This window comes from Ursus americanus, chromosome 35, assembly GCF_024610735.1.
Source record: "Ursus americanus isolate L20-20 chromosome 35, mUrsAme1.1.p, whole genome shotgun sequence".
Lineage (NCBI taxonomy): Eukaryota > Metazoa > Chordata > Mammalia > Carnivora > Ursidae > Ursus > Ursus americanus.
The window spans coordinates 599,638-671,726 of record NC_142161.1 but is presented as its reverse complement, the minus strand read 5'-3'; positions in this window follow the sequence as shown (position 1 = coordinate 671,726).

Here is a 72,089-nt window from a genome sequence, read left to right as displayed (position 1 = left end):
CACGCTGGGGTTTCCTGGGGGTGGGCGCAGAGGAGGGGCCGACAGCAGGAGTCAATGCTGAGCTGCACCAGCTCCCATTCCCAAAGCTGGGATCTGTGGACAGACAGGGAGGATGACTGAGAGGAAAGACATGTAACCGTGGGAGAAGGGCACACTTGAAGGAACATTCTAGGAGGAGGCACTGCCCTGGGCCCTGGGAGGATAAGGGGGGGGTGGCAGGAGGGGTGAGGAGGAAGAGAAAAAGCAGGGAGCACTGGGCCTGCCCCTCAGGAGCACTGGTTGGTTCCTGCCATGTTCTCTCAGCTCCAACAGCCCTGGGGAAGATGAAACTGTCCACATCTTGGTGGCGGGAAGGATGAAGGGGAACGAGGGTCATGGGGTCCCAGCACTCAGAGTCTCCATCCATCAACATGGCTGTGCCCTCCCTCTCAGATGCTGGCAGAGGAGGAAGAATGTCGGGGAAAGAAAGCAGAGCGGTGGTGGCTGGGTGGCGGGAATGCGGGTGTCCGAGGGCGTTGATGTGACCGAAGGGTGGTCCTCCTGCCCTGTCCACAGGGTACCAGATCTCCTACCGCCTGGCCAGCAAAAGCCCCAGCACGTTCACGTCGGTGGAAGTGGGGACCACAGTGAGGCAGTTCACAGCAGCCAAGCTGGCCCTGGAGTTGGCATACATCTTCAGGCTTTTGGCCAAGATGAAACACCACTATGGGCTGCTGCTGGTGGCCACTGTCATCACCACTGAGAAGAGACGTACGACCCCGGGGCCCAAGTCCACTGTTGTGGTGCTGTGGGGAGGAGAGCTGGGCCTAAATGAGAGCCATGAACTTGCTGGGTCCATGGCTTCCTGGGTCAGGCCCTGCACTGTCGCATGTCTGCACAGCCCATTTACCAGAAAGACAGGAATGTCCAAGGTTTAAAGCTGGAGACGCGGCTCAGCGAGGTTGTGTAACTGGCCCAGGGTGGCTCTGAGTCATCCTGTTGGAGTGCAGCTCCCTGAAGCCAGGCACTTGATGGCTGATGTTCAAAACCAGGTGCCCAGCTCAGCAGGGGCTCAATAAACAAGTTTTCTACCCAGCAGTCATAGGGAGATCTGTCTCCACGGACACTGCTTCCGTTCCAAGCACTGGTGAGATGTTTATTGTACATTGTCTTGGTTTATCCTCACAAAGGCCTGGGGAACAAAGTGCTGTGAGCCCCAGTTCTACAGAAGTGGGGCCCAGATGGATTCAGTCATTTGCCGGGGACACAGCTGTGAAGCCGTGACGTGGACACCCTCCACAGACACTCAGTCTCCTCCACCTACAGAAATCTGCTGTGGGTTCCCATCTCAGCGAGCGCCTGACATGCCCTCCAGCCTCACTCTGGAATCTGCCTCAGTAGACTCCCTCCCCAGGGCCGCCCCAACTCCAGGTTGGGAGATCAGGGCCAGACCCAGAGGTCTCAGGGAAGAGGATGACAGGAAGGTGCTTGCGCACAGAGTAAATGGGTGGGCTCTGGGAGTCCCCAACCATCAGGCTCTGGAGCTGTGTGACCTTAGGCAAGGCCCTTCCCCTCTCTGTTCCCTGCACTCACCTGGTGGCCTCTTGGGAAGCCCGAGGGCCAGAATGGTCCGCAGAACTCCGGGGACAGAGCTGGTGCCATGGCTGCACTCAGAATGTGAGCCAGTGTCCCCGTGGCCTGCGGGATCACTCTAGGAGAAGATCTAGACAGTCTTAGGGAGGCATGAATTGAGCCCAGAGTGCTTGGAAAACCATCCCAAGGGCCGATCCGAAACCTACAAAAGGTAGAAGGCAAAGGAGCCTAGCGTGCACTGAGCCCGTGCCACACTCTGGCCACCTTCCAGGCACTGCGGCTCACTGCTCTCTCAAATTCCCTCACAAGCAGGCTGAGCAGCTGGGGAAGCTGATGCCCCACAAGGTGGAAGGGCCCACTGAGCTCTGGCACCTGCTCGGAGGCCGCCCTGGCTGGAACACCCAGCTGCTCAGGACAGGGCTGCTCAGCCCAGGCACATGGCTGACCCTTGCGATGGCCAACGGGGGGACGCTGGTGTCCCCCATCTGTGGCTTCAGAGCTTCCAGGGCTCCACACCTTCCAGGGGAAGGCCGTAGCCTGCTGTGAGTCCCCCGACCTCAACCGCCGAGCCTCAGTCCCCCAAGGATGAAGACAAATGCACAGCCCCTCCTCTGACAAGGTTACCTCTACTGCTAACTGGAGGAAGGAAGCCTTGAAGTCACTGGAGACGCCAAAGCTTGAGGTGGGTGGAGAGACAGCCATGCATAGTTGGCCCCTGGCTTTTGGCACATAGCGCTGTCTGACCTGCAGCTGCCAGCACAGGGGTGGGGTTGGCGAGACCGGGGACAGGCACCAGGAGAACCCCTCCTGCAGCTTTGGCCCAGGTCCTCAGGCTCCCCCTTGTCTGGGGCATGCTCAGGGCCCTGAGTGCCTCTCCCAAAGGCTCTTGCCATCTTCCTCAGAGTTGATGCAACCCCCTAGGGAAATTCAGCACTTTCTTCATGATAAACAATTAATCAATTATTCCTTCCTCTGTGGGGTTTCTCTGCTGCAATTGATGGGACAGGGAGATGCATGCTGGGAACGATCCACGCTCGGGAGCCAGGTCCCCGCTCCCTGCGCTCTGCACTCCCAGTCGCCAGCACTGTGGGGACAGAGCGGCGGTGACACGTCCCGGAGAAGCCAAGTGGGACACCGTCTGTGTTTCAGGCTCGGGTTGGCTTCCAGGAAGAAGGAGTCAGTATGACAGATGCACTGAGCCTGAGATCACAGGAAGAGTCCACAGGGGCCTGGATGTGCTCAGCAGAGCCCAGGTGTCAACTTCGAGATGTTGTAGGGATGTGTGTTTGCCACAGAGCACATGTGGGCTCATCCTCCTGTCTGTCCGACTGTCTCCGACAGGAGAGAGCAGCGCTTTGGGAGCAAGCCAGGGTCTCCCATGAGGTCCAGGCTGGGGCAGGTCCAGAATTGGCCGTGAGGGAGCCGCAGGTGCTTGCGGAACTGGGAATGACCTCCCTGTTCTCTGCCCTCATGGGCAGCCCGCGTCCTTATGCTTGAGCTGACATGGTGCCTTCCTGGAGAAGCAGCCGGTCACGTGTCCCTGGTCTGTTCTGTTTTGGTTGCAGAGCGTCCAGTGCCCCCCCCCCCCCGCCATCCGAGAACTCCTGGTGTCACAGTCAGAAGTGACTGCGCACAGCCTCCAGCTCCAGTGGGTCCCGGGCAGCGATGGCGCCCCCCCCCCCCCATCCACTACTTCACTGTGCAGGTGTGACAGCTGCCCCCGGAGAGAGCAGCAGACGTACTCCTCATCCATCCCCCACAAGGCCAAAGCCTGTGCTGTTGAAAGGTATCCAGAGCCAGGCACGCCCTCCCCAGGGAACAGAGCAGGGAATATGTGTGGGCCAGAGACGCACCCGGACAGCTGAGCTCTCTTCTCCTAGTGCACACTCCCTGTACCAGGGACCAGGACTCCCACCTCCTGGAGCTGCTCTGGCCTCTGCCCTGGGTCTGTCCTCTGGGCATGCCCTGTGCATGTCATGTGCATACCCCAGGTCCCAGAGATTGATGAGGCACAGATGATGGGGCCAGGGAGCCTGGAAGTATGGGCTCTAGTGCCCTATCCCCTGAGAGGCAGATGTGGAGGAGGGGGAGGTGGGGGGAAGGGGTGTCACAGGCTGAGAGAGTTGCACCTTCTCTTTGTGCTCTCTGTCCTAGTCAGCAAGGCAGACTTGTTCTGTCGTCCATTAGTGATGGCTGAGAAGGGAAATGGCAGAGGCATCCCCACTGCACCTTGAGAACCCAGCATTTATCCAGCTGCTGAGGGAACCACCAAGCAAAGGTGGAGGGGAGTGGTGCCAACCATCACAGCTAAGTTCTTGGCACCTACAGCCTCATTGGGGCCCCTCCTCATGTTCCCACCCCCTTCTACAGTGAGGGACCAGAGCACCCCTTCTGCAGTGAGGGACCAGGACACCCTCCCCTCTGCAGTAAAGGACCAGGGCACCCCCCTCTCTATGGTGGGAGAGCAGGGCACCCCCTCTACAGTGGGAGACCAAGGTAGCCCCCTCTGCAGTGGGGGATGAGGGCACCCCCCCCCCCCCCGCGCTATGGTTGGAGACCAGGGCATTCTCCTTTATGATGGCTCATAGGGGACCAGGGCTATCGAACCATCTAGGTGAGGATTCTCAGAAGTGACCTCAGGCTTTGTGTCTCCACAAGCAGACCTGGGCTGTGCAGGCTCACGCCACCCTGTAGAAGCCCCCTGGGTCTTTCTGGTGGGCAGGCCTGTCTGGGGAGCTGGCCTCGCATCTTTCCTGTCCTCCTCCTCTGGCCCTGACTGTGGTCACATTCCCTGAAGGTCACGTCAAGCTGTGAGGGGGCCACGAAGGAGCGTGTCCCACCTGCTGAGGGTTCCAGGACCCTGGCCAGCACCTCTCATTGGGATGATGGAGGAGGTCTATACCCCATTCCCAGGCTGGCCAATGTTCCTCTCACCTTTCAGATAGAACACCATGTACTGATCCCCCCCCTATTCTGAGCACTGTGCTGTAAAATCTCACATTTCTCATCGAGCCCACATGTTAGCCCAGCGGGGGAGAATCATCGTCCCCATTCTACAGAGGAGAGCTGAGGATCGCAAAGGTCATATTCGCCTGAAGCGCCAGCACCTCCCACGGGTGCACCTCCTTTGCAAGGCTCCCCAGCTCAGCTTCTGCATGCTGCTGAACCTCAGCCAAGGGAAAGGAGCAGCCGGGGTGGGGGAGCTCCTGCACCGGCCTTGATCCTCAGGCACCCTCTCCCCCAGCGCAGTTCAAGCTGTGGGGGAGGAGTGGGGGCTGGCATGTGGCTCTGTCTCTGCCTCTGACATGGGGCAACAGCAAAGTTTAGAGAGAAAAGGAGCTCCCTCTCCTGGGTTCAAGGTGTAAGCATGTGACTGGGGTGCCACGTGATGCACACGTGGGTGTGGTCAGCACTGGGCATCACAGGGAGTCACCTCTTTGGGTAGCCATGTGAAAGACAGGAGAAAAAGGAACTCCAATGGCCTTTCTGTCCCGGAGCTTCCTGAGATCAAACAGACAATGGTGAGCAGGGGACGTCACGTTGGAAAGGAGGGGCCATGTTTCCCGGCAGACAGTTTGATTTGGTGTGGGAGACGCTGTGGTCCATCCCCTCCAGGGTCTCTTCCACTCGTCAGCAGACACACGCCATGGGCCGAGTTTCTAGGAAAGCAGCACTTTGCATGTGGCCGTGGTGTGGCCTCCCTCCTGTTCAACAGCCTCAGAGCAACTTTAACCTCCTCTTTCTCGACGTTCTTGTTATATTTGACGTTTGCCGATTGCTTGAAATCTGCCAATGACCAGAAAACATAAAAGTTTAAATCAAAGTTCAAAGCAAAAAGTTTCGCCATCTACATCAAGTGGCCGTCCCCACATTTAGAGGGTGTGGGTCTGGAGCAGGAGGGAGGTTCTGGGTTGAGGGACATATCGGGGCTGCATCCCGCAGACATGCAGTACCATAGAGGAGGAGAAGGCCCGTGGGCCCAGAGCCACACAGGCATTCTGGGTGTTACTAGGATGAGACAGCAGCAGTGTGAGCTCAGCTGACAGCTGTGTATCCACCGATAACAGGTCCTGCTGTTCCTCTGCGTGTCCCCAGGGCGATGCGATGGACCCAACCAGGAGGGCCGGAAGGGGATTACTGTGTGAAACTAGAGGGATTCAGTTCAAGTCAGGATGCTGGCCCCATCTCCACGGGGTTCTTTCTTTTCTTCTTCCATGCCATTTTAAAAAATAAAGCCACGTGAAAGGTCAGGTTAATTTAAATGGCCAGGGATATCCTGCATGGGTTCAATATTCTTTGATCTTTGTGGTGCTAATCACGAGTTCTGAATAGATGAGGCATAAAGGCAGCGGTAGGTAGCCTCTAAAATGATCAGGACTCAGGCTTTATTTTCATAACCAAACCGGGCAAGTGAATGTAGGGAGCTCCTTCTGTGTATGAGACTCTGCCTCCAGCTCCGTGGCAGGGACAGGGACAGGAAGCCGCCTCCGTGCCACCCCCACCCGAGTACTTTGGCTGTGGAGCTGAACAGGCAGGTCAAGCACAAGCTTGGTTTCTAACTGTGCTTGCTTCCTGCGAGCTTGGACAGTGAGCATCCTGAGCCACTGACCTGTTCCCTCCCCAGACAGCTGGAGTTTAGGAAAAGGTGTTACCTCAAACATTTACCTAAATCCAGCCAGTTTCGAGGGTGGATGGCAGAAAGCTGGTGGGTAGAGGGTGCTGAGTGGGAGAGGACAAGGGAGTCTGTGTGTGGCGGATGCACCTGGGGACAACGAGGTCACTGTGGGCAGGGGTAGAGGAGGACTTTGGGAAGACAAGAAAGAGGAGGTCACATGTAGGATACGCCTATTCCATGAGGGGGTCATGTCCTGTGACTGTCATGGCAGCCCTGGGAGGGCCGGGTACCGGTACCGCCATTCTCACAGATGAATAAAGGGAGGCTCAGAGAAGTTTGAGGACTTCCCCAGGCTTGGATGCCAGGACCAGACTCTGGATTCTGGTTGGGCCGACCCTGATGTGGGCGTGGTGTGTGAACAGGGAACAGAACTGGGGGAAATGAGAGGGGTTGAGGAAGAGGGTCCAGGATGGTTTGTGCCTTTCTTCACAGGTCACCAGCCCTGAAGTCCTGTTCTGCCTCAGGGGGGAGCATGGCAAGAGCCCGGGGGCGGGTGGAGGCCAGTTCAGGACTGGGAGGTAGACCAGGGGTCTCAAGGACTGGCTATGCAGGAATGAGGAGGAAGGGCTGGGTGAACTTGCAGGAGTCGGGGACCAGGAGAGGGGACACTGGGACTGTGGTCACCTCCCATGGAGCTCCCTTCACTGCTGCTGGGTCCCTCTTGGTCTGTTTTTAGGGCACGTAGTGGGCTTCCTACCCCGAGGAGAGGGTGCTCCTGCAGCTCAGCCCCTGGGTGTGCCCTGTGGCCCCCGAGACAGCTAACAGTCCTGTAAATGACACGAGCCCGGGAAACAGGCCTAAAGCTGGGAGCTCTGCTTCCTGCTCTCCGTGAACCCTCGGCTTGACCTCAGACCCTGGCGGAAGGTTCCAGCTGTCTGAAGTGTGTGAACTGCACCCCTGCTGTGTGTGCTGGGGTGGGAATGGAGGAGGCGGCCCTGCCTCAGGTTCCAAAACAAAGCGTTAGAGAACAGTAGGTGCTAAACATGGAGGGATCAATGACACGTCTGACACATGTCCTCAAGGTAACATGCTAGGTGAACACGAGCACTAAATACAAGGACGAGGGTCGTTTCTGGCATGCTGACATGTGCCAGACACCATGTTGATGGTGACGAGCGTCCTCTCATTCACCCCTCCCAAGTCCTACCCCATTCCTTCCTTCCTCCCTCCCTCCCCTTCCTTCCTCTCCTCCTCCCTTCCTCACCAAGCACCTCCTAGGTGCGGGGCCTTGTTCTTGGTGCTCAGGGCACAGCAGTAAAGGAGACCACCTTGGTCCCTGTCCCTGTGGGGGAAGGCAGACAGTCGTCCAGAAGGGGAACGTTTACTTACAAATCATGGTGGGTTTGGTGAGGGGATGGATGGGCCTAGAGGACAGTGTGCAGGGCACGGGCTCTTCCTGGGGCCACTTGAGCTGCTGCCAGAGGGTCCTGATGATAAGGAGAGCAGCCAGGATGCAGTGAGCGCGCCCTGGGTACTAGAGTCTCTTTCCTGTGCTGCTTCTGAACGGAAGCTGCATGACCGCCTCATGATCTCAGTGCTTCTGTCAGCCCAGGTGAGATGCTTCTGGCTCACTGACCTGCCCAAGGCTATGTGGGGGTTAGCATGTAGGCTGTTGGGCTTCAGAGTGCACGTTCCTGACAACCACCCTGGGCCACCGTCTAATCTAAGAAAGAGAAGCTAATGCAAATATGGGGCCTCAGGTGGTTGAGGCAGGAACCCAAGGAGAAAACCATGTAGTTGTCACCAGAATTAGATAAAATAGTTCCTAGGAAGCCAGAAACAGATAGGAAACAATTTGTTTTAACTTTATAAAGGATAGCTCCCCCAGAAACCAGGAACAAAGAGCATTCTTAAGGATGGAACTTTGGAAGCACCCCCAGGACAGCCAGGGCCAAAGCAAGGTCGCCTGGCATGCCTTCTCCAGCTGTGGAATGGGGGCACAGAGAGGTCAGGAGACAGACCTGCAGTCGCGGACCAGCCATAGTAGGGCAAGCTGGCACGAGAGCATCCTTTGAGGTGCCGGCCGACAGAGAACCACTGTACTCCCATCTTAGGCAGGAGGGCATATGAAACAGTTAGAGGACGATTCTTCTTCTTTTTTTTTTTTTAAGATTTTATTTATTTATGTGACAGAGAGACAGCCAGCGTTAGAGGGAAGACAGCAGGGGGAGTGGGAGGGAAGAAGCAGGCTCACAGCGGAGGAGCCCGATGTGGGACTCGATCCCGGTACGCCGGGATCACGCCCTGAGCCGAAGGCAGACGCTTTAACGACTGCGCTACCCAGGCGCCCCAAAGAGGACGATTCTTCTGATCCAGTGTCCAAAGATAGTTATCAGTCTTTGAAAACACAGGAACCTTCCTGTAGGCAAAGGATTACCCAGACCCCATTTGCAAATCAGATGGAAATGGGGCTGCTGTTGTCTGACTCGGGAGGCATGGGAACCCTCTGGTCTCCTAGAGGATCCCTCAGAGCCTCCGGGGGTTCCACGGTGCTCGGTTTGAAACCCACGAGTTTACAGGTTGGCCTGGGAGGGAGGACAGAGGCCCAGCATAGAGGCGGTGAGGGTTTGCCCACTGGTAGCTGAGGAAGCAGGCAGAGTCCAGAGCCACTCCTGCTCTCCTGGTCTGGGAGATGGACACAGGGGCAGAGCCTTGCCTGAAACAGAGCTGTTGCCAGCGGGGCAGGGGTGGGGGGGGGGTCTCCTCATCTGATCCTTCAGAAGTAATGGCAAGGAAAGCCACAGGAGCAGGCCAGCCAGTGACCCAAGGAAGACTGGAACGTCCTCTGCTTAGAAGTCTGTCTGGAGTATGTGTGGTACAGAGCTCAGCACAGGAGACCATCAACACGGACCTGCTCAACGGAGGGAAGGAGGGAGGCCTGAGCGGTGGCAACGAGCCACGCACCCAGAGTATTCGTGCCCCTTAAATCCCCATCAGCAGGCAGGCGGGGACATTTTCCCCCATGGACAACTGGCTTTACCTGTGTCTCAGGTACGGCGGAGAGGTTGCCCCAACACAAGATCCTCTTCCAGCCCCGGCCAAGCCTCTGGCCAGTCCTCTGGTAGGGGGCAAGGGCCTTAATGGCACTGGGCCTCGATTTTCTCGTCCTTGCAATGGGAATCACAGCACGTCCAGCAGACAGAACTGCTGTGCAGTGAACCCGGGCACTGCCTGTCCGGGGCGTGGCGCTCTTGCCGGCTGAACAAGTGTAGAAACGAGGGGCAGGCGGAGATGGTCTTTGGAGCCAGGTGGGCCTGGCCAGGGGAGACCCCCACGAAGGGGCACTTCTGGGCGAGCAAGGAAGTGGTTAGGCGGGCCCTCTTTTCTGGCTCTGAATCCTGGGAGGGCTGCAGTAATCAGCTCCTCCTGAGAAATTCTCGCATCCCTCAGAGAGCGGTGATTTGCTTTGCAGGAGAAGCTCTAATGACAGGAGGGGCCCCGAGTAGAACCGCCAGCCTGGGCCCGCCTGGACGTTCCCCACTCCCCTCCACCCAGAAAGCCCTCTGTTCCTGGGGGTAGGCTGTGAGGACAGCGCCGGCTGCCTGAGGGCCCCTCCCTGGGCAGGACAGATTCCGTGGTCACTGAGTGCCTCTTCCTCCTGGCTGCCCGCCCCCTGTGGCCAGAGCTGCGAGCAGGACAAAGGCGAGGGGTTCAGGCCCTCGTGGCTCTTCTGTGTTTCAGGCTGAGGCCCTTTACTTCCTACAAGCTGAGCCTGAAAGCCACCAATGACATCGGGGACAGTGACTTCAGTGCGGAGATGGACGAGGTGAGCATGCTGCAGGACGGTGAGCCAGCTGGGACCCAGGCAGGCGTGCAGACACGGGCATCTTCCATAGCTGCCGCCTTTGGACCTGCAGACATGGGCCCCCACAGAGAGGCCCCGCTTCATCCCGAGCCAGGAAGGGGTCACCCCGGGGAGAGAGGGCAGTGGCTGCTGAGCAGTGGGGTTCCGTGAGCAGCAGACAGCTCGGAGCACTCCGAAGCCTCTCGCTGTGAATCTACTTCAAGGGCTCACAAGTGCAACAGAGGTTCCTTTGATTGGTTTCCAAACCCCTACGATTCATTAGCATCCTAGGACTTGAATAATTTATAAGGTCAAAGGGCAACCGGGTGTTTGTTTTTTTATAAGAATAGTTTTTTATTATATTACGTTAGTCACCATACAGTACATCCCTAGTTTTCGATGTAAGTTCCATGATTCATTAGTTGCGTATAACACCCAGTGCACCATGCAATACGTGCCCTCCTTACTACCCATGACCAGCCTACCCCATTCCCCCACCCCCCTCCCCTCTGAAGCCCTCAGATTGTACTGGGTTTTGAGAGGTTTCCCCGTTTTTCTCATTCACGAACCACTCCTCAGTTTTGCCGTTTGACAGAAGCACAGGGAAGTGATTGAGTTGAGATCCCCTGAAAGCTTCAGGTGGTTCTTACCCATTGTCTCCCACCTCAGGAGCAGACCCCAAGATCCCTTGTGCTTTTGGGTGCCGATCCTGCCAGGCCCGGTGGCAGGCCAACTTTTAGGAGAGGAGGGTCGCTCTTGCTTCAAGATGCTGGGGCTCAGATCCCGGGCTGCAAACCTGAGCCCTCAGCTCACCCAGCAGCGCTGGGTACTCATTCCACATGTTTCTGTCTTCCTTTTTTATAACCTGGGAGCATGGGTCCTAACGTGAGTCCTTGGGTGCGCTGGGGACCAGCAGAGAGGTTCGGGGGACCCTTCCAGCTTCTCCGCCTCACGCGGAGATTCCCCTTCTGCACTCGCAAGGTGCCTGTCGCCAGGACAAGCCCCTAGAGAAACTGTGGTTGTCTCTGTGGCTCATACTTTAATCTTACATTTAACACAACTGGGGTTCTGTTTGGGAGTAGCACTGATTTTTAGCACATGGAAGCAAACACAGCAAGCTGATTTTGTTGGCGAGTCTTTGAGGAAATTGCAAGCCAGTGAGCAGGACACTGCAGACTCCCTTTGTCCTTACAAGGCTCAGGCTCCAGCAGACCTGGCTTGTTTTGGAAAAAACAAAAACAAAAACATTCAAGGGCCTCTCCAGGTTCCTAAAGGCCTGTCCTAATCCTTTGATATTTAATCCTTTCTTTGGATGCACCTACCTGTTACCTTCCTCCTTTGAGATTTGCAGTTTCTCTTCACAGTTGACTGCCTTGTGTTTGCATGGTACCGCCCCCAGAACCACAGAGCCACTGAGCTGCACAGACTCCGGGGCTTGGGGGGCCCTGGGCTGGGGTGGGGCGGCGGGGGGGCTTTCCATGTGTGGGTGGTTTGCTGATAAACATTTTCTTGTTATGGTGGTTGGGATACTGAGAGGCCATCAATCCAGTGTGATCTGGAAAGCTGGGTAAGGGTCTACCATGGACTTCAGACAGACCAACAGGAGGCCAGAGAACATGCAGTAGAGGGCTCCCCAGAAGGCAGGATGGGGGGCTGCAGGTGTGCTGATACCGCCATGTCCCCGGTGCTGGGTGCCCTGGCAGGTGCAGAGGAGACTCACAGAGCAGGTGACCAAGAGGCCAAGTCTCAGACAGTCAAGTGGGTATGGGGTGGGGAGAACAGCCTCAGTCATTCTACTCAGTGACTCTTGCCAAACATTTGATATACCGTCTCAGGATCTTACAGTGGGCAGCCATGCAAGGGCCAACTCAGTATGCCTTTTGGGTTCAGTGGGAGCAGGGGTAGGGAAGGGGTGTCTGAGGAGGCCCGCGGGACAAGACGGATGGTACAGGACTGAGTTTCCAGCGTGTAGGGCATGGCCACGGCAGAGCCAAACTGACCTTGGCCCTCCAGAGAGCAGAGCTGAGCCCCACCATTGCCCAGAACATGCAGCTGTCCCTGTACCCCCAGAAGTCCGCCTCCCTCCCTCAGAGTCTGAAACCAAGAGCACTCTGGCCGGAGTTGACCCTCTATCCTGTTCAGAGCCTCTTTGAATTAAGTCCCTCCAGTAAATGATGCCTCTCCTCCAGGGATGGGTGCGTGCCCCTGAGAAGATGTGGGAGAGCAGGAGGGCTCTCCAGGCAGGGTTCCCAGGGAAGACAGCCAAGAGCCTTTGTGTGTCTCCATGTGGGTCTGCTGGGGGGTGGGGGCGATAAAGGCGTGATGTTATCTTGTCATCTGCATCAGAATCTGGTCCCTTCTATCCTGGCAGAAACAGGCTCCACAGGCAGAGAAGGGCATCCACAGGGAAAGGAGGCCAAGGCCAGAATGTTGGTTTGCCGGCTTGCTTCCCCAGCAACCCCCCGAGCCAGTCTCTGGTCCTGCATCCTCACCAGAACCAGGACGGAACTGGCATTCCTGAGGAGTGGTAATGCATCCTCCCGCGTAAAGGATGAGAAGTACACCTCTACCCTCCCTGCTCTGTGGCCGTCGAAGCCCCCTCTCTAGAGGCAGCAGCTGCTTGAACACTTACAGAACACTTATTTTTTTATAATATTTTTTTATTATGTTGGATGGATAATCCTTTTAATGTACTTTTGGATCCTATTAGCCAGGATCTTGTTGAGGATTTTGGCATCCATATTCATTAGGGAAATCTGTCTGTAATTCTCCTTTTTGATGGGGTCTTTGCCTGGTTTGGGGATCAAGGTAATATTGGCCTCATAGAATGAGTTTGGTAGCTGACCTTCTGTTTCTATTTTTTGTAATAGCTTTAGGAGAATAGGTATTATTTCTTCTTTGAATGTTTGGTAGAATTCCCCAGGAAAACCATCCGGGCCTGGAGTTTTGTTATTTGGAAGGTTGTTTATCACTGACTCAATCTCTTCATAATTAATTGACCTGTTTAAGAAATCAATTTCTTCCTGTTTCAGTCTTGGTAGTTTATAGGTTTCCAGGAAGGCCTCCATCTCTTCCAGATTGCTTAATTTATTGGCATATAGCTGTTGGTAAAAGTTTCTAATAATCCTTCCAATTTCCTTGGTGTTGATTGTGACCTCTCCTTTTTCATTGATAATTTTATTAATTTGGGTCCTTTCTCTATTCTTCTGGAGAAGTTTGCCAGTGGTTTGTCAGTTTTATTGATTCTTTCAAAGAACCAGCTTCTAGTTCTGGTGATCTGCTCTACTGTACTCCTGGTTTCCTGCCTCTCATGGGGCCCAGCACCATTTGAAATCTAAGGATTGGAGTGTGTTTTCTAGACAGTGGCGGTATTGTGGTCACACTGAGTACAACTCATAACAGACACCAGTGTTTCTCAATTGGTCACAACATTTAATCTGGCTGTTCTGAAACTTGCAGTGGCTCATACAGTCTGTCACTCAAGTGCAGTTCCCTTTGTGTGGCTGTAGACTCTCCTAAGTGGATTTTGAGGCCATTTTTAAGCAGCAGCAGCAACAACAATAACAACAACAACAAAACCCCCAAAAACAAAACAAAACCACACAAAATCTTAGCAATAGATCACATCACGCACATTGGCCTCAGCAGAGGGTGGACCCAGTGTTGTAAGAGGCACCTTCCTAAGAGGAGCGCGACTGCCACCTGGATGGGGGGAGCAGCAGCGGGGCCTCTCAGGATGTATTTGGGGTTTGTCTCTTCTCTCACGCGAGCTCCATCACGTGCAGAAGACCAGGTCCTGTGTAGGGTGCCGATCACCCAGAGGTGGACAAGACAGACGCCAGGCCTTAAAGAGCTCCTGTGTCCTGGGCTGAGCCCTAGGACACATCAATGGGAAGACAGTGGAGGAGGAGCTGGGAGGAGACCCTGAGCGGGTTTGTTCACCTCCCTGAGCCTCGGATTTCTCACCTATACACGGCACTCACACCTCCAGAGCCACAGGGGACTGAATGGCAACGTGGCCGTGGGGCGCATATAAAGTGCCCTGCATGGTGTGCTCTCAGGGGACAGGTAAATGCAGGTGCTGCTGTGGCCCTGATGCTGCTGGTAATGGGCTGCTTTTCTCCACCTCTTTTTCCCCACAGGGCCATCCAGGAGATCCTGCTCACCAGCTCAGAAGGCCTGTGCCCTGGAGCCTCAAGTGAGAGGAGCCGTTTTGATAGTGACTCGCAGCTGGCCATGGAGCTGTCTGCCAAAGAGCTGGAGGAGTGGGAGCTCCGGCTCCAGGGGAGGAGGAGGAGCTCCAGTAAGTCTTACAGCTGTCTCTCATGGAGAAATAGACCTTTCTGCTCACGGGCTGCACAAAGCAGGGCTTCTGGGCTGCATGTGGGTGCTGCATCACTCGTGCCCTGGGGCTGAAACAAATCAACAAATCATAAAATGGGCAGAAGATATGAACAGACACTTTTCCAATGAAGACATATAAATGGCTAACAGACACATGAAAAAATGTTCAAAATCATTAGCCATCAGGGAAATTCAAATCAAGACCACACTAAGATACCACCTTATTCCAGTTAGAATGGCAAAAATTGACAAGGCAAGAAACAACAACTGCTGCAGAGGATGTGGAGAAAGGGGATCCCCCTACATTGTTGGTGGGAATGCAAGTTGGTACAGCCACTCTGGAAAACAGTGTGGAGGTCCCTTAAAAAGTTAAAAATGGAGCTACCCTATGACCCAGCCATTGCACTACTGGGTATTTACCCCAAAGATACAGACGTAGTAAAGAGAAGGGCCATATGCACCCCAATGTTCATAGCAGCATTGTCCACAATAGCTAAATCGTGGAAGGAACCGAGATGCCCTTCAACAGATGACTGGATTCAGAAGTTGTGGTCCATATATACAATGGACTACTACTAAGCTATCAGAAGGAACGAGTTCTCAACATTTGCTGCAACATGGACGGCACTGGAGGATATAATGCTAAATGAAATAAGTCAAGCAGAGAAAGACAATTATCGTACGATTTCTCTCATCTATGGAAGATAAGAACTAGGAAGATCAGTAGGGGTAGAAAGGGATAAAAGGAAAAGCTGGAAGCCTTTCCCTTAAGATCAGGAACTCGACAAGGATGCCCACTCTCGCCACTATTATTCAACATAGTACTAGAAGTCCTTGCAACAGCAATCAGACAACAAAAAGGGATCAAAGGTATTCAAATCGGCAAAGAAGAAGTCAAAATGTCTCTCTTCTCAGATGACATGATACTCTATATGGAAAACCCAAAAGAAGCCACTCCCAAACTATTAGAAGTTATAGAGCAATTCAGTAACATGGCGGGATACAAAATCAATGCTCAGAAATCAGTTGCATTTCTATACACGAATAATGAGACTGAAGAAAGAGAAATTAGGGAATCCATCCCATTTACAATATCACCAAAAATCATACGTTACCTTGGAATTAACTTAACCAGAGACGTAAAGAACCTATATTCTAGAAACTATAAATCACTCTTGAAAGACATTGAGGAAGACATAAAAAGATGGAAAGATATTCCATGCTCATGGATTGGAAGAATTAACATAGTTAAAATGTCCATGCTACCCAGAGCAATCTACAATTTCAATGCTATCCCGATCAAAATACCGAGGACATTTTTCAAAGAACTGGAACAAATAGTCCTTAAATTTGTATGGAACCAGAAAAGACCCCGAATCTCCAAGGAACTGTTGAAAAGGAAAAACAAAGCTGGGGGCATCACAATGCCGGATTTTGAGCTGTACTACAAAGCTGTGATCACAAAGACAGCATGGTACTGGCACAAAAACAGACACATAGACCAATGGAACAGAATAGAGAACCCAGAAATGGACCCTCCGCTCTTTGGGCAACTAATATTTGATAATGCAGGAAAAAACATCCGGTGGGAAAAAAGACAGTCTCTTCAATAAATGGTGCTGGGAAAATTGGACAGCTACGTGCAAAAGAATGAAACTTGACCACTATCACACACCATACACAAAAACAAACTCCAAATGGATGAAGGACCTCGATGTGAGACAGGAATCCATCAAAATCCTAGAGGAGAACATAGGCAGCAACCTCTACGACATCGGCCAAAGCAACCTTTTTCATGACACATCCCCAAAGGCAAGAGAAACAAAAGATAAAATGAATTTATGGGACTTCATCAAGATTGAAAGTTTCTGCACGGCCAAGGAAACAGTTAGAAAAACTAAGAGGCAGCCCACGGAATGGGAGAATATATTTGCAAATGACACTACAGATAAAGGACTGGTATCCAAGATCTACAAAGAACTTCTCAAACTCAATACAAGAGAAACAAATAAACAAATCAAAAAATGGGCAGAAGATATGAACAGACACTTTTCCAATGAAGACATACAAATGGCTAACAGACACATGAAAAAATGTTCAAAATCATTAGCCATCAAGGAAATTCAAATCAAAACCACACTGAGATACCACCTTACGCCAGTTAGAATGACAAAAATGGACAAGGCAAGAGACAACAATTGTTGGAGAGGATGTGGAGAAAGGGGATCCCTCCTACATTGTTGGTGGGAATGCAAGTTGGTACAGCCACTCTGGAAAACAGTGTGGAGGTCCCTTAAAAAGTTAAAAATTGAGCTACCCTATGACCCAGCCATTGCACTACTGGGTGTTTACCCCAAAGATACAGACGTAGTGAAGAGGAGGGCCATATGCACCCCAATGTTCATAGCAGCAATGTCCACAATAGCTAAATCGTGGAAGGAGCCGAGATGCCCTTCAACAGATGACTGGATTAAGAAGTTGTGGTCCATATATACAATGGAATATTACTCAGCTCTCAGAAAGAACGAGTTCTCAACATTTGCTACAACATGGACGGCACTGGAGGAGATAATGCTAAGTGAAATAAGTCAAGCAGAGAAAGACAACTATCATATGATTTCTCTCATCTATGGAACATAAGAACTAGGATGATCGGTAGGGGAAGAAAGGGATAAAGAAAGGGGGGGTAATCAGAAGGGGGAATGAAACATGAGAGACTATGGACTATGAGAAACAAACTGAGGGCCTCCGAGGGGAGGGGGGTGGGGGAATGGGATAGACCGGTGATGGGTAGTAAGGAGGGCACGTATTGCATGGTGCACTGGGTGTTATACACAACCAATGAATCATCGAGCCTTACATCGAAAACCGGGGATGTACTGTATGGTTACTAACATAATATAATAAAAAATCATTAAAAAAAAAAGTTAGTATCATTCATTATTTACCACCCAACAACTACACGGTTCACCTTCTTTGAAAAGTACTGTAATTATTCAATAATATGCTGTATTGATTCAAATATCTGGATGCCTTATTGGCCTTCTAAGCTGAATTTGCATTTATTGGCAGTAAGCAGACAGATGCCATAAAATAATTCCAAACAAGAAGTCACTAAAAGGATATCTGTAATTCCCACTCCACCTTGCCACAGAGTCACTCCAGAGCTCACACTACTTAGATCTTTAAGCACATCTGAATGTGCATGCTGAAAGCAGACAGCATGCTTTGTCAACGTTTACTGAAGCCTGCAGAGCACAGTGGGATCCAAGCCATATCTTAGGCTCCACAGTTCCTTCCTGAATGCCACTTTAGTCTACTACCAGTGTGCCATATTGTGAACATCAGACCCATCACAGAAAGTGGTCCATGTTCCAACATCACGTGGCTCTGGTCAGTGCACTGGCACTCTGCTCAGTTACACCCTAAGTCCTTTATTATCTAGAACTTCAGTTGGTTTGAATTATCTCTTCTCAAAGTTATCACTGACATCTTGTTAAATAAAACCGACATCAGGGGATATTCCTTCTGAATTATAGAAATGAAAGTGTGAATAATTATGGATTCAATTTTCCATTACTTTCAAAATTTTGCATCTAAATTGATGTTTACCTCCTGGTAATTCCATTTAAAAAAGCAGATCTTTTCTAGAGATACATATAGAGCTATCTTGAGAATTAAGAGACATAAATCCACACAACAATGCTGTATTTAAAGATTCACATTGTAAAAGCCCTATTAGATTCCAAGTTAAGATTATAGTGTCCTCTTCATACTAGTACTTCATAATTCTTGAAGTAAACACCCTAACTTTATAACATCTCAGCACAAGACAAAGGTGTTAAAATTAATCCCAGTGATCATCTCAATCATCTACTCCTTCCCTCCTATGCTCAAGCCATCTCTAAAAGAGGGCTATATTCAAATTGTCATGGGATCTCATCACTTCTCATATATATCTAGTTCCTAGAATCTCATCATCTCCACGCCAAATGGGATTTCTTACTTTAAATGATACAATTTCAACTAGTTCTCTTCAACTCTAAGTTCTCTTGGAGAGACATAAGATTTAATGAGCAGATGATCTCTATTTCACATGTTTAAAGTTGATATTAGTCTTTCCTCTGTCTTCTCCTCTCTTTTTAGATATTGTAAATGTCCAGATTGGGTGAATGGGCCAGCAGATCTTTCTCATATCTGTACTTTGCCTTTTACAGCATGTCCTTGCCGGCTGTCGTCTTTTCAAATTTTGTGTTCCTCTGAATGGGCTATTGCACTGATGGCTTTTGGCAGCTGCCGAGTGCTAAACCTGCATATAAAATCAATCTGTAGGGCCAGAGCCACAAAACAAGGCCTACTTGAAATGATTTTTTTTTTCAGCTTTCTAGTTACTGTCATATTAGAGTTTTAGTGCAATGGGCAAGGACAATAATTCGTTTTACTTTATGAGAAATCTTTATCTTCAAGGGCCAATGCTTGGTTGAATTCTTTTTAGATCATCCTCTTGAATTTATGCAGCATTTATAGTAATTCAAGATCCTTCTCTTACTAAATATTGTGGAAGACAGTCCAAGCCAGAGTTTTCTGCACCAAATTTTGCATTAAAGTATGGAAAGTTACTAAGATATTATGGCGCATTCATTATTTTCCATATACGGGAAGAATTACCAGAAGCCATTTTATACTATCTTCCTTTTGTATATTTTTCTACTTTATCTCAAGAATAAAGGCCCTATATCAATGCAGTTAAGACTTCGGATTTTGGTGTTAACCCAGCCTAAATCACTTCCCAGCTCTCTTTGAATGGAAAGTATGAATGTCCTTGGGCCATTATTTATGTAGTATCTAAACCTCATTATATTCATATGTAAAACATAATGATAGTTCATACTTTAGAGGAATAAGATGGATATTTAAAAAATAAATTAATAATTCATATAAGGCAGCTGGCACAATACGTGACACAAAGGGAGATCTCAAATTATGTCATTAAATTTATGATTAATTATAATGCCACTTTTGTTGTCTACTAGTATGAGGAAATTGTGCCTCAGTAACTCACCCCATCTCAATCACCTACTGCACGGAACAACAGAAATTAAAAATGTATGATATTTCCAGAATAAAGCAACTTATTGTTTGAGAACACAATAAGAATATATTTTTTTAAATACATTTCTTCATAAAGCTTTCTGTTACCCTTATATTCACTGTTTAACAAGTCAATCCAAACTTAGTGGTGTAAAACCACCCCATTTACTTATACTTATAAAATCATTAGGTTGGATATCTAGAAAGGTACAATAAAATTGACTCTTTTTGCTTCACGATGTCTGGGGATTGGACTAGAAAGACTCAAATGATGGGGGCTGTAACATCTATGTGGAGGTGTCACTTCCAATATGTCTTCTTCATCTATAAGTGTGGCTCAATTGGGACTACTGACCAGAGTATTAAAACATGGCCTCTCCATGTGGTTTCGACTCCTCATAGCATGGTGGCTGGGTTTTGATAGAGACTCTCCTGAAATCGAATCTCCATGGAGCTAGTGTTTCAAGAGAACAGTGTAGAAGCTACATGATCTTTTCTGACATAGCCTCAGAAGTCACGTACCTGTCACTTTAGCTATACTCTCTTGCATCAAAGTAGTCACAAACCCGTCCATGCTCAAAGCGAGAAGATATCAACTCCACCTTTCTTTGCAAGAAGAGTTAAAGAATTTTGAAGCCCTTTTTAAAATACCACATCTTTTCTCCATAAACTACTGTCACTTTGATTACTCCTTTTCTTGCTTCCCTCCCCCTTAATTATTCAGCATTTCTCAGTACTCATTGTACATTGCTTTGTGGTTATTCCTGAGTAGATTAAACTTGTAAGTGTTATCTATCAAGAATACTGTAGATTTAGGGGCACCTGGGTGGCGCAGTCGTTAAGCATCTGCCTTCGGCTCAGGGCATGATCCTGGCGTTCTGGGATCGAGCCCCACATCAGGCTCCTCCCCTGGGAGCCTGCTTCTTCCTCTCCCATTCCCCCTGCTTGTGTTCCCTCTCTCCCTGGCTGTCTCTCTCTGTCAAATAAATAATAATAAAAAAATAAATAAATAAATAAAAATAAAAAATAATAACAAAAGAATACTGTAGATTTAAGATACAGGAATCATATCTTCCCTTCATTTGTGTCTTCAAATAATTTCCAGCACAGGACTCTTTTTGCACTTCGCTGATTCAATCATTAAGCTTGAATATTTAGCAATATCTTAAAACAAAAGCACATAGGTATTAGCAACAATGGCTAACAACTTTACAAATGACTGCCAATTCAGAGATTAGGAAATGCATGGTGGATACTAGAGTACATTTCAAGGCAGTCTGCCTAAACCAAAACTTACCCTAAAAAAGATTAAAAATGGAGAAATAATTATTTTTATTTAACAAGCCAGAAGACCCTAATTCATAAAGGAACTAAAGTATTTATTGGCTTTGGAATGAAAAAAATATCAATTTGTATCAGATGCCTAAAATGAATGCAGATTCCAAACAATGGAGGGCTGGAATCTATCATTCATCTTGAGAGGGAATATTTCCCCTGTATTTGATTTGAGACATGGTTGATTTGAGATATTAAAGCATCACTGAATTGTTTTTGTATTTTCAGAACACTTAATCTGTCATGCTAAATTTGCAGATGGCATGATTTTATTTTTTACGTTTTTAAAAAGATTTTATTTATTTTTATTTGAGAGAGAGAGAATGAGTGAGCAGGGGAAGAGGCAGAGAAAGAATCTCAAGCAGATTCGGGGCTGAGCAGAGAGCCTGACGCGCGGCTCCATCTCACAACCCTGAGATCATGAGCTGAGCTGAAATCAAGAGTTGGACGCCTAACTGACTGAGCCACCCAGGCACCCCTAGAGAAGGCATGATTTTATTAAAGCAGTTAATTTTTTTATTCTTTCATTCAAAAATTATTTCTTAAACACTATTTCTTACCATCATAGATAGTATGAATAAAAGAACCATAGGGCACAATTCTTGCCCACACAAAGATTACCTTTCAGCTGCAAAGATAAATAAGTAAGCCTATAATTAATGTTGAATATGATGTGTTCTGAGAGAGGATATTCAAGGTTCTATTGGGACACACCTAAGACATTAAGATATAAACAAGTCAATTGTAGTAGAGGTTGTGATGTATTGTCCAGGTTTCCTGACAGAACTGAAGGAATTATTCCTTCAGCTATGGGGACTACTGTTGTCAGAACTCAGTTGTCAAGGTTTTTTAGGAATTACTTCCATGGAAGAGTCATCTTGCCTGAGCCCATTGCCCCTTTCTAAGGCAGCCCACACTCCATGAGTAGCCCAATTACGATGAGCCATACTGTCACTTGAAGTTATCTGAGATCTTTTTTGGGAGATTTCTCTCTATAATCAATTGTGCTTCTTTCCCTTTCCTTCCACAGGTATTGTTCCCAAGAGCATGCCTTAACAGATCTTTGTGTGCTCAATCTCCAAATCCCTTCTCAGGAAACCCAACACACAACAGTCATTAAATGGAAAAGAGGACCTTGGTAATCTAGCAAGAGGTATTACAGCAGCCACTTTCAAACCATCCTATACCTCACTGCCACGTTAATCTTCATGAGCCATGGAAAGGATCTTCTCAAAAAAAATTAATTCCCCTTACTTAATGAATAAACTGCAAATACTCAGTGTAGCATTTAAAATTCTTCATTTTCTGATTCTGACCTTGCATCTTCACTTCCTGTTCTTCTATTTAATAGTAAATTAAACAAACTGAACTACTCCAACTACTCAATCATTCCTATGTCTGTGCCTTTGCTCAGAAAGCTCCTTTGCCCTGACATGCCCACATGGCCAAATTCTACCTGTACTTTTAGGCTCAACTTAGAGAACCTCCATCCATTAAATTTTACTGATCTTTTCCCCACCACCAGGCTAAAGGGAAATGCTTTTTTTTCCTGAATAAGAATTGCATTATATATGCTTTTCTTTTGTGACTTTCTATTTACCAGTTCATATTATGATTATTTAAAAACATGACATTTCCTTTTCTAGACCCTAAATGATGCACAGTAAATATCACAAAGATATAAAGAGGAAAGGGAAGGTCAGAGGGGAGAAAAGGTGAGGTGGGGGAGAGAGTGTGTGTGGAGATTAAGGGAAGAAGATAAAGGAGGGAGAATGGGGATAGAGAAAGAAGGTCTAGAGGATGAACGGCCAAAAAGAAGGGTAGCACGTTGTCTTTCAAAGGGGCAGTTTGAAAAAAAATGTAAGATAATCTACTTATTAAAAAAAATATATCAGAAACAGTGTATGGCAGCTCCACTGGAGTTAAATAATAAAGATCATCATCACTTTGTACTTTGGCCAAGACAGTAATGAAATGGAAAGCTTTAGAAGTGAACTTTGAAATACGTTCCTATTAATTAATATACTTTTGTCCTTGAAGCTGAGACTGTACTCATATAAACCATTTTATTTCCTCTTGAGCTATTTCAAGCACTATTACAGAGCTCTGTGTTGCTCATTAAGGAATTTAGAATAAGGAGCAAAGGACTTAAAGAAAGATTACTTTATGGATGCTCTAGAGAATTAGCCATAGCCAGCTGAAGATGTGCAGCGGATTCAGACAAAATGCATCTTCCCTACAAATGTTCCATACACTGGCCACCCAGCACTTTAATCTCAGGCATGTTTAAATTATTCCGGGCTCAGCACTCAGAAAGGCAAATGAAAAATTTAATTTCAAATACTTCCACAGTTTTAATTTAGAGACAATGTATTAGGAATCAGCACAATGTCAGTTAGGATGCCAGTGGATCTTTGAATTCTCTAGTCCTATCTGCAGGCAAAGCAGAAATCCAACAGTTACCCCACACAGGTACAGAATCCCTGGCCTGAGGCTGCCCTCACTGTGCCTCCATCAGATTTTTTTAGACCCAGAGACAGAAACCCTCCATGTTGGCAGCAGTGAACTCTGGCCTGGGATAGCTCTGTTGTAAGCACCTCAGGCAGAGCCATTGACAATTCCTTTCTACTGTTCACAAAGTTAAAAAAGAAAACATCCAGCAAGCAGCCACCAAGATCATGATCACACCATGGATTATTCCTTTCATCTTAACTGTTCTTTTGCCTACTCTTCATTTCATTTGGTTTTAGCCTCATTTCTTTCAGAATTTAAGTCTGATCATCCCCAGTAATTGATGATGCTGAAAGAAGACATCTCACCAAAACCCTGAGCATCTGTGTTTTCTACATTTGCTGACTCTCTGGTGTCTGCCATTAGCCAGGCTATTGGTCAAACGTTCCAAAATGGTTGGACTATTTCCATCAAGTAGCCTCAGCAAATTTCTGTTTGGAGGCAGCCTGCTTCGTCATGATTCCTTCACCATTCCTACCTGTACCCTAGTGATGTGCAAAAAGTGCCACACAGCTCAGAGTTGTGGAACAGCTGATGCTTCTTACTCTGACACTGCACTCATAAAGTTCGTATCTTGATGATGTCCAATAAAGCTCATGTCATTTCTGCTGGCCTAGTGATAGAGTGGGATGGAAATCATATGGGATTGGCAGCCAGAAAACCTAAATTTGAGTCTCAGCTCTATCATTTCCTTACCATATCATCTTTTAAAAAGCGACATCTCTCCCTCAAATTCCTAACCTATAAAATGGGAGGACAAAATATGAAAATCATTCATCCCTCATCTCTGTTGGGAAAAATAAATAAGATAGTCAATATGAAATGGCTCTTCAAATATTTTTTTAAATCTGTCAAATTTTTGCACCAAGTAACTAAACCTAACTAACTAAATTAGTACCTCAAACTTATAAGCTGTGTTTCTGAACCAGCATAACCTAACCTCAATAAATTACCAGGGTCAATTATGAAGGAAAAATTATACTCTCTTTTCTATTTCAGGATATCACTATTTTTTTCTTTTTCCTGTGGGAGACTTGCCAAGCCCAAATAGATGGTGTTTGTTAAAAAAGAAAAGGTAATTGAATAAAGGCAGCTTCATGTCGTTTATAACCCATTTTAAAAGCACGAAGCATAAACCGTTTTACTCTCACCCAGTGGCATCAGATCACTGCTTCCCCAAAAAGGTCAACTCAGAAAGACTTGTAGTTTCACAGCCTCTTCTCAAAAACACTCTGCAGTCAATAAGGCACCTTCGAATAGAGAAAAAGTTAAGCAAGGAAAGAGTCCCAATTCTATCCTAATGCTTAAAATGGAGTAGTTGACTTGACATCAAAGTTTAAATATATTTCAAATATGAAGTCCAAATTTTAAAGAAATCCTGTGCTACAAAACTTTCCAAATCTCATGACTTCTCAATACTTTCTAACAAGCAATGACGCTTCATCCAGTTCTCTTTGGCATATTGTGCCCCATCAAGTGAGAAAAGGAATGCTGTTTGGCTTCGATGTCTGTGGTTCTCAGTCAATGGCTGCACTGTCCCTGAGCTCAGTGTTTTGTTCTGAAATGTAACTTCCAAAATCTAGCTAGGAAAATATTGCTCCAGGGTGGCCAGAAAGCTGGGCAAGCCATGTAGACGAGTGTGTAAGGTGGAGATCATTGAAGCCCAATGACTTACGAGGCACCAAATTATCTGCAAACAAGTCTAACTTTTCTTCCACAGAGCAATGTGACACACAAACTGCAAGGTGTCCTCCAAAGAGGAGACCACAACAGAGAAAAACACTTAGGATATAACCACTTTGGGCGCCTGGGTGGCTCAGTCAGTTAAGCATCTGCCTTTGGCTCAGGTCATGATCTCGGGGTCCTGGGATAGAGCCCTGCATCGGGCTCCCTGATCAGTAGGGAGCCTACTTCTCCCTCTACCTCTGCTGCTTCCCCGGCTTGTGCTCTCTCCCTCTCCCTCTCTCTTAAGTAAATAAATAAAATCTTAAAAAAGGATACAACCACTTTGTTGCTCATTGCTTTTAATGTATGGGATACCTCTTCAGATCTTTTTGAGAAAGATACATTTTATAGATCTAGTTGATTTCAACATGTGCAAATTTGAACTGTTACCTTTCTTAAAACTAATTTTTCAGCAAGAAAAGACTAAAACTGATTTGTATAAACACGTTTGACTTGTGACAGGCATAAGATTAGGCTCTGAAATCTCTCTCTCTCGTGTGCACGTGTGTATGTGCATGTGTGTCTGTGTGTATATATATGCAAACACGTACATCACATATGTATAGATTTTATGTGTGTTCTCATATATATATTTATATATATACACACATACAGTGTATGTATGAAATACATGTATAGTTATATATCCCAGAAAGTTCCTTGAAAGCAGTAACATCTCACCATTATTGACTCAATGTCATCATCACATAACTAGGATATGCAATAGCCACATCAATGTCCTCATGAACAGAGATGGATTTAAGGTAGAAGGGATGAAAGAAAAGAAAAGCCATACTGTAAAATATATATTAATGGCAGAACTTCATTTAATGACTTGTAATTTGTATGCTGCTTTGATGTCCTAGGGCCTTAATCTTTCTAAAAAAAAGAGTCAATCTGAATAAACCCTTTATAATTTGTTAAAGTGCAGGATGAGTAATGTTAGCATGAGTTGGGGAAAACAAAATGCTAGAAAGATATGTGGAACTGTCAGTAATTTATCAGGGCCAGCCTATTTTAGCACCTAATAATTTTTTTCTGTGCTCCTTCTTTAGAAGAGAACAAATCAGAACGCCAATGCAGTAAATTCTCATAGGGGAAACCATAATTCTATTGATGTGCTTCAAGATGGCTTTTTGTTTTCAATTCTGCAAAAGCAGATCGATAAAACTAATGCAGGTTCTCTCCCCAGATTTTTCTTCTACATTCATAGTTAGGAGACTTGATAACACTAGTTTAACTGATTCAGCACCGGTAGGCATAATGGAGCAAGTGCAGAGAAAGAATTTGGAAAGGCTTTTAACAACTCCTGTCTTTCTTTTTATTTGCTACACTCCTAAGAGCTGATGGACGAAGAAAATATAACATGCATGCTAACCAGTCTGAAGAGGCTTAAGGGGAATGCTGAAGCAATCCTAGCTTTCAGATGCTAACAATGTCTCCTAATGTTCATTTAACTTAGACTTGCTCTCCTTCAAAACAATTCTTATCTCTACTTTGAAACAGGAACGTACTCAGCCCTTCGTATCCACTTTATTGAAATTGAAAACTCATTCTTGCATGTTCTTTCCACGCACTCTCCATAATGACCAGACCCCGCCGCCTCTCTGACAATACAGCAGTTAAGACCCTCTTGGATGTCGGCTCTGCAGCCATCACTTATTAGCTCTAGGTCCTTGAGCAAATAACCTCTCGCCTGTGCCTGAAACTTTGTATCTTCCCTATGAGCCTAGGTATAGTGGAAAATACAGCTTCATACTAAAGCATGAAATGTTTTATTAGGTGTGTTGGCGGAAGGAAAGTGTTGGAGGAAATCAGGCTTATTGGCAGCCTCAAGATTATAATTAGAGGAAGTACAAATGGTTTCATCAATATGCTTAAACATAAAAGTACCATTAGTGTAGGATTTCTAGATATATAACAAAGATCTCTTCACCTTTCCATGAGATAAACACGATTCAAAAGCTGCTATGATATAAAAACTACATCTACATTGTTATATTATTTTCTGTGGAACTGACGATTTTGAGAGCAGTGTAAAAGGGAGAAATGAAATTCCTTTAACTTCTGTTAATTTAAAAAATATTTCTTCATAACTTAGAATATTTTCCTCAGCAATTCATATCCTAAGGCTTATATTTAATATATTCAGCCAAAGCTTCCACTTAAGACTTGATAAAAGCTCCCAGATGAGTGGTTCATTGTGCAGCTGTGAAGTCGATAATATTTGAAGAGGAAATTGATAGTGGAAACAAATTATTAATAACAAAAATAACTTTTTAAAAAAATTAATAGGCTGGTTTTTAGAGAAATTTTAGGATTACAGAAAAACTGATCAGTAAGTACAGAGAGTTCCCATATGCCCTCTCCCCCTACACACATACACAATTTCCCAGCTAACTGACATGTTGCACTGGTGTGATAAATGTGTTATAACCGATGAGACAATCCTGATGCATTATTATTAAAGTCCATAGTTTACATTAGGATTCACTCTTTGTATATATTCTATGAGTTTTGACAGATGATATGTATCTACCATCCTAGTATTATACAGAGTAGTTATACTGCCCTAAAAATCCCCTGTGCTCCACCTTTTCATGTCTCCCTCTTCCCAAATTTCTAGCAACCATTGATATTTCTGCTGTCTCCACAGCTTTGCTTTTTCTGGAATATTATATGGTTAGAATGATATGCTACGTAACCTTTTCAAAAAAAAAAAACACAACAAACATCTTACCTTCTTTCACTTAGCAATATGTATTTAAGATCCTTCCATATCTTTCTATGGCTAGATAACTTATTTCTATTCATTGCTGAAGAATATTTCATTGTGTGAGTGGGTCATATTTTGTGTATTCACTTCCTGAATTACTGAATGCTTCCAAATGTTGGAAATTATGAATAAAGCTGCTACAAGCACTTGCAAGTTTTTGTGTGGACGTTAACTTGTCAACTCATTTGGGTAAATACCAAGGAGCTGTATTATTTCAAATTTTCACTAATAATGAGTGAGAGTTCCTGTTACTCCACACTCTTGTTAGCATTCGGGCTGTCAGATATTGGATTTAGCCATTCTAATAGGTATGTGGTGGCATCTCATTGTTTTAATTTTCAATCCCCTGATGAGAAGCTATGATGAGTATCTTTTCATATGCTTTCTCATCTGTGTATCTTTGTTGATGAGGTATCTGTTCGGATATTTTGCTATTTTTTAATTGGGTTGTTTACTTCCGTTGGGTTTTAATTCTTCTATGTATATTCTAGATACCGTTCCTTTTATGTGCCTTACCATCATTTTTCTATACTAGACTTTATTTTTTAGGACAGGTTTAGATTTAAATCATTTCCTTTTTAAACATCTTATGTTAGTAATAAACATAACTTTTAATAATTAATCTCCAGAAAATATGAAAGTTGAAACAAGGTCCAAACACTATCGGTTTCCTGAGGATGATAAGGAACCCAGACTATCCCTCATTTAGTGACCTTGGATGCTGTATTTGGAGGCACTCAGACATTTTGCATTCATTGCCCATCTAACATCAATAGCAATAATCACATCTTAACTTTAGTTCTTAACACTGTCAACTGAATTTAGTATGTCTTTCTTAGAAAGAATTTATGATTGAGTCAAGAGTGAACAAAATAAGCTGGTCACATTCTTTCAACCCTGTAATTTCTATTCTTTTCAGCCTCCATGTTTTAAGTAGAATAGGACATCCTTATGATCTGTTACCTTTATTTATCAAATAAGCAAAGAAAGATCCCAAGAACTATAACCAGGTCTTCACATTTCTTTCTAGCCTCGTTCATCTATATAGTTCACACAAAGATTCACTCTCCTCAAATTGACCAGAAACAATGAGGTCTATCTTTCCATATTGTTTATATTTCTTTGTTCATTTCTTGCTTTTAGCCCACAGGTTTTTCTCTCACAGCTCTAAACAATGTCAGAATTACCCAAAAGACCATCACTCTTTCTTGAAAATGCACAAAGTTATGCTATGTGTTTACAATTGCTTCTTATATGAAATAAAATGCTATGTTTTACCTCATGTTAAATCTCAACCTGAGTACCACATCTATTTCCAAAACCAATATACAAGCAGGGTAATCTTTGTTGTCAGTAACACAGATATTAAAATTGCAATGTCAAATCTAAGATCAGAACTGCAATTAACAAGTTCTGCCCATCTTATATATATTTTTCTTAATAAGATCAGCCTTCAAACCCTGACGCAGTTTCTTTTCTATCTTTTTTTTTCTTCAATAAATGGTATCAAACTTTCTCATTACTGAGCAAAATCTTGTTGAGACTTTGAATTTTCACATTGGTTTCACATTTGTCACAAAAGGCATTTTTTGGTAAGTAAGGTATTTTGGCTTAAATTTCTTATATACGATAATATCTCAGCAAGATGTGAATGCATTTTAAATCATCCTTGGCGGTATAGAACGACTGTGTCTGTAACAACATTCAAGGCATTTATTCAGAATGTTTTATCTCATGTCCCAGGTTAGGAACTCAACATTGTCCTTTCAATTTCTATTTGTAACTCAACCTGGGAATTTTCTATCTATATTAACTTCCTTGGCATTTACTTCTTGATTTGTCCATGATGTATAGTTATGTGTTCTCCCAAGAACAATTCTAACTCTTTTTGATATTGTGTATAATATTTGTATTATTTTCATTCCACCATGTGTGTGACTTATATGGGATGAAGGTGTTTTAAATATATTCAAGGGTTAAATAACCAAGCAACAAATATGGTTCCTGTTCCAATATCTTATAAAATTCCAAACCCTAAAATCTGCATAATACAATGTTTACATAGCCCATTGCCTTTCAAACATAATAAACTGAATGACTTCTTAAAGCTTTATTAAAGCATAATACATATACAGAAAATACACATATGAGAGTGAATTTCAATGGATTTTTCACAAGCAAAAAACACCTGTATAACCATCACACCAGAAGCACTCCTCATGTTCCCTTCTAGGTCCTGTGAAGCAGACACCACCTATGGTTTTGACAAGTTGTGTTCTATAAGTGCAAATAGTAAACCCAAAATATGATGTCGATCCAAAAATCTATTTAAAAACCTAGAAAACTGTTGGCATGTTTTTTCATAGCACAAGGCCTCACCCAATTACATGTGCAACCTTCTGACAGAGACTGTTACGACAGAAGGACACAGGCTATTAAGGGAGAAGGACAATAATGCTTAGGAGTTGACAACTTCAGCTTGAGTCTAGACTCTGCAATTCAGTATGCCTTGAGACAAATCAATTAAATGGCTGAACCTCAGGCTCTGTATCACTATAATAAGTACAGTGCATTAGCTCAGATTTTTCTCAGGTTCAGATGCAAAAGCACATTGAAAATTCCTTATGTATTTTAAAGTACACTACAAACAGACCATTCTTTTGCCTACAAAATATAGGTTTTCCACCAGACTTGGTCTGAAATGAAATTGCTATAATATTGACATCATCAGTAACAAATTTCTTAACTATGCCTCAACCATAATATTCCACAATTGTTTAAGAAACAAAAGTCCTACTGTTTTTTAATCACTCCATTACTGCTTATTTCCTACATAAGATGTATTTTCAGTCATATATCACACATTTTTTCAATATAAACAAAACACTGAGAGATGAAAATATTATTACTTTAATTTGCTGTAGTCACTGTCCCCTCACTACCTTAAGATTTTTTTATTAATAAATTTAAATAAGTGACACGTATACTTCTGAAGGTCTTTTAGTCCACACTTAATTTAGCATGAATAATCCTTGCAGGTAAAGAATTAAATTCGCTTCATCACCTATAAAATTTTATTCTTTTGCATTCAGTGCATAGGCTTTCATGGATGAAAAATGTGCTAAAATTACTATCCATGCTATCTTGCTAAACATAGAAAATGAAAAAGATTCTGCTTTGTGGAAAAAGAAATAAAATAACGATGCTATTTTCTATGTTTAAGATGAAAGTATGAATATTCTATTAAAAGATAAACATAATAGAGAAGATAAAAATTAAAAATAATATTGGCTGGTTAATTTAAGACTCTAAAAATGCAATCGCACGGCATCAATCATCAGGCACTTACTGCATACTCAGAGACACTCTGCTATGCAGAAAATGTATACGGAAGACATTGTTCCTGGCAATTTAAATTTGTGATTCCATTGTAAGCTCAGCATTGAAGGTCCTGAATCTGAGTCCTGAATTCCCCTCTGCCTCTAGATCCACAGCTCCTTTTTACATCTCTGCCTGCCTTTCCTAGTCCAAATGTATGGATTTTTGCCCTCATTACTGGTTGGGATTCAAGCTTTTCTTCAGGGGCTAAAACCTTGCAATTTTTTAAAAAAGATTTATTTGTTTTAGAGAGAGAGCACAGCAGGAAGGGCATAGGGAGAGGGAGAGAAAAACTTACGCAGACTCCATGCTGAATGTGGAGCCTGCCCCAGGGCTCAATCTCATACCCTGAGATCACAACCCTGAGTTCAGGACCTGAGCCAAAACCAAACATCAGTTACTTAACTGACTGTACCACCCAGGCGCCCCTAAAACCTTATTTTTAGTTTTTAGAGACCTAGACATTTGCCTGGCACTTGCCAGCTTTTAACTCTTAAGGTTTCAACCATCTCTTCCAGACTTTTTGGGTAATTATCATCCCCATTTGCTCTCTTTCTGCTTTCAGAGCACTGACATCATCTAGAAATTCCCATTCTTAGGATCCAGTCATCAAATCTGATTTCCTTGGACGTTAGCACTATGTTCAATCAAATTTATACCCCTTTGACATCATGATTTGGATACCTAGATTTTCTCTAAAATTGGGTATAAAGTGTGCAAAGTGTGAATTAAACTAGAATATCCCTACAGACTTAGGGATTCCATAGGCCAAAACTCCAAAAAGAAGACTGCAATTTAAAGCAACAGAAAATGTGAACAGTGATGAAGCAGATATTTCTAAGTTATGTCTCATGGTCTTCATGATTTGGGCCCACTGGAAAACCTTTGAAAACCACGTTATTCAAAGTGGAGGCATCACCAAGCCTTGAGCACTATGCAAATTAAATGCTGGCAATTTTAAAGGGTTTTGTTAGGCAGACAAATTTGTTAAAGAAGGATAGGAAAAATTAAGGATTTTTTTCAGGTGTTTACACATGGCTATCAAGAGAATAGTTTGGGAGCCAAAAGAGCTATACATAAAATAATAGCAAGTAATATAAATCGATGTACAATTTGCTTAATTCATTAGGCTTTAAATAAACAGAACTGGAAGATTTCAGTCAAGGACTGATACTTGATCCTAAAAAAGAATTAGGAAGAGAACAGAGATGACTTCATGAAACAATGCATTCATCTGAACAGACGTATTATGGCAAGAATTAGGGCTGAGTTCTTAAGGAAAATCAGTTTATTTCACTACTGTGCTGAGGAGTAGTAGGAAATTTGACTAACCCAGGGAAAGTAAGGCCAAATTAAGGACTACCTTGAAGGCCAAGAATAGATGTTGTAAAGTATGAAAACATTGATAGATTTGGAGCAAGGGAAAGACGTATGTCTTCACATAGTTTATCTACTTTATTTACTTTTCTTCTCTATTAAACTAATATTGATTAAGGTAGTCTAGGTCAGTCAAGTTCATATTAAATTGTAATTAACTATAGCATAGAGTTCTTTGGGGGTAGTGTAGGAGAAATTTTGGAAGGGATTGTCAAACAGATGGAGAATAAGTTCTCCACACCTGAATCACTGCTTTGATCTGGGTATATATTGTGATTCTGAGTCACATTTGTCTAAAACACAGTTTCAGCAGGCTCAAATACTGCAAAGCACAGTTATAAGTAGTAAAATCACAAAATCTAGATATAAAAGGGATTTTTAAGGCTAAAAAAAATTTCAGGTTGATGGCCACCTGCCTCAAAAATGCTTGGAATAAATTTGGAACTCAATAAATCTTTCTGAATTGTTAAATTAGAAATAGATCTGAAACCCCCCTAACCAAAGATGATTTCCCTTACATTACTTGGAAATAGAAGAGAAACTATCCTCTAGATCTCTTATCTTTGGAAATTCTTATTATTTAACTCTGACCCTGCATTTCCACTTTTGATATCATGTTGTAGTATCATTGGTTGGGATAAAAAAATATATTTTACAAACTTCATTGTCTAATCCCAGAAAAATGAGGATAAGCCCCCCATTATATTGAAATTAAACAATTAATTATATTAATCATAATCTCAGAGTTCATCTTTTCAACAACAGATATATTTATGTTGTACTAAATTTTTATGGTTATTCTTCTTTGTTCAAAGCTGATTTATTGACCAACTCTATTACCTTACCCAATTGCATTTTAGAAGATACATCATCAACATTTGCAAGCCTCATTAGTAGAACTGTCTTAATCCATCATAAAGGGGAATTATTTCTCCCAATTTATTCTAAACTCAATGGCATCACTTTTAAAAAGCACATTGTCTATTATAGGCTTTGGCTATTGTCAAACTAACTCTTTCACATCTACATCTCTACTTAGTGTGTTTTGTAAGACTTTTTAGAACTTTGTAAAGAAAGTTACTTAAATCATCCAGCCACCACGATTTACTGGGTACAGTCTTATGTGCAAGGCAGCAGATCAAATGCTGGAGGAGAAACATAAAAGAAGGTACCTTCGGAAAGAGTTGTGCCTTTGGAGAGAGTATTTTAGGACACGAGGTAAAGATATTCCAATGAGGAAAAGGCTTTGGAGCCCTTACAATGCAGCCTATAAATGAAGGCAAATCAAATTCAGAATTAAAATAGTGTAGGGTATAGAAGGGACATAGTGCATATGACAGCTCATATACTACTGCACTCTTATCTGGCCTAATCCCACCAGCATTAACATCTTCTATTAACATAAGAGTTGTCTGTCTCTTATTAGATACCGTGTGTGTTGCAATGTTTACCCTGCTGTCAGCCCTCTGGGCTGCCTGATGATACTCCTTCTATATTCTCTGACAATCTTGACTTTAGCCTGGAAGATTAATTTCCTGAATTGTCCTTCTCAATCTACCAAACTTTCATTCCCTTGTCACTGTGTTGTTGCAAGTCCCAAATTGTTTATGGGTATCACAAACAGATCCAATACACTCACTAACTCCTACCTTAGTCAAGAGAAAAATCTTACAACTCAGTTGGGTATCACATTGGGCTGAAATTCTCTACCATCATGGACTGAAAATGCGGAACATGACCTCTCACACATTTGGTTCAAAATTCACCGACCTTTAGTGTCAATGGTAGGTTAGATCAAGAAAGTCGTTAAAATATTCCTGTTTTTATGGGGTACCTGGGTGGCTCAGTCAGTTAAGCATCTGCCTTTGGTTCAGGTCATGATCCCAGGGTTCTGGAATCAAACCCCACATAGCATCAGGCTTCCTGCTCAGCGGGGAGTCTGCTTCTCCCTCTGCCCCCTCCCCCTTTGTGCTCTCCCTCTCTCTCTCTCTCTCTCAAATAAATGGATACAATCTTTAAAAATATATAAATAAATATATCTGTTTTTGCTCATCTAAGAAATGTCTTTTACATAAATATATCACATTACCATGATTTTTTAATATTTATTCCATTTACCATCAATTTATTAATCAGAGGGACTGAAGCCTAAAAAAAAAGTAATACAGGTAAAAGTCATTTCAAAGGTGACACAAGGCAGTTCCTACAGGAATCCGTGGGGGTAGTTGCACATTCAGGGCAACTTCCAACATATAGTTAAGACAGGGCAATTCAGTAAGAGCATGAAGGTCCCAGGCCAAAGGCCAGCCATGAACACTGAGACATCAAAGAAAAAAGGAAAGGAGAAATGAAAGTTATCACCATGATGTAGAAGTTGGACATTAGGAGAGCATGCCCCCAAGATAAAACTTGCCTTTCTTATCAATTTTGCCCTTGGGTGATAGAAGACAATTTTAGTTACTTTTGGATTGGAATACAGGTGGGGAAAAAAAAAAAGTAAAGCAAAAAAGAAAAACCAATATTCTTATTCTTTTCTAGTCTAGGAAATACTGATTACCTAGAAGAATCTGCTATTAAGCTGTTCTTGGGGACACCTGGGTGGCTCAGTCGGTTAAGCATCAGGTCAGACTCTTGATTTCAGTTCAGGTCGTGATCTCAGGGTGGTGAGATTGAGCCCCATGTTGTGCTTTGCATCAACGGAGAGTGCTTGAGATTTTCTCTCCCTCTCCCTCTCCTTCTCCTCTCACTCTCGTGAACTCTCTCTCTCTAAAATAAATAAATCTAAAAAAAAATCTGTTCATTGACTAATTAAACCCTCACAAACCTTTGTGGTCATTTGCTCTTGGAGTATCAACTTCCTCCTGTAAGTTGATGTGACTCTGAGCTAAATGTCCATGACTGTCTTTGATTCTGAATCTCTTTCTGAGTGCCCAAACACTGGCCTTTTAAAGGTATCATACCACAAGCTGACCTCTTTATCTTCACAATATTAGCTTCTCTTACCATCCTAAGCTAATTCAGTGAATGGTACCTACAATCCTAAAATTCTAATTGGCAGATAACTGTATCTGATTAGCCTTTAATGATCATTTTTTTTAAAGTTTTGAGGTATTACTCTCCATTTATAACTTGCAGAAAGAGGTACTAATTTTCTATTTATATGATTAATATTAGATTTTAAAAGTAAGTTCATGCAATTAAAAAATGGGTTGGCTTAAAGAAAGTATCAAAGCAAACAGCCCATGGACTATGCACATAAGTTATAGCTATAGAATTGATACACAAATGACTGATTTAAAAACTCTATCACAAGCTTTAGAAAACCCTTTATATAGCGGTCTCTGCTATCTTTTCATCTTCAGTATTTACCTGTCTCTACCTCTGCTTGAGTATTATGCAAGTCATTATTATAATTCATTCCTTGCACACTGATATACCCTTGCCTTTCCCAATGTCAGTTACTCTACTTGGAATTAACCCCTCTAATCATGGGTGGATGGATCATCTCCATCCCCATTTATCTATCTGCCTCACAAATGTCTCCTCCTGTTTTAAAATTTACCAAAATACACCTCATTACAATGGTGTTTTGCTCTTATATTTTTTTAATTTTTTAAAAGATTTTAAAAATTTATTTATTTGAGGGACAGAGAGAGCAAAAACAGTCAAGCAGCGGGAAGGGGCAGAGACAGAGGGAGAAGGAGACTGCCTGCTGAGCAGGGAGCCCGATGCAGGACTCTATCCCAGGACTCTGGGGTCATGACCTGAGCCGAAGGCAGATGCTTAAATGACTGAGCCACCGAGGTGCCCAATTCTTTAATTTTTGTAAATATTTTTATTTATTTATTTGAAAGAGAGAGAAAGAGAGTGAGTGCATGTGGGGGGAGGGGCAGAGGGAGAGGGAGAGAGTCTCAAGCAGATTCTGTGCTGAGCAGGGAGCCTACTCAGGGCTGAATCTCGTGACCCTGAGATCACGACCTAAGCCAAAACCAAGAGTTGGACGCTTAACCAATGGCCAAACTACAATGATGTTTTAGATTTCCAAACTTACCCTCCCAAGTTCTAACGTTCAAAGACATGTTTTAATCTTTTTCTGTATCTCTAGGCAATTGCCATAAAGCCTGAATTAGATTAGAAACCTAAAACAGGTTTTTTGAGTGACTGATTATTTCTTTGATATTAGAAATTAATATTTAATATGTCAGAGCTATAAATAAACCTTGTCTTTCAGCTCTGGATAGCAATTCTACCAAAGATTTCTGTTGGCCATGTTTGCTTCTCAAACCCTAAACAGAAGCTTATACAAATCCCAAGCACCAACAGTCTCCAGATGTTGCTTCCACAAGCCAACAGCTCATCTTTATGGCCTAATCTCAACTCTGCTTTTCATTACATATTGTTGCCTTTTAAAGAATCCTTTTAATTTAAAAGTCAAGCATATTAAGCCTTCTGTCCTGCATCACAGGATATAAGGGACATTATCCCAAGGCCTGCATCTAAATAGGTAGGTGAGCAAATGCCCCTTCGCCTCAGTGTACCGTATCAATGATTTCTAAGGATAATTTAATCTAACACTCCACAAGAGGTTGGACTATTTTCTAGAAGAGAAGGGTAAGTTTCAGAGCATAGCATTGCATCAATTATTTATAATTAACCTTTGGCATTAAAAAATAGACCATTTTAGCCTGAATATGACTTTGAGTAGCCTCCTAATATCTGTAATCTTTCCTCAAAAATCCTTTATAATGTATATTAATATGTTATAATGTCAAATAGATATGCCAAAAAGAAAAGACAGACAGACCCTTAACAGAGGCTCAATCAGACTACATTGGGCTTTTATTTATTTGTTTGTTTTTGCTGTTCCAGGAATCACTGAGCTCATTCCATTCAACCCATTCAAGGTATGGGGGTGAGGAATGATGACTTCCCCAGGATAGAATCAGAATGCCAATGTCCTACCCCTATTTATTCCTTCATAAGTTGTGGATATACAAATCACTGGGTTTCAAAAGACAGAGCCCTCCCAGGTTTCAAGAAAGAGTAACAGATTATTCTAATAATTGAAGTACAATTTGGTCTGATTTGTCATCTATGGAGATTTCCAAAGAAAGCAAAGAGTTCTTCCAGAGTAATACAGAAGAGCTAGAAGTTCTGAAAGTAGTGGAGTGGGAGAGCAGGATCTCAAGTTAGAAGAGTGGATTGAGAAAAGGTTTCTCTATTCAGAAGTTCTAAATAAGTAATCCAAAAGGACCCTGCAATTGTTGCCATTTAAATTTCAGCAATATTGAGTCAGAGTTTGGGATAGCTGATCAGCCTGTCTTCATAGCACCTGTGTCAAAAAACCTCACTAAGAGAACACTGCACGGCTGGAACCCAAAGTCTCAGGCAATCTACTATTATGTAGACTAACCCATCGCCCCCCCAAAAGAAAGATTTTTGTATATTAATCTCCAGAACCTGTGTATAAATTATGTTATATGGAAAACGGAAGTTAAGGTTGCTTAAACAATTAAGATTAGTCATCAGCTACCCTTAATATAGGGAGATTATCCCGAATTATTCAGGCGGATCCAAAGTTATCACAAGAGTCCTTAAAAGCAGATAAGAAAATCAGAAAAAAGAACCTGAGAGACAATGGCGTTAGAAGGACCTACGTAATAATGCTGTTTTTTGAAGATAGAAAAAAGGGAACATGAGCCACAGAGAACAGATGACCTCTAGAAGCTGGAGAAGGCATAGAAAAAGATTCTTCCCTAGAGGCCCCAGAAAGGAATGCAACTCACCAACACCCTGACCTCAGCCTAATGAGATCTGTGTTAATCTTCTAATGTACAGAACAGTGAAACAACAAACTTGTCTTGTTTAAGCCACTAAATTTGTAGTAAATTATTACAGTGGTAAGAGAAAACTAATACAATACAAATGCTGGGAATGTTTCCTTTGCCACCATGACTGCTTCATGGGGAACATTTTTTTCCCATCTCCACACAGGATGATTCTAAGAGCAAAGGAAGCCCCTGGTCACTTAGCAGAATAGTATACAGAAGATGTCCTACTTACAGTTGGGGCTGAAACCAAGTTCATGAACTACACAATCATAGGACAGTGATTGTAACAAAAGTACACATTTGATTTTATGATGGAAATTTGCTCTTTTGTCTTCACTACCAACACACAAATCATCTATATTTGTACCTATCCTTCTCTGCATTGTAATCTGCATCAACTATCTAGAGATGATGATTTGAAACCCAGTCCTTTCTGCCTCCATAGGCACTTGACTGAATTGATTACTTTTCGTCTCCATTGTGGATTCAATTCCTCCCTCTGGAATGAATATTTCCTGCTGTGTTTTTAAACATTGTCAAGTCTCTTTCATCAGCATACAATCAACAACAACAACAACAACAACAACAACAACAACAACAAAACCTTCCTTCTGCTCTCTATCCTATCTCTATCTAGAACCTTTTTTGGGAAAAGAAATGCTGTCTATGATAGAAGTATTGGTACTTCATGGGTCCTTTTGTCATCTCCCTTTCTTTTTTTTCACTTAAGTGACATCTAGAGTACTATCTCTAAGGTGACCAATGACCTCTATGCCACTAAATCCAGTGGACATTCATAGAACTATTGACCTTTCCCAATGTCTTCAAACACTTCTTTATCAAACCATTTGCAAAAAACCATTCTCTATCTAGGAATGCTATCTTTCTCTCCATTTCACCTGATCATTAGTGTACACATCTCAGACTGGCACTTACACAAGGAAGCACTGCCCATCTCTTATACACCTACGACAATTGTGTTTTTAAATGTGGGTTTGTCATTATTCGATTAACGTCTATCTTTCCTATGGGAATGTAAGATCCTCAATGTCAAGGCCTGGGCTGATTTTGCTTACAATTATAGTCATAATTCCAAAAACATTGCTAAGAGCAATCCCAACAACACTGATAGGCACTCAAAAGAGTATTTGGTCAATGAATGATTAATTTCAAAAGACAAAAATACATACCCAGAAAAAAGTGAGAAATCAATAACATGTACTGAGTAGCAATATGTGGTAAGAATATGTTTTTTTTTTTTTAAGATTTTATTTATTTGACACAGAGAGAGACAGCCAGCGAGAGAGGGAACACAAGCAGGGGGAGAGGGAGAGGAAGAAGCAGGCTCCCAGCAGAGCAGGGAGCCCAGGGTGGGGCTCAATCCCAGGACTAGGGATCACGCCCTGAGCCGAAGGCAGACGCTTAACGACTGAGCCACCCAGGAGCCCCTGGTAAGAACATGTTAACCAATTTGATGGTTCACCTTACTTCATCTTTTAAATGACCCAAGGAAAATGGTAATTCCATTATATAGGTGAAAAAAACTGAGATTTGGAGAGAATAAATCCTCCAAGGGCTCATAAGTAAAATCAAGACTTGGAATTTAGATATGCTTAGCCCAAAATCCATTAATGTAATCTCATACTCATCCTGTCTTTATTTAAAATTTTGATATTCTGTTCAGTATGAATTTTTGCATTAATTTCAATTTCTTAAAAACATTACATTAAACTCTCATTTCTCGTGGTAATGTGTGTTTGTTGCCCCCTTAAATTGTACACCTGATTCAAGTGCTTCCCTGCCTTGCTTACCCCATCGCCGTCTGACCCTTCACAAATTATAGGGTTTGATCAAAATGTTTATCCCAAAAGTAAATTATATATGGAATTAAGCAATAGAAACCAGTCTCTCTGAGAGAAGACTGAAGCCAGTATTCTTAACCTGGATCAAATGATGAGAATGGGTTTAATAACAGATTCCATCCCTCAGCAGGCTAATGACTAGTGATCTGCAGAGGAAGTGAAAGGTGATTCTCTACCATGCCAAGGACGGAAGAGAAAGAAAGCCTTCCAGGATTTTCTACGCAGACATAAAAATATATTTATGTTTGGCACCAACATCACTTCTACCACATTCTGTTGGTCAAAGAAGTCACAAAGCCAGCCCAAACTCAAGAGGCGGGCAAACAGACTCCACTTCTTGACAAGAGGAATTGCAAACATACCAGGGGTGTTATTCAGACAGGAGAATAGGTCCTGCCATTTTTTGCTAATAATATACTATAAGAAGCAATGCTAATACCGTTAACACCATTATTAGCATTGGGTGAGTTAGTTATTCATTTGTAGATATTTGGCAACTTAGTTGGGAAATAATAGTATAATGCTGTTTTATTTTGCTGGTTGATGCTTAGTAATGAACTTCATTTTGATAACTGTAGAAATCACATTCTACAACATTCTAATCATCTTCAGGGGAGAAGGGATGATTCTCAAATAAGAGACACTCCAGTTTTTATTTGTTTTTGATTTTGTTTTTCCTGATAGAAGGAAAATTCATAACCATCTCTAGTCCCCTGTCTGCCCATTTAACAGATTTAGGTCAATTCATTCTTGGAGACATGTAATCATTGGTTCGGGCATATCGTTTGTGTTGGGAAAGGCCCTCGCAGGGCAGAAATGAGGAGATACTAAGTAGACAGAATCTGCTGAAGCCCTCTCTATCAAAACTACATTCTCTGAGCAACAGTTAATGTTTCCAAGGGTACATAAAAATATTTTAGAACCACCTGGGTATGGATTAAACGCATGAGCTTCTGGTTTTGGCTTCCTGGACACATTCTTCCCATCCACATCCAAACTGAAGGAACACATCAGGGAAACAAGTTCTCTTGGTTTACTGCCTCAAACAAGGTTTTGTTATTAATGAAAATTGTTCTTAAGAACTTGGCTTTTTTTCCCCCCACGTATTGTTCATGTGCCTGTTTAAATTCAAACTTGAGCCAGCAGCTAGGGAAATAAGAATATTTGAAGTGTATGGCAAAAGTCTCATATGCTGAAGCCTGATTTATCCAGAAGCGTAAATGCTGAATTATACACCTCCCACTTACTCTAAATTGAACTGCCCACATCTTTGTGGGGCTGCCCACAAGGTGTCTAATGAGTTATATGCCAGGGCTTATTTAACAAGAAAAGAAACCAAATAGAGCGTAACTGAAACCTGGGTACATTTTGTTTTTGTTTTGTTTCAGAGAGCTGTCAGATATTCCAGTCCAATCTTAAAGTTGTTGCTTCCCTTTATTGCAAGTCGACTTCAGAATTTTAGTTACCTCTTGCTACAAAAGGTTTCAGTTTGCAGGGTGGCAGGAAGAGTGAAGATCGATGGTTGCTGGGTCTGGTTGGTCATACCAATTTGTACTGCAATCTAGGGGCTGCAATCTCTGAGACTTGAGTTTAAATGTGTGCCTTGCAGCTTTGGAAGAAGGATGTGGTCTGCACACAGCTGTAGTTCAACACTGCCAGTTTATTCACAGGATAAGGCATCCGTCCTGCTTGTGCACATGGGCATTTCACGGGATACAGAAAGGAAAAGAAAAGGAGACAGATGAGATGAGAGAAGGAAGAAAGGAAAGGGAAGGAGGGAGGAAGAAAGCTGGAAAGAGTAAGGGAGGAAGTGGGGAGAGAGGGGCATAGGCAGGTGACTTGCTTGTTTTCTTTAAATAGTAGAGTTACATCTAAATCCTTCCAACAAGGATTGGTTCATAGAAAAGAGCATCAGTTGAATATAAAAAAATATTATTTAATAAATACATGCTTAATAAAAAATGAATAAGAACCAATCTCTAATGCACACTGAATAATAAACATGTATCTAACACTCCTACTGGCATATATTTGTAATTGACACAAGTTAATTCACCCCATATTGTATTTGAAAGGTTTCATATGATTCAGAATTTAAATTTTTATTTCTCAAATAATCTCACTAAATTTCTAATGAAGGCCAAGCACAGTTCTTATTTTATTAATTTTAAAAATGAGCAACACAGTGGGTTAGGAAGTTCTATTTTTATAATACAATTTTATAATCCAACTTTCAATGATTTAGACTCTTGTTTAAACTTTGAGACCACTCCTACCATGCTACTTTACACAAGTGATTGTTTTTAACTGCTCATTTCTTTGTACCATGAAACCCTGAGGAAAGGCAGTAAGAAATAACACCTTTTCTTTGCATTGAAAGAAAAATACCTACAGTTCATTTTTACAAATAAAGCTTGATTCTTTGGTATTATGTGCATATTCAGACTGGGGGTGCCTATTAAGGGGAGACTAGAGTTTGCAGGACAGAATTTTCCCTGTTCAGTCTTTCTTTGTTTATTTCTTCAAGACAAATACCTTGCAAAGAAAAATATTTTCTTTTAGGTCGGGGATAGATTTAGGTTCAGTTAGTGAAATGCTAAAATAATAAACTAATATGATCTAGAAATAAATAGATATCTCATGTTTATTTTGTTTAAACAAGTGGAGCAGATTTTATGCACTATCCAGGCTATCTTTCAGATGGGAAAAATTTAGTTTTTGCATACATAAGGTTAGACTTAATGCATTTATTTAATAATGAGGAATGTTTTGGGTTAAAGTAGTAATTAGGAGAGTCATTCTTTTCTCTAAACAGCCTGAGACAATCCCTTTGGCTCTATCTTTCAGGTTAGATTATCCTGTGATGGTGAAGAAGAAAGCTCATAGGAGAACTTCAAATGCTGAGTAGTCACATTTACCAAATAACCAATGTTTGCCCACTGCGCTCAGTTCTGAAGTAGAGAAATCTCTCTCTCTCTCTCTCTCTCTCTCTCTCTCTATATATATATATATATATATAAGTACTTCATATCTATATAAAAGTACTTTCAGATACACTCACAGTGATCTTTCCCATTCCAGAGATGAGGATAGCAAGGCACATAGAGAAAGAGCATTTATCCTCGGTAAACAGTTGTATGCTGTGATCAATTACCAGTGATTTACGCTTAAGTAAACATTATACTCATTAGCTTAGAAATACTTGCACAACCAATATTTTGCCCATTCAGTCATTATTCTGTATTCTCAGTCCCCAGAGAATCAGTTTTATCATTTGGTGTGATGATTCTTTTTTTTTTTCTTTTTTAAAGAGTTATTTATTTGAGAGAGAGTGTGCATGCCAAGCAGTGGAAGGGACAGAGGGAGAGGGAGAATCTTCAAACAGACTCTCCCATGAGCACAGAGCCTAATGTGGAAGTCTATGCCCGGACCCTGAGATCATGACCTGAGCTGAAACCAAGAGTCGGCTGCTTAACTGACTGAGCCACCCAGGTGCCCCTGGTGTGATGATTCTAAGGGCTAGTTTAAGACCTTTAGAGACCCTAAATAACTTAAAAACAGTGCACTCCACACACATTCAAACCACGAACAGTACTAACCCATAAAATAAGTATTAGGAATTGCAATGTTTCTGATTTTTCCATAGAGACTTTTATTTTTTAAAATCATATATAAAATCATTTTCAAAAAAGATGTGGTGTTCTTCTTTTCTGAGCCCTAAGCACAACCTTGACCTATGTCTTGGGTGTTCCTGAGTGACAAAGTTTCGATTATCAACACTGCAGTAGCAGCAGACTTTAACATTTAATTTCTGTTTCCTTTCTCCCCATCTTCTTATTTTAATTAGGAATCATTTTAATAGAAACATTTGAATTACCTAATATAGTCTTTAAACAACATCCAAAAAAAAAAAAAGTCCCCCTTAAATGGATTGTCAGCTTTGCTGAGTATTCAGAGTAGCTGAGTATATGGTGCTACTCTGATTCAACTCTTTAGTTTTCATTCAAGCATTATATTGAATAAGTTAAATATCTCTGTTCCTCATTTAAAATGGTAACGAGAAGCTGAAAATAAAAGGCAGTGCAATGAGAACTATCAGGGACATGTACGTCAAATTTAATAAAAGGATTCTTTATCCTTGGTTGAGCTTTGGCTTTATTCTTTTGACCAAAAAAGAACATTGGAATCTTGACATAAAAGAGAAGACTGTAAAATGGAGTGTAATGACTTTAGAGATGAACGTATTGGTTCATGTATTACTTGGCATTGAAATTTAGAATCTCTTAGAAAACCAAATTTTCAAAACCTATTAAAAACACATAATTAATAATTTTACCTGAAACAATTTCTCCTTTTGCCATTAGTAGTAGCAGTATTATATGAAGATATGCTTTAATCAATACACTTTGAGCAAGAATTTACCTGATGGTTTTCTTTTTTTTACAACTTTACATATTTTACTATGTGGTAGGTGATGGTTATTTCTATATTTGAACATTATTTGCCAATATAAAATGGCTTATCTAAGATTCCACTTGAAAAAGTGAAAGGCATTACTTCCAAATTCCCCCAGAAGACATATTCAATCCATGATGTATTAAGATATATTGTATTTAAAATGATCACTAGCATTATATAACGTCTACATATTTTAGAGCCAAATTGAAACAAACACAATGGTGTAATAAAGTACAGTACCAAGGAGGTTTAATTATAGTTTGAGATGTCAGTTTCTATCTGACCGATGAAACCATTTCAACTGACGAAAACCATTAAGGGCTTCAAGTTGGGGCACAGGGAGGCGGATTATATGGCCACAAGAGGGCAGCAGATGGTATAAAACTATTCAACTGAACTGATGCATATGGAAAGATTACAGTAGTGAAGGTTTTCACTGTAAAACCAGCCTTTTATAAGTTTTGGTCTCCCAAGTAGGAAGCATGAAAACACACAAGGTGCTTTTACTGTAACAATGCCTTATTTTCTACCTTTCAATTAGGACAACAGGAAGTTTAGCAAAAGTAACCAGATATTAACAAGAATGAGTAAATGAAAGTATTTGCTTCAACCACAGAAAAGAGGGTTTCATGTCTCACAATGTAGCTTGAGAAATTCAGTTCTCAAGTAGCTAACATAATTTCTCAGTCTTAACCTAAGCCTTTCATATCATTTCATATGATTTTCTTTACAATTTTGCCTTTGTGTTTCTAGCCAAAATCCTTAAAGCAATGGAAAGAAAATTGGACCGAGAGTCAGGATACATGGTTCTAGAGCAAGTTATTTCACCGTATAGACCAACTAGTCAAACTCTGTCATTTGACATAAAATACATACATATTTATTTGTGTTGCTTCCTATTACATAAAATACGAGGTTGGTTCATGGGGTCTTTTTCAGCTCTAATTTTAAAAATAATTACAATCCATAAATTCCACATTATCAGTGAGATCATATGATACTTGTCTTTCTCTGATTGACTTTCAGAAACAAGGCAGAGGATCCTAGGGGAAGAGAGGAAAAAATGAAACAAGATGAAACCAGAGAGGGAGACGAACCTTAAGAGACTCTTAATCTCAGGAAGCAGACTGAGGTTGCTGGAGGGGAGGGGGCTGGGGGGGATGGGGTGGTTGGGTGATGGACATTGGGGAGGTTATGTGTTGTGGTGAGCACTGTGTGTTGTGTAAGACTGGTGAATCACAGATCTGTACCCCTGAAACAAATAATACATTATATGTTAATAATAAAAAAAAAATAAACAATCCAGCACATTGGAATACATCTTAGGTTCTTTTTTCCTCATTCCTTTTGTTATGTGCTATGCCCTGGGAGAGAGAGACAGGCTTTCATCCTCTGAGTGGCTGACCTGTCATCTGATATATCTCCACCACACAGTTGGCCCTCTTGAATAATGGCTCCAGAGGAATTATTGCTGTGTCCCAATTTCTAGCCTGTCTAGATGAACCAGCTCTTTGAGAGATGCTCTCCCTACAGTGGAAATAAAGCTTTTCAGTGTGATTTTGTGTCTGCGCGTGTGTGCATCTGCACATGTGTGCACAGGCATGTGATTCTTATTAGATCAGAGCAATGGCCTATTTCTGGTAACAATGCTGCCTTACTCCAGATTACCATGACTCCACATTTCCAAGTCATTGTCCACTGGTTCTTCACCGTAGTCTCCCACACTCAGACAATCCATCCGGCCACTTCTACCCTAAGTGTCTTAGCCCAGGATACTATAACAAATTACTGTAGACTGGGTGGCTTAAACAATGCACATTTATTTCTTACAGTTATGGAGACTGGGAAGTCCAATATCAAGGTGCCTGCAAGTTCCATGTCAAGTGAAACCCCTCTTCTTGGTTTGCAGACAGAAGTCATCCAGCTACATCCTCACATCTCTCTCACATGTCTTCTCATAAGGTCACTAATCTCATTCATCAGTGTTCCCACCTTTGTGACCTAATTATCCCCAAAGGCTCCACTTTCAATACCATCACATTAGAGATTAGGGCTCCAACATACGAATTTTAGTGGAAGACAAACATTCAATTGATAACACTCAGCAAAGTGTGCTTGTGTGTGTGTATTATAGACACACATATGTCTGTATCTATCTATCACCATCTCCTCTTTCTTACTACTATTGTTATCATTCTAGCGTAGACTCTTAGTGTTCTGGGCTGTTAAATCAACGGATAATTTATTTCCCATCATCAGGCTCTCTCTATCCTAATCCATCCTCCAGATAGCTGTCAGAGGAATCTTCCTCAGCATGACTCTGATCATATCACTTGCCTCCTCAAAAACCTTAAGTGATGACCATTTTTTACCAAATCAAATGTGAACACATGGAAAAGTGATCAGGCCTTTCTGAAATATGACCCCTGGACAGAACACTCTGAAGGGGCAAAATGGAATTAAAAAAAAAAAAAAAACTAAGCTAGGCACTGGAGAGCAAACAACTTTGTTCTTCATTTTTCTCATTTATAAAATTAGGTTAGATTACATAATCTTGCAGTCACCTTCTGAAATCAGTATTTTGTTATAGCTTGCAGCTTTAACCTCTACCTCTCTACTAGACACCTACTACCACCAAAAAGAACAAAACCAATGGGCATTTTAGATTATGAGCTCTACTTCTTCCAGCATGTTTGGATTCATAATGCCATAACTCAGAAACTGTCCTTCCAGCCAAGGTGTCCATCAAAACCCTGCCTGTCATTAGCATTCTGCTCAAACTACCACCCAAAAGTTTTTTCTCTTGCCTCTAAATCTCTTACAAAAGGCACTGCATTCTCCGTGTTTATGTCTTAGCTCCTATCTTAGGTTTGAGCTTCTATAGTACATACCATAGGTTAGACAACATTTATTTCTTACAGTTCTAAAGGCTGAAAAATCCAAGATCAAAGTACTGACAGATGTGGTGTCTGTTGAGAGCCTACATCCTGGCTTATAGATGGCCACTTTCTCATTGTATCCTCACATGGTGAAAGAGAAAGAGAAACAGAGCGAACTCTCATGTATCCCATGCTGTCATGTGTCTATTCATATAAGGGCACTAATCCCATTATGAGGGCTCCATCCTCATGACCTAAGTGCATCCCAGCATTCCGATCTCCTAATACCATCATACTGGGGACTAGGAGTTCAAAAAATGAATTTGTGGGGGTATAAAAACTTTCAGTTTATAGCAGCTCCCCTATTTAAATTAAGTGTCAAATGGGCAGAAACCATGTTTCTTTCATTCTTTTACCTCCCTTGGACCTTGTTCATTATAGTAAATCGAATGATTTACTACATCATAGGATATGAAAGTTAAATAATATAAGAGATTTAAATTTCTGATAAATACTTCAAATGAAATTACTATGGCTTGATGAAATTCCAGAAGAAAATTTACCTACCCCTGATGTGATGTTTCACCAAGACCCAGAGTTCTAAGAGTCACTGGAAGTTTACAGTCACATAGAGGAAAGAAAATTTCTATGTGACTTGAACTATTTCATCAAAAGAACTCCTCTACGTCAAATAAAAACTCTAAAGAAATGTATTTAATACAGTCATCAATGAGACCTTGAACAGTAGATATTTTTTTCTTTTAGGATTTTATTTTATTTATTTGTCAGAGAGAGAGGGGGAGAGAGCACAAGCAGGGGGAGGAGCAGGCAGAGGGAGAAGCAGGCTACCCGCAGAGCAAGGAGCCCAGTGCAAGTCTCAAATCCAGGACCCGAGATCATGGCCTGAGCTGAAGGCAGACATTTGACTGAGCCAACCAAGGCATCCTGAACAGTAGATATTTCAAAGAGTGAAATTTATTTCATAGAATGTTGAGAAGAGGGGCGCCTGGGTGGCACAGCGGTTAAGCGTCTGCCTTCGGCTCAGGGCGTGATCCCAGCGTTATGGGATCGAGCCCCACATCGGGCTCCTCTGCTATGAGCCTGCTTCTTCCTCTCCCACTCCCCCTGCTTGTGTTCCCTCTCTCGCTGGCTGTCTCTATCTCTGTCAAATAAATAAATAAAAAATCTTTTAAAAAAAAAAGAATATTGAGAAGAATTTCTCTTTACAATAATTCCATTTTAAAACTTTAAAAATGTCATTTATTAAACACACATATTTAATTAGAAAATAATAAATTAATTAGGCTATAGAGTCTTCAAAAAATTTAGGCGGAGAATAGATGTTTTGACTTCAGTATCCGAGAAGAAATTAACATAAAAAGAAGTGTTTTAGGGGTACCTGGGTGGCTCAGTCAGTTAAGCATCTGACTCTTGGTTTCCTCTCAGGTCATGATCTCAGGGTCATGAGACTGAGCCCTATGTTGGGACCTGCGTTCAGCACAGAATCTGCTTGAGGTTCCTCCTCTCCCTCTCTTTCTGCACCTCCCTCCTCTCTCTCTTTCTCTTTCTCTCTAAAATAAAACAAATAAATAAAATCTTTTTTTTAAAAAAGGAAGTGACTTAGATATGTCATATAATAAACATATGCCACTTTTCTTCTTCTGACAGTAGAAATAATTAATGATCATAACTCTTGGAAATAATATCTTAATCCATAATTTGTGAAAGTTAACCAAAACAAGTCTTGGAAATACATTTTTGCCTACTTGCCTCCCCAAAAAGAGTAAAAAGTTTAACATTAAATTTAACAACAACCAATCAAAAAAAGAACAAGGTAGGCTTTGCAAAATTGTATCAGAATAGCATCTAATTTAAACAATAACATTTTGGATAAAAAATACATAGACACACAGCACAAGACCATTTTCTTCAGAATATTCTAATTCATTTTTTTGCCTTTGGGATTTCTCCTACCTTCAAACCTTGTGCTAACACAGCATCCTTCTTCATTAGCCATGGCTTTCTAGGGGCCACAGGAAAAAGCAAAGAAAGAGATAGAGACTACTCTGACTTACCGTGTCTTCCCAAAATTGCTCAGGTTCATTCCAGCATCACAGGAGAATATATAATCTAAGTTTAAAGGAGTACATTTGATAGTTTTACATGAAAAGATTTAAAACTCTTTATCCAACAAGTTTAACCTCTCTCCTCATAAACATATTTTCAAATATATAAAATTATTTAAATGAAATTATAATAAGCAAAAAGAGGTAGCAAAGGCACTCTGGACAATTTAATGGTGTACTAGACCTCTTGGCTATTTGTCCAGGTTATGCTATTCATATATTCAGGGTCATATATTCATCTTCTGACTACATATATTTTCAGAACTCTAGATGAACCTGATGTGACCCTGTGCCATGCTCTGTGGATACACTGATATATAAAACACAACTTCCAAGTGCCTACCCTGTCTTATGTTTCATGAAAATTCTGTCATTATATCCTTGCCACCTTAACCCAGTACCCTTGTGACCAAAAGCCTGTATGTGCAGGACAGCAATAATGTGTTTCCTATGAAAAATAGGCCAGTACCAATAGGCTGAGATATGGATTTTGAATTACATTAAATTTTCTCATATGAGGGTCAAGTCACTTGCATAAATTAGAAAATTGTTATTATGTGTGAAGTGGTATAATATCATTTGAAAGTAGATTATTATAAGTGAAAGATTTATATTGCAAAATGTGGAGCAACTCCCAAAAGATATGGTTAATAAACCAATCAGTGATTTAGAATGAGAAAATCAAAATTTCCTCAATTAATGCAAAATATGGCAGCAAAAAAAGGGGAAAAGAACAGATGGGAAAAATTGATTTAAACAAATAGTATAGTATAGATATGAACCTAATGAAATCGATACTTAGATTAAATGTAAATGATCTAAGTACCTCAATTAAAGGGGAGAGATTGACACACTGGATAAAAAGGCAAGACCTATTTGTTCTCTCTGAGAAACGCATTTTTAATACAAAGAAATAGGTTAAAAGTAAATTCTGGAAAAACAGACAGACCTCGCAAGGAATAATAGGAAAGTTGGAGTTCTGTAAATATCAGACAAGGCAGACTTCAAAACAAGGGATATTATGAATGATAACAAAAGATAACTCATAACGACTAAAGGGTCAACTCACTAATAGAACCTAAAAGCTCTAAGTGTATATATATCCAGTAACAAATCTTCAAAATACTTGAAGCAAAATATGACAGAACTGAAAGGAGAAATAAACTTCCACATTGCAGCTGAAGACTTTAATACTCTTGGCAGAAAATAAGGAAACTTACAGGAAACTTAAACAACACTGCCTACTAACTTCATCTAATTGACATTATAGAATACTCCAGCTACATCATCAGAGTGCACATTAGCTCCAAGAACATAAGAAACATTGATAAAGAAAGACCATAAAGCAAGACTAAATAAATTGAAAGAGACTGAAATCATAAGAGCGTATCTTCTGACCAAACCGAATTAAAATAGAAATCAATAACAGAAAAATATATAGAAACCCCTAGTATCTGAAAAGTTTAAAACACAAGTTTAAATAACTCTTGATTCAAAGAAGAAACTGCAAAAGAAATTAGAAATTATTTTGCACAGAATGAAAGTGAAAATACAGTATGTCAAAAAAGCAGTGTAGGTGGGAAAAATGTAATTTTAATTTTAAATGCTTAGATTAGAAAAAAGGGGTCTCAGATCAATGATCTAAGTTTTTGCATGAACAAACTAAAAAGGAAGAGCAAACAGAATACAATAGCAAAAGGTAGAAAATGTTAAAGACATAAGAGAAAACAAATGTAACAGAAAACAGAATGGAGAAAATCAATAAAACCTTGCAAAAGACCCATAAAATTGGTAAATCACTTGCTAGATTTATCAAAACCAACAAAAACAACAAAACAAAAACGGAAAGAAGACAAAAATAGCAATGTTGGGAATAAAATATAGAACACTGCACATCTTACAGATACTAAAAGAATAAGAAAAGAATTACATGAAAACTGTCAATAAATTTGAAAACTCAGATGAGACAGACTAATTAACTAAAAGACATAATACAAAACTGATTCAGAAAGAAACTGAAACTCTGAGTATTCCTATATATGCTAAAGAAATTGAATTTTAGTTAAGAACTTTTCCATAAAGAAAAAACAGTTTCTGGCTGTTCATACTAAACAATTCTATCAAACATTTAAGGAAGAATGAATGCCAGTCTTTCACAAACTTTAACGAATAATTGAGAAGAAAGGAAAAGTTGTCAGTGAAGTTTATGAAGAAAGCATTACCCAGATACCAAAATCAGGCAGACTCTACAAGAAAATAATATCTTCATGGACACAGATGCAAAAAGCCTTCACGAAATATTAGCAAATGAAAACCAGCAATGTATAAAAAGGGTATTACATCATGAAGTTTATTTCAAGAATGCAAGTTTGGTTTAAGAGTAAGAATGTCATTCAAGAATTAATAAATGATGTTGCAAATAGCAGAACTTCCTTAAATTTTTTAAATAATTTTTTAAAATATTTACTTATTTATTTGAGCAAGAGAGAAAGCAAGCAGGGGGAGGGGCAGGAGAGGGAGAGAATCTCAAGCAGACTCCCCACTGAGCACAGAGCCTGATGCAGGGCTTGATCCTATGACTCCTAGATCACAGCCTGAGCTAGAATCAAGAGTTGAATGTTTAATCCACTGTACCCCCCCGATGCAGCCCGAGAATTTCCTTATTTGTAAACATCAAATAATATTCCACTGTATTTGTATACCACATTTTCTGTATCTGTTTATCTGTTGATGAAACTTGGGTTGCTTCCATATTTTGGTATTGTGAACAGTGATTCAATGAATATGAGGGAGCTGGTATCTCTTTGAGATCCTGATTTCAATTATGTCCTATATATATCCACAGTGGAATTGCTAGATCATATGGTAGGTCTATTTTTAATTTTTTGAGGGACCTCCATACTGTTTTGCAGAGTTGCTATACCATTTTACATTCTTACCAACATGGTTCCAATTTCTCCACAACCTCTCTAATATTTCTTATGCTCAGTGAAATAAGCCAGTCACAGAAGGATAAATACTGAATGATTTCACTTATATGAAGTATTTAAAATAGCCAAACTGACGGGAGGAGAGAATATAGTACTAGTTGTCAGGGCCTAAGGAATGGGGGAGATGGGAAGGTGTTATTCAAAGGGTATAAAGTTTCACTTATGCCAGATGAATAAGTTCTAGAGATCTGCTGTACCGCATACTAGTGCCTAGAATTAACAATACAGTATTGTGCACTTCAAAATTTGTTTAAAATGGAACTGTCATATTGTGGTTTACTTACCCCTCTCCCCACAAAAAAATGGGATACAAGAAAACTCTGGGAGGTGTTGGATAGATCTGTTATCTCGATTATGGGGATGGTATTATAAGTGTTTGCATGTGTACAAACCCATCAAAATTGTACACGTTAAATATGCGCAGTTCTTTGTACATCAATTATACCTCAATAAAGCTGTTAAAAATAATAATAGAATCTATCCCAAAAATTGTTTAATGACGGAATGAGGTAATGTTTGTTCTATGCTTAGCATAGAATCTGGCATAAATAATCATTTAAAAATCACACAATAAAATAAAATAAATAAAATACTTTCAATAAAAAAGAACTAATAAATAACTTTAGCTAGTTATCAAAATATTAGGTGAATATGCAGAAATTATTTTTATTTCTATATTCTGGAAAAAAAATGGAAACCAAAATTAAAACAATAACATTTAGAACAGCATCCAAATTCAATGGCTAAATTAGCAATTTTTGTAAGATCTGCACACTGAAAATTATAAAGATTTCTAAGAAAAATCTAAGATCCAAATAAACGGAGAGATATACCATGCTGATGAATTACAATATTCAATATGGTTAAAATTTAATTCTCCCCAAACTGAGCTCTAGATTCTACTCCAGTACAATAAAAATTTGAAGGTTTTTTTTGGTAGACATTAATAAGCTGCCTCTAACATTTATATGAAAATTCAAAGGATCAAGAATAATGAAAACTGAAGATAAAGAAAAAAAGTGAAAGAATTACACTACTTGATTTCAAGACTTATTTAAAGCTACAATAATTTAAATAATGTGGTACTGGCTTAAAGATAGAGATACAGATCAATGAAACAGAAGAAAGATTCCAGAAGTAAACCCACAAATATATACTTGATTTAGCAACTCACCCGATTTAGCAACTTATTTGATTTTTTACAAGTTGCTAGGGCAATTCAATGGTGAAAAGATAAGTGTTTTTCAAGAAACAGTGATAAAATAACAATATAATTATAAGGAAAAAAAAAAAAAACCAAAATCTCAAACCTTATCTTACACCACACACAAAAATTAACTTGAAATGGAGCTAGAATTAAACATAAAAGTTAAAACTATAAAATTTCTAGGAAATAAATTTTTGTGACCTTACAGAAGACAAATATTTTTTAGAGTCCATAAAAAGCAATAACATAAAAGAAACAATCAATTGAGCTTCACGATTTAAAAAAAATTCTCTTCAAAAGACATGATCAGGAAAATGAAAAGGCATGACACTAACTAGGAGCAAATATTTGCAATTAATATTTCTGAAAATGAGCTCGTAGCCAGATCCAGAATATTTAAAGAAGTCATATGTACCCAAAAGGGGAATGCAAAAGTATCAAAAATGAAGCAAAACTTCACAAAAGAAGACATACGCAAAGCCAATGTTATAGGAAAAATGTTCGTTATTAATCTCCCAGGAAATGAAAATTTAGTGAAATACGAAATGAAATGAAGTGAAATGAAATGAGATGAAAATGCAGTGAAATACCATTTAATAGTCATTAGAAGGGGGGGATAAAATTTAAAAGGTGGTCAATATTGAATGTCAGCTAGACTACGGAACAGCTGGGATTCGTACACATTGCCAGTGGGAATGCAAACTGGTAGAGTCACATTAGCACAGTTCGGAAGTTTCTAATAAAGTTCAGCATACTCTTACAATATGAACCAGCAATCATAGGTACTTACTCAAAAGAAATAAAAACATAAGTTCAAAAAGATTTGTACACAAATGTTTACAGCAAGTTTATTCATTACAGTCCCAAACTGGAAACAACCTAAAAGAACATCAGCAGGTAAATGGATAAACAAATCGTCGTACATCAAAATGAATATTCCTCAGCAGTTAAAAGGAATAAGTTACAAATGATGTGGATGAATATTTAAAACATTATGCTGAGAGCAAAAGTCAGACAGAAAAGAATACATGTGATACCATTTATTTAAAGCTGCAGGGAAGAAAATCTAACACATTGATCGAAAGCAGATCAATGTCATCAAAGGCTGGGGGACAGGGAAAGGTGATTAGGAAGGGGCACAAGGAAATCTGTTGGGGTCAGAAAATGTTGTATATCTCGATTATGGTATACAAACGTAGCAAAATTTTTCACTGCACTTAAACATCTATGCATCTTACGGTTTGTAAATTAAGCCTCAATAAAGTTATTAAAACTGCTCCCCTCGGGGCGCCTGGGTGGCACAGCGGTTAAAGTGTCTGCCTTCGGCTCAGGGCGTGATCCCGGCGTTATGGGATCGAGCCCCACATCAGGCTCCTCCGCTATGAGCCTGCTTCTTCCTCTCCCACTCCCCCTGCTTGTGTTCCCTCTCTCGCTGGCTGTCTCTATCTCTGTCAAATAAATAAATAAAATCTTTAAAAAAAAAAAAACTGCTCCCCTAAAAAATTGTGAGCAGGAATAACCTGGAAACTCTTTTTATTATATAATACAGGTCTTACTACTTCAGAGCCCACAAAGTTAGCACCACCCAAAACCAGGCAACAATGAACTCCATCTGAAATAAGTGGACTATACAATGGACTATTACTAAGCTATCAGAAGGAACGAGTTCTCAACATTTGCTGCAACATAGACGGCACTGGAGGAGATAATGCTAAGTGAAATAAGTCAAGCAGAGAAAGACAATTATCGTACGATTTCTCTCATCTATGGAAGATAAGAACTAGGAAGATCAGTAGGGGTAGAAAGGGATAAAAGGAAAAGCTGGAAGCCTTTCCCTTAAGATCAGGAACTCGACAAGGATGCCCACTCTCGCCACTATTATTCAACATAGTACTAGAAGTCCTTGCAACAGCAATCAGACAACAAAAAGGGATCAAAGGTATTCAAATCGGCAAAGAAGAAGTCAAAATGTCTCTCTTCGCAGATGACATGATACTCTATATGGAAAACCCAAAAGAAGCCACTCCCAAACTATTAGAAGTTATAGAGCAATTCAGTAACATGGCGGGATACAAAATCAATGCTCAGAAATCAGTTGCATTTCTGTACACGAATAACGAGAACGAAGAAAGAGAAATTAGGGAATCCATCCCATTTACAATAGCACCAAAAACCATACGTTACCTTGGAATTAACTTAACCAGAGACGTAAAGAACCTATATTCTAGAAACTGTAAATCACTCTTGAAAGACATTGAGGAAGACATAAAAAGATGGAAAGATATTCCATGCTCATGGATCAGAAGAATTAACATAGTTAAAATGTCCATGCTACCCAGAGCAATCTACACTTTCAATGCTATCCCGATCAAAATACCGACGACATTTTTCAAAGAACTGGAACAAATAGTCCTTAAATTTGTATGGAACCAGAAAAGGCCCCGAATCTCCAAGGAACTGTTGAAAAGGAAAAACAAAGCTGGGGGCATCACAATGCCGGATTTTGAGCTGTACTACAAAGCTGTGATCACAAAGACAGCATGGTACTGGCACAAAAACAGACACATAGACCAATGGAACAGAATAGAGAACCCAGAAATGGACCCTTGGCTCTTTGGGCACCTAATCTTTGATAAAGCAGGAAAAAACATCCGGTGGGAAAAAGACAGTCTCTTCAATAAATGGTGCTGGGAAAATTGGACAGCTACGTGCAAAAGAATGAAACTTGACCACTATCTCACACCATACACAAAGATAAACTCCAAATTGATGAAGGACCTCGATGTGAGACAGGAATCCATCAAAATCCTAGAGGAGAACATAGGCAGCAACCTCTACGACATCGGCCAAAGCAACCTTTTTCATGACACATCCCCAAAGGCAAGAGAAACAAAAGATAAAATGAATTTATGGGACTTCATCAAGATTAAAAGTTTCTGCACAGCCAAGGAAACAGTCAGAAAAACTAAGAGGAGCCCATGGAATGGGAGAATATATTTGCAAATGACACTACAGATAAAGGACTGGTATCCAAGATCTACAAAGAACTTCTCAAACTCAATACACAAGAAACAAATAAACAAATCAAAAAATGGGCAGAAGATATGAACAGACACTTTTCCAATGAAGACATACAAATGGCTAACAGACACATGAAAAAATGTTCAAAATCATTAGCTATCAAGGAAATTCAAATCAAAACCACACTGAGATACCACCTTACGCCAGTTAGAATGGCAAAAATAGACAAGGCAAGAAATAACAATTGTTGGAGAGGATGTGGAGAAAGGGGATCCCTCCTACATTGTTGGTGGGAATAAACAGCCATTTTTATGTTGCCTCCCCATGCAGGCTGCTGTCTCTTTTAAGGGCAGCGACCCCAGCTATCAATCTCCCTCCCAGCTCTCCCAGTGTTTGTCAGCTGACTTTTAAAGTTCCAGGCTCCAAGTCCCACTTGTTTTACAAACTCACATAATTCAGCCCCTTTGTTTTTCAAAAGCAAAAGCTATGGGGATTGTTCTTCCCCATGTGATCTCCCCAGTGCAAGGGCCCATTTCTCTGCCTTCTCCACATGCATAGCTCCCTCCTTCCTGAAGGCAGTCTCTTAGCCTCCCTGACTCCTAAACTTTCAGATACAGCTTATTGTCTATATGTAGTTGTGAGTTTGTTCTGTCGGATTGCTCTCTGGTTTACTGACTTGGATGCAGATAAAAGAGGGGCAGGGTAAGCTGAGGGTCCTCCTACTCTGTCATCTTCCTAAGCTCCTAAGGGAGTATCTTTTTTTGTCATCTTAAATACCCTTGTCTTCCTTTATTAATCTTTCTGAAGAAAAGCACTTGTTGTTCCATTTAAGTCTCCAGGGGACGATGAAGAGAAACATCATATCTTTCTGTTAGTTACTCAAGGGATCTAATGGAGTAATGGGAACAATGTTCCCAAAACTGTTCTTGGACATCAGACGTCTGTTTGATTTGGCAGATTCAGTGGCTAGTACTCTTCCTTCAGCCAATTTTCTGGAGTCCCCTCCCTTTCTTAGTCCCTCCTCTCTTCTCATATACGTAAGCTCCCTATGGAATCATACTACTTTTAAACATTTTTAGAATGTTCATTTTGTTCTGTTATTAACAAAGGTTTTTTTTTAATTTTAATATACAAACATTTTATAATTTTCCTTTTCTTAAACAAATCTTTCATGTTCCTGGAAAATACTCTGTAGTATATCTCAAAGGATAAATTCTAATACTTAAGTGCAGTTCTTAAAAATCACTTTGACATATTAAGTTTATTAATATAACTTAACTTTCTTCTCATTAATAAGAATTCAAGTTTCCTGTCTCTTCATTTAAATTATGTAATGTGTTTTTAACCCATTTGCTTCTGTAGTCAATTCATCTATTGTACAACCCTGAAATCGAGAAGTTTAATAAAAAGTACATCAGAAACTCAAGGAAATTCATCTGTGAAGCTAATTTTAAAGCTTCTTTGATAATACACAAGAAATAGAATAAAACATTTTTGGAAAAGAAGAATGAGGTGAGAAGAATGCTACTATCTGATTTTAGGACTCAAAATAATGCTACAGTAATCAAGACACTGGTCAAAGAATAGACACACAGATCTGTGGAACAAAAAGAGTCAAGAAATAGAACTAACAAATATGGTCAGTTGATTTCTGACAAAGGTGCAAAAGCAATTCAATGGAGAATGGAGAATTTTGTCAATAAATGGTGTTGGAAAACTGAATAACCATACGCAAAAAAAATGAACCTCAATCTAATGTTCTCTCCATTTACAAAAAGTAGTTCAAATTGGATTGTAAATCTAAAAAGAAAATGAATATTATAAACCTTTTAGAAGACAACATTGGAGAAAATCATCATGATCTGCAGCTAGGTAAAATCTCTTAGTCATAACAGGCAAACATATTTCATAAAAGAAAAAAACTGATAAATTGGAATTCATCAAAATTAAAAACTTTCATTTCATGTAAGGCACTACCAAGAAAACTAAGACAAACTACTGACCAGAAGAATATATTTGCAAAGTACATATCTGACCAAAAATACATCTACAATATATTATATACAGACTATATTAAGAACTCTCTACAATGTAATAAAACAAAACTCTCTCCAACATAATGAAACAAATAACCCAATTTTAAAATGGTCAAAGACTTGAACAAACATGTCACTAAAGAGGATGAACTAATGAAAAATAAACACATGAAAAGATGTTCAACATCAGAACATCCACTCAAAATTATTGTGAAAATGAAAATTAAATCTACACACTGGTAATAATGGCTAAAATAAAAAATATTGACAGTATCGCATGTTGATGAGGATGAGGAGAATGGGGAGGATTGGGACTCTCATAAATTGCTCCTGGGAATGCAAAATGGTGTGGGTTCTTTGAGAGTAGTTTACCGGTTTCTCATAAAGTTCTACATACTTCATATGACCCAGCAATCTGACACTCAAGTATTTACTCTAGATAAATGAAATCATGTTCACACAAAAAGTCCATTTACTGTGTGTTAACTTAATAATAAAATTTTAAATGAAACTGCGTAAAAATAAGAATAAATATCTGTTTATTTTTTTTATTTTATCAATACAAATGAGGAGAAGAGAAAGAAGTTAATTCAATAAAGCTCCTTAAAAATGTATTTTGAGGATAACAACTTTTTTCCACTTTTTCCAGGCGTTAAAATGAAGAGTAACTGTGATTAAATTTAAGCAAAAAATATTTTCAACACTTTCAGAGAAAGAACTGGAGTTAATGAGAATATGGTTGAAAGTCCTTTCTACATATCTAAAATATATGATTTATTTTCATTAGCCTCAGCATATTCAATTGGCCAAGAACTATGAAAATATTCATTATTTCATATGGTCAGCAAGAAACAACACTAGCGTTGACATAAAGGACAAACCAGGCAATAACAGTGGTTCTTCAAAAAAAAGGTTTTTTTAGTGCTTTCCTCCTGTGAATTTTGTTTATATTTTTTTGGAAATGCGTAGTTTGTTAAAACTTTGACCTTTTTAAATAAAGATAGTTAATTCATTCTTCAATACTGAAGGAAAAAGGTGCAGACATAATTATACTTAGGGTAAAGATGTCATAAATTAAAATTTCATAAAATTGGTATTGTATTTGACGCCTATGTTATGTTAAAATCTACTTTAAAGCATGCCTGGATGACCTTTCAAACCCTGGTATTAGAAAACCACCAGTGAAATATGGCCAGCACTCAAGCTGAGCAAACCTCACCTGCAAATTCCCTTGTTCATTTTGTCAAAAATACAGCAAAATATTAAAATTGACAGGCAAAATAGTGCAAATTCATTTATCTTCCCATTTACACTGGTATATTGTATTCAGTTAATGTGGAATAGACAAAATGTCCTCATTAACAAAAAAATATGATACATTGAACAATAAACTACTCAATAAAGCAGTGCAAAGAAATAGATATTCATGAATGACTTCGGAAATCATCCTGGTTTTACATATGTTACCAGTTTTCAAAAACTTAGGTGTTAAAAAATTGATTAAAAATATATTGAACTTGATTTTATTTACCTCTGACAATTTCTTAGTATCATTCATAAAGTAACTGATCAGCACAGTCTTAACACTTTGTTTTTCCTAGCTTGAACTGACACTTATTTTTTTTCTTTTGCTATGAGAGCACCAACTGTTGCCTTGACCTTTATATGACCTTTAGGACCTAGTATAGAATATGATTCTCTAATTCACTTAATTTTCTTAAATTTTATTTTTATTTCATGTGATTGGTAACAACCAATAATTTTAATGTGTAAGAGATATTACTGTAAACAGTTTTTTACTGCGTAAAAATACAAAACTTTTCTGTGTACTTTATAGTTATTGGATTCTGAAAAAAAGGAGTTTGGCTTTTTTATTGATTTTGTAGTTCACTGTAACAAGAGCATTACAAGACAAAATTAATTGGTTTACAGAAGAATAAGTTTCAAATTAACAAATGTGGGATATACATAACTTTTAACTTTATGGGTAACTCTGTATGACCATAACTTCCCCAAAAGACTGAAAATAAAAAACACAGGTTCCATAGGCCACATCACTGCAACTATTAACTCTGTAAAAGTTGGTATATCCTTTCATCTCCCTGTAATAATATTTCTTGTTCATACTGTAACGGAGAGAATGGCACCGACCTTATGAGGGTTAATATGAAAGTTATTGCCTAGAGGTAGTCTCTCTTAAACATCACCCAGCACAATATTGCCCCTTTAATTCATCAGACTCCAGGTTCAGGGTCATAAAATAAGCACAATAAAGTGCCTTTTTTACCCTCCAATTGTCAACAGCCTCCCTCACAGCCATCCATCCCCATAGGTGATAGATTTCTTGTCTTTTTCCCTGTTTCTTTTGGCTCTTGACTCTATAAATAATTTCCCATTAACAGCTTTGTCACACACTTTGGAAATGATGTTTCCTATGTCTTCTGTGGCTTTGACTTCTGGCTTCCCTCCTTGACCCCAAGAATGATATATACCCTTTTAATTACGTTGCCCCTAGCTTCTCTGAATAGTCAACTCAAATGCTGTAGCCTGGACCAGGAAGTGTATAGTCGTAGCAAAACTATGCCATCAGCTTCATCGTTTGGCTTACTCTGAATATACTGTAGTCCTTTTAGAATGTAAAAAATGTTTTCATTCATATTATCATTATCCATAATAACCAGTTTAGTTACTCAGAGTAGATATAGTCATTCCCTACATAAAAGTGAAGAAAGCTGAGGCTTAGAAAAGTGCATTGACTAAGGACTTAGCTGTAATTTGCTGAAGGGTTTAGAGCTTCTAGCTAGGTCTGCTGATTCCTGTTTCAATCCTCTTTTCACAAATCCACATTACATCTAATTTATCTCCTGGGAGAATGAAACCATAAACAATAACTGTTGCTTCTTAAAGTTTCTAGTTTTTGTTTTTTTAACTTCCAAATTCTAAAATTTCTAACAGCGGTCATATGAACTTACTTTCTCTTTTTTGAATATAAATATTTTATAGCTATAAGCATGCCCTTTTATGCCCTGCTCTCTACCAAAGAGATATATGACGAGGCCTACACAAAATCAGGTAGTATTTTCTAATAGGAAAATTTAATACACTCAGCCTGCTATTTCTCTACCATTCTTATTTATTTTGCATGAAATCTGCCAATAAATTAACTCTTAGGATCCACTGGTTATAGGATATGCTGATGCATATGTTTTCTTAGTTTTATGGCAAATAATAGTTTAGTGCAGAAAAAGTCAAGGAAAGAAAGTAAAATGGGAAGCGAAGTTAAGATCAATGCCTAGTTTTCAAGAGAATTTATATAAACCCGTTTATATAGAAATATACTTGACAAATATTTTGATATTATTCATTTTTGTTTATCTGCATATGTGCTTATTAGTTATCTATGAGGATATAAGATACAGTATATCATCCATTAACGTTCCAAAGCTTCTGATCTTTAGTTAAGAAACCTAAATTTAACTGGATAATTGCCAAAGGGCTTTGCTATATGAATATTAGTCATGCTGCTCATAAAAAGAACAAACACATTTTAAGTACTGCATAAATGCCTGCTATTGTAATGATTGTTAATATTACGGAATGAGGTCAATAACATCGAGAGAAGAATAATTTAGCTTACATTATGCATAGTGGTTATAACAATGTGTACATGCTGCTCATTAAACAGCCCAAAGTTTTCTAATTTCTCTATGTAATTTCAACACTTGAAATCCTATTAAAAGCATTCTTGAATGTTATTTCTTTCTTGAATATTATTTTTCTTTTTAGTTCTTGCCCTCCAATTATTTTTTATTTTAATTTTTTTTAACTAAGAGAGAAATATTTATCTCATAAAATGTGAGTCATTCTTTTGGCTTCTTTCTTGAGTGAATGCAGTGAGTATTATTATAACCTTTCTTATTTTTTTGTTTTTCTTTTATTTTTTAAAAAAATTTAATAAATTTCCTTAATGACTTCAAATCTTTTTAAAATTTAAAATTTAAATTTGACTCCAAATTTACATTCAATGTCATAAGAAATTTGTCTGTGTTCTAAAGTGAACTCTCTCTTGTCTTTGTAGTTCTTATATAGAGACATAGAGAATTCTACATGAAGTAAAGTTCATCGTCTTTTTCTTGTCTTTAATGGAGATGTTATGGAATCTTTAGATATTAATCTTAAAATATTGCCAAAATAACAGACAACTCCCTATTCTTGGACAGGCCTAGTTTTGATTTTTTTTTTCTATTAAACTCGAAGTTTTGAAACACCACAAGACAAGGACAAACTCTTTTTTAAAGGAACTATGTCCTTTATTCTCTACCCTAAAATAAATACCAATCTATATTCAGATAGTATCCATACATTTTCCAGATCTCTGCTGGTGAGATTTCTTTCTCCTTTCAAACATCTTATTCAGCACCTCTTTTTTCCTGAGGAGCCCCTCCTTTACCATCCCTTAAGTTACCATTTTATTTTTTTTATATAGAAAAAGATTGGTCTAAGTATTCTGCAAAATAGTTCATGTTATTTCCCTTTGTTGAAAAATTATTATCTTTTAAGAACAGATATTCAGAGCCTTGTCAAAAGTGTCACATCAAGAGTGTAAGTAAATGGCAGGAGTGTTGGTACATATTTCCAAAGACCCCGGTCACAAGTAAGTGTCTCAAACAAGGAACAAGAACCCAGAACAGGGACAGTTACACCATAGACATCTCATAAAGACCTCTGAGTAAATGAAAGGATAAAGGGATGAGGAAATAAATAACTGTTTAAGATGGACTCGCAGGCCATATTCTAATATTAGTGAAGAATGTTCTTGATTGCCTATTGGTTCATTTAGATCATAGAATATTAAAAAAAAAACACCTCAAATGCTTCAGTTGCCATATCCAGCTAAGTGATAATAATTGTGTTAAGAACCCCTGGCTCTGACTCCTATACCTGGGCAACCTCATCCTTGGCAAAAAGTAATAGTGAAAATAGTGGGAGTAGTACAACAATTCTTTCAAGATCACTACAATCCCTATTTATTAACCAGGACTTTCAGAGAATAAAATGTCAGGTCTCCCATCTAGGAACCAGTCTTCTCAGTGATATTGATAAGCTGAGCAGTCAAAACAACATCCATCTGCTCTCTACAATTTTTTTCAGAATTAAACTGATAGAGGCAGGTCATTGAGAAAAAATGTTCGTGTATAGAATACCATATGTTCACAAACAAGCAAGCTTAGATTTGCATACTTACACAAAACTCAAACCCAACATTTCTTAGTCCCCCTTTTTAATTTCGTAAGTGAATAAATAAATGAGAAAGTCCTGATTGGGTGATCCCACACTGTCACCTATTCTTACACCCAAACCAGGGATATACAACAAACTTCTGACAATATTTCATTTTAATGTGGGGAGTTGACTGGTATCCTAAACTGTATTGTCTTCAATATATGCAGTCCTTTCTTGGTGACAATCCTAAGGCTAGTTGCTTTTCTTCCAAGTATGTGCAAACTATATAATATTGTTCTTGCCCAAATTATGCAAACACAATACCCTTTTCTTTCTTTCATCTTATACATGGTTTTATTTTTTAAAGATTTGTTTATTTATTTATTTGAGAGAGAGAAAGAGAGCGCGTGCACACCCACATGAGTAGGGGCAGGTGCAGAGGGAGAGGGAGAGAGAGGATCTCCAGGAGACACCTGCTGAGCAGGGAGCTTAACCTGGAGCTCCATCTCACCACCCTGAGATCATGACCTAAGCTGAAATCAAGAGTGTGACACTTAACCCACTGAGCCATCCAGGCATTCCTTATAGAGGGTTTTAAATTGAACTGCTTTTTTCTTACTGATCTTAAACTTTTAGTTCAAACTCTTATTATACTTTACATTTTTGTCTATCTTTTCCTAATGCACTATTTAAATATTTTAGTCAGGTTTACCCCTTATCACTTTACTTTCCAATTTATATTAATCATATATGGATATTTATTAAATATGTACTGCTTTTTGGACACTTCCACTTGTCATTTCAATTGTGATCAATTTCATTACATGACTTGATCATTTCATTAAAAATTTTGTCTATCTAATCTTGAAGTTCCAAGACTGACTTTATTCCCAGTCATTATATATATAATCCTTTATGTCAAATGTTATTCTAAGTCCTTGGTTCACAATTGTGAACGAGACAGAAGAGGTCCTTGCTTTTATTGAGCTTACATTCTAACACAGGTATACAGATAATAAAAGATAATTTAAAAAAATAAGTAAATGAGAAAATATTAGACTAGAAATAAGTGCAAGGTGGAGAGTTAAATTAAATTACTTTAATAAAGAATGACAGGTAGGTGAGAGCCTGGGTGGAATGGTCAGTTGAATGTCAGACTAGATTTTGGCTCAGGTCATGATCTTGTCATCATGAGATTAAGCCCCCATTCAGGCTCTATGCTCAGCATGGAATCTGTTTGCCCTCTCCCTCTGCTCCTTCCCCACACTCGTGCATGCTCTGTTTCTCTCAAATAAATAAATAAAATCTATTTTTAAAAAAAGGATGCCAGGTAGATACTTTACACTCAATGATCAGGGAAGTCTTTTTGAGGAGAGAACACTGAAGCTGAGATTTGACTTTCTAATCGATAATTTGAAATAAGGCCATAAGTTACTTCCTTTTTTTAAAAAGATGTATTTATTTATTATTTTAGAGTGAGAGCAAGAGAGCGAGCATGCAAGTGGGGAGAGGGAAAGAGGGAGAAAATCTCCAGCAGACTCCCCACTGAGTAGGGAGCCAGATGTGGGGCTCAATCTCAGGACCCTGAGATCATGACCTTGGCCAAAATCAAGAGTCAAATGCTCAATTGACTGCGCCACCCAGGCACCACAAGTTACTTCCTTTCTTTGTGTCACTCAGTTTTTTGCATCGTTTCTCATCTAGACTTTTATTGTTGTTGTAATTGTTACTGTTTTAGTCACTTTTTAAATTTACATGAAATCAATTTCACTCTTTGATGTATAATCCTATACATTTTGATAAATGCTTACAGTCATATAACCATGACCACAATTAAGATACAAAACAATTTCATCGCCCTAAAAAATTCCTCTTGCTGCCCTTTATAGTCAACCCCTCCTATGATCTTAGCTCACGGCAAACTTTTCCAGAATGCCATATAGATAAAACCATACTGTATGTTACTTTTTCTATCTGGTTTCTGCCACTTAGAATATGCATTTCAGACTCATCGATATTGTTGTGTGTATCATTAGTTTGTTCCTTATTTGTTGCTGAGTAATATTCCACTGTGCTGATATATCACAATTTATTTATCTATTCACCAGCTGAGGTACACTCAGGTTTTCCCTATTTTTGACAGTAATAACACCATTATAAACATTTGCATACAGGTTTTTACGTGTGATCAGAAATCTTCATTTCTCTCAGGTAAATAGGAGTAAAATTACTAAGTCATATGAAGATTATGTTTTACTTTATAAAAACCTTTCAAACTGTTTTTCTAAAATGGTTGTATCATTTTTATTCCCACCAGCAATGTATGAGAGTTCCAGTTGTTCTGTATCCTTGTAAGCCATTGGTATTGTTTAGTCTAATAGGTATATAATGGTATCTCTTGGCTTCAATTTGTATTTTCCCAATGACTGCTGATTTTAAGTATCTTATTAATGTACTTATTTGTCATCCATTTCGTGTCATGAAAAAGTCCAAGTGCCTACCCGAGAGGAAAATTTTCATCTTTTTAAATGACTCAGAAAAATGTTCTCTGTATATTTTTATGTCTCAAGTCAAGCCAACAGAGCCAACCACTTGTCAGAAACAAGATTTAGTGTAGAGAAAAAATAATTGTAAACTGGGTATATTCTTTGAAAAGTAAAGTATAAATCTGTTCATTCAAATGCAAAAATGTGTCTAAGTAGCCATTATTCAATGCTTTTCAATACATAAATGTATGTATTGGTGCATATATAAATGCTATTTTAATGGGTTAAACCCCAAAATTTAAGCTTAAAGCATGACAATTACTATTCTTCAGGATTTGTTTTCTGTAAAAATAGTACTTTTGTCATTCATTCAAATATAATAGATTGTAGGTGTAAAGAGAACACTGATTCATTTTTTGCAAGAAATTTGAAATTTTAGAGCTGTTAGAGAATTGAGTCATCTAATCAATTGCACATATTTTATTTTTTTTATTTTTATTTTTTAAAGATTTTATTTATTTGACAGAGAGAGACAGCGAGAGAGGGAACATAAGCAAGGGGGTGTGTGAGAGGGAGAAGCAGGCTTCCCACCAAGCAAGGAGCCCGATGCGGGGCTCTATTCCAGGACCCTGGGATCATGACCTGAGCCGAAGGAAGACGCTTAACGCCTGAGCCACCCAGGCGCCCCTCAATTGAACTTATTTTAAAGACAAGCTCTCCAGCATCTGGAAATGTAAGTGATTTATTGAAGTTTGAAAAATCAAATACTTAAAGACAAATCTAAGAGGAGAACAAGATCCCTTCCCTCCTTTCCCACCAATCTTTAATATTCCTACCCCAACGTAGTGGAGTAAAAGAGAGTGAGGGTACAGCATGATAAAAAGGCTGCAGCTCAGAGTAAATAATGTTTTCTTAGCACCAGATATCTTAAAAGGGCATTGTGGAACCAGAGGGCTCCAGGCTGGGAGAGAAGACAAGAGGAAGAATCATTACAATTAGGAAAATGTGTGTAAGAAGGGAAAGAGAGAATTAATTTCCTTGCCATTTGCTTAGGAACTGTCTATTTTCTCTGAAATTTATTCATTTATTTGTATATTCACACCCATTCTAGTTTTAACTCACTAAAGTCATGATATATGCTCATGTGAAGGAAAACCTTAAACAGAACAGAAAAACTGAACATGCAAGGAAATACATCCCTCTCTCATTCGTCCTGTTTGCAGAAGCAAATCAGAAAGTTTATATTTTAGTAATTTTCTTTATCTTTATTATCAATTTAAATGACATAACTCTATTTCTTAATTTATCATAATGAGGCAGTTATATAAGGATTTTGTGCTATAACAAATGATATAATGCAGTTATAATATTTTCTGCCTCTCATCACTCCCTTTTTGGGTTGATAGATATATTTACATCATACAATGCAGTGGTTCTGAACAAGGGCAATTTTGCCCCCCAGGGAACATTTGGCAAGTCCGGAGACATTTCTGGTTGTAACAATTGGGGGTTGCTACTGGCATCTAATAGGTAGAGAGGGGATGCTGTTAAACATCCTGCATAGGACAGCTCCTCATGACAAAGAATCATCCTATCTAAAAGAATCAGTAGTGCTGCTGTTGAGAAATCTTGCTTTGGAATTTGCCTATATGACTTTAGATAATGCCCTAAAATAATCTTGAAAGCAATCTTTGATTTAAATGACTCCCTGTTATGAAAAATGAGGTAATCAGAATTGTATCATTTTTCCATTTACCTAAATCAAATGTTTGCTATTTATATTATTAACTTTACATTGTTAGGATTTATAAAATTTTCATTCTTGAATGTTATAACTGTGTTAAGTGTGCTTCATTTGTCAAATAATTTTAAGAATTCTCAACCATTAAATAAGATTTAATACCATTTGTACCATTTGTAACAATAATATTGATTTAGACAAAGACCAGTAATAGATGTTAAAAGTACTGGGTTAAAAGTTACAGAAACAGATTTAGACAACCTCAAAATATTCCTCCACATATTATTTATTCACTTAGGGGAAAATTCACCTTTACAAAGGGTAGTATTGTGTTTGGCACCTTAACTAAGCAATTGAACTTAACATATGGTAGGCAAACTCGTATTACATGCCTCCTGATATGATGCAATGCGAAATAGACTGTATCACCTAATCATGAGAAAACAACCAAACAAATTCAGATACTGGGAAATTCAACATGACAACTAGCCTAGGCTCTTCAAAAAGGTCAATATTATAAAAGACCAAAGACAGAAACATAAAATGGTAGGGGTTCTGATCTAGATTAAAGACCAAAGAGACATGATTACCAGATGTAGAGGGTGACCTTTGGCTCTACATCAGAGCTACAAAAGACATTTTGGACATCATTTGAGAGTAGGTATAGAATGAATATGAGATAAGGTTATTATACCAAGGTTTCTTGGCTATGTAACAGGACAAATTTCTTGATTTTGATGGTTATATAAAGCGAATGTCCATCATATGTCAGCAACTTATTTATATATGGTTCAGCAGGGGGTGGGATAGGGAGGATTAGTGAAATGCCTATGTAGAAAGAGCAAATTTAGAGCACCTGGGACAAAATATTAACAGTTGTTGAACTGAGATAAAGAGAGCATATGGTTTATTTATTCCTTCATTCTCTCTACTGTAGGCATGAAACTTGTCAAAATAAAAATTTTTAGTAACAATTGTGTTTATCCTCTGATCAAAGCCTGAGAAACAAATCTCAATTCTTTTTTAAAGTGGACTTTAAATAGTGATATGATGGTAAGTACTTAAAAATTAGGTCTCCCGGGGGGGATAAAAGCCCTTATTTGAAGCATTTGTTGTATTTCGTGGTGTTAATATTCTTATCGTCAATTTCTAGCACTGAACACAGAATTGAGAAGAAGTGCCCAGTGCTACACCATTATTTGGTTTTTCCACCATGCAGATAGACGTAAATAACCCCAAAAGCATAAATAATAGTATGATGTCACAAAATAATTAGGAAGTAATGAATTTTGAGAATTTATTGCCTCTGTTTATAATACAACTTACTTAAGTGTAGTTTATATTACAGAATTGATAATTGGCTGCATTTAAAAATCTTCTTACAAAATTCCTAAAAAATTAACAATTGGTTCTCAAGAGGCAATAGAGGCCAACTTCAGCGCACCATTGGTCCTATGTCTTGGGAAGATTCCCAGGGGGAAAAGTGGAGCCTGAGTATGTAAATAAAGTTGAGGTTATACAACTCTGCATCTTGATTAGCTATCACGAGAACAAAAGAGCTATAAAAGAAATATGGCTCTCTACCCTCCCAGAAGTAAAATTCTGCATGAAGTATTAAATGATTTATGTATCAAGCACAATTCTAGATGTTGGAGTTACAGCAATGAACAAGATAAATGAAACTCTTTCTCTCATGGACTCCATTTATGTGCCTTCTTACTCACTCTTTTTAATTTGTTGACTTAGAACTTGGAGCTTCTCCTTGGCTCCCTTGGACAAAACCATGTTTATTCTTGGGTTATAGCTTATCTATTCTGATTTCTTAAAAACAGCAACAACAACAAAACAACAACTGTATTCAGTTTCCTTTTTTTCTGGGAATTGGCAAATTTTCCAGTCTACTCACCATGCCCTTTCTTGTTTATCATTATTAATTTATTTTTTGTTTTTTTTTTAAGATTTTATTTATTTATTTAACAGAGAGACAGCCAGCGAGAGAGGGAACACAAGCAGGGGAAGTGGGAGAGGAAGAAGCAGGCTCCCAGCGGAGCAGGGAGCCCGATGTGGGGCTCGATCCCAGGACCCTGGAATCAGGCCCTGAACCGAAGGAGATGCTTAATGACTGAGCCACCCAGGCGCCCCGACTAATTTGTTTTTGTAATTATGTTTTCATCATTCAAAAGAGGTTTTGGGAGAAAAGAGCAGCAAATGGATTTTCAGTCCATCATCTTAAACCAGAGATATTATCTGATAATTTCCAGCGAGATTGTCTAAGTAGATTATCCAAGCAGAATGACTGAGAAAAGTTTATCCCTTTCAGTAAGTATAGGGGCAGCCAGCAAAATCTCTTTAGTGGTCTTACAAATCAACATATACATTTTCTAAATCACTAAGGATAAAAGAAATAGTAACATCAGATCGAAAGGAAAATTAGGACCCGAATAAGTATAATTATCCCATAACTTCCCTCTAATTGTCCAAAATATTCATGTATTTTTGTTCTTACTTGATTCTAAGGTATTAAAATTTCTAATTACGTACTGAAAACTCCAATAAATATAAAATTAAATTATAGTATAAAAATATAGTATACAAATATTGTGTCTGATATAAAGCCAGTCAGGATTTTATCCATTTTAATGAAATTAATAAAATTAATTTACGAATTAATTTTATGAAATTAATACATTTTTATAATCATATTTTTAACATTACATGTTATATATTTATAGCTTTCAAGCATTTTTAAACTAGGTAAATTTTTATTTCCTGGTAAAAAGAAACCTCACATGGTAAAACTTAAGTTTAGCTTAAAAACTATTTCATTAAAACTATTTAGAATTTTGAGTATTTATTGATTTCATTATTTATTTCAGAATTGTCGGGCATTAAATCTGCCATTACAATAAAGAGGCAGGATAGCGCCTAATTCCTTTTAGTAAAGTTAAAATTCTTGATTACACCTAAATTAGGGTAGAAATTCATCTGAGATTCATCAAAGCATAAATTTTGTTTGGTTAAAAAGCTGACATGTTGACAATTAAGCACTAAAATGTTCAATCTTTTACATCTCATTCTAAATAGAACAAAGTGACTTTTGTAATCCACTAATCAAAAACTGGATGAATAACATCTTTGTATAATATTATTTTACATTTTCTTTCCACTTTTTAATCTCGCTACTGCCCACTACTAATTTTAAATCACTGTTTAGGATCATAGCAGAGATTTTAGCCTTATTTCTTGTCTGTTTCATCCACAATGATGAAGAAGTTATCAGATCAAGATCCCAAAATGTAAATTAATAGCCTGTTAGAAAAGGTCTATGTTTGCATTTAGGTTGTAAGTAGTATAAACGGCTTCAAAGGCTTTTTCTAGGTTTCTTTTGAAAAATTTGCTTAAACAAATGAAATCAAGAAACAAACCAAAATATTCTAACTACTTATGGATAGCACATATCTTTAAAGTACTTTGACTCTATACTGTTAACATAGATAAACTCCATAACCAGTTCATTTCTCATTGTTATTATTATTATTTTTGTACAATTAGTTCTTGTCATCTTGTTCTGAGTAAAGCTGCTATATAGAGACACCTGCTGGGAAATAAATGAACAGAAGAAAATTCAAACCTGAGCTTTGGAAACAAAAAAAGCTTCCCT